The 71,554-nt window shown below is 43.0% G+C and overlaps 3 protein-coding genes and 1 long non-coding RNA gene across 11 annotated transcripts; 1 reads left to right on the top strand and 3 right to left on the bottom strand.

Annotated features, from left to right (window-relative positions):
- Nucleotides 1-6,232: 6,232 nt before the first annotated feature.
- LOC121478862 lies at nt 6,233-19,591 on the bottom strand. 3 transcript variants are annotated; one of them, XR_005984599.1, is made up of 4 exons: nt 18,092-19,591; nt 15,777-15,848; nt 14,706-14,821; nt 6,233-7,266 (listed from the first exon to the last, which is right to left on the bottom strand). It is a non-coding gene; the product is annotated as an uncharacterized LOC121478862 (long non-coding RNA). The 3 variants fall into 3 exon arrangements; XR_005984597.1 differs by having other exon boundaries at nt 14,706-14,818; XR_005984598.1 differs by having other exon boundaries at nt 14,706-14,818; nt 18,246-19,591.
- Nucleotides 19,592-36,725: 17,134 nt separating this feature from the next.
- ZNF662 (zinc finger protein 662) lies at nt 36,726-52,846 on the bottom strand. 5 transcript variants are annotated; one of them, XM_041734258.1, is made up of 5 exons: nt 52,624-52,846; nt 42,615-42,741; nt 41,849-41,965; nt 39,724-39,825; nt 36,726-38,716 (listed from the first exon to the last, which is right to left on the bottom strand). In XM_041734258.1, exons 2-5 carry the CDS (start codon nt 42,646-42,648, stop codon nt 37,686-37,688), a joined length of 1,284 nt encoding a protein of 427 aa, XP_041590192.1. In that variant the 5' UTR covers nt 42,649-42,741; nt 52,624-52,846; the 3' UTR covers nt 36,726-37,685. The 5 variants fall into 5 exon arrangements, with proteins under 5 accessions (XP_041590192.1, XP_041590194.1, XP_041590189.1 ...); XM_041734260.1 differs by lacking the exon at nt 52,624-52,846 and adding an exon at nt 44,760-44,849; XM_041734255.1 differs by lacking the exon at nt 52,624-52,846 and adding an exon at nt 44,271-44,729.
- Nucleotides 52,847-54,654: 1,808 nt separating this feature from the next.
- On the top strand, nt 54,655-57,932 carry LOC121478995 (5-beta-cholestane-3-alpha,7-alpha-diol 12-alpha-hydroxylase). The gene has a single exon (XM_041734516.1). It carries the CDS (start codon nt 54,778-54,780, stop codon nt 56,281-56,283), a length of 1,506 nt encoding a protein of 501 aa, XP_041590450.1. The 5' UTR covers nt 54,655-54,777; the 3' UTR covers nt 56,284-57,932.
- A 143-nt stretch (nt 57,933-58,075) lies between these two features.
- Nucleotides 58,076-66,916, bottom strand: ACKR2 (atypical chemokine receptor 2). Of its 2 annotated transcripts, none has more exons than XM_041734518.1 (2): nt 66,826-66,916; nt 58,076-62,664 (listed from the first exon to the last, which is right to left on the bottom strand). In XM_041734518.1, the coding sequence occupies exon 2, from the start codon at nt 62,633-62,635 to the stop codon at nt 61,481-61,483; it is 1,155 nt and encodes a 384-aa protein (XP_041590452.1). In that variant the 5' UTR covers nt 62,636-62,664; nt 66,826-66,916; the 3' UTR covers nt 58,076-61,480. The 2 variants fall into 2 exon arrangements, with proteins under 2 accessions (XP_041590452.1, XP_041590451.1); XM_041734517.1 differs by having other exon boundaries at nt 66,830-66,915.
- Nucleotides 66,917-71,554: the final 4,638 nt, after the last annotated feature.

Below are 71,554 nucleotides of genomic sequence, written 5' to 3'. Positions count from 1 at the left end.
CCTTATAGTCTTCATTTTATAGATGGAGAAACTGAGGCTCAAAATCCAGACCCCACCACTTAATGACTTAGAAAAAGTAGAAATGGATTTTTGTCGTTGCCTTGGCTAGAGAGAAGCCATATCTGAGTAAACTAAGGGTCAGACACGCTGGCAAAGAGGAGGGAATTAGGTAGCTAGTAGAAAGAACAAATTATAGTGGGGTAAGTTAGGACCTGTCAGTCCTACGATCTATCCTTCCCTATCATCAGGTGACTGCTTTTTATTCCTGGAATATTAGGACCTTATTTTATTAAGAGTTGTATACCTTATGCAGTAGTCCTTGAACTTTTTCCCTAATGGCAAACCAGAGAGGATTTAGGCCCAAGCCACATGACTAAGGATGAGGCCTTAAGCTGCCTCACAGGTAGAATGTGTTTGTTTTAATGTCAAAGTAACTAAATCATTATTAAAATGTTTGAAATACCTTTCCGACATTGTGTTTCAAAATCTTTGTCTAAAAAGACTGCTCCAGAAAGCAATAACTGGGCAAGCCATTTCACATTTATAAGCCTGCATTTCATATAAAAGCAAATATGAAAGGATGCTTTCCCTCTCTACTCCACAGTCTGTGAAAACTGAGAGGAAATAATTTACATAAGACATAGTCTTTAAGTTTATAACTGTTGAGGGATCCCTGCGTGGCTCAGTGGTTTAGCGCCTACCTTGGGGCCAGGGAGTGATCCTGGAGACCCAGGATCGAGTCCCACGTCAGGCTCCCTGCATGGAGCCAGCTTCTCCCTCTGCCTGTGTCTCTGGCCTCTCTCTTTCTGTGTCTCTCATGAATAAATAAATAAAATCTTTAAAAAAAAAGTTTATAACTGTTGAGATAGCCAAGAATCCATACTTAGTTTACTGCTATGGATAAATTGTCAATAATTATATTTATTTTTTATTTTTAAAATTCCAGCATAATTAACATAAGTGTCATATCAGTTTCAGGTGTACAGTATAGTGATTCAACAAATTTTATTTATTTATTTATTTATTTATTTATTTATTTATTTATTTGAGAGAGAGAGAGAGACACACACACACACACAGAGCATGAGTTGGGGGGTGGGTAGAGGAAGAGGGAGAAGCAGACTCCCCACTGAGCAGGGAGTCTGATGCAGAGCTTGATCCCAGGACCCTGAGGTCATGACTGAGCTGAAGGCAGACACTTAACCGAGCCCCCCAGGCATCCTCAACAAGTTTAGACATACACAGTGCTCATCATAAGTATACTCTTTAGTCCCCATCACCTGTTTCACCCACCACCACCCCCGATATCCCCTCTGGTAACCACCAGTTTGTGCTCTACATTTAACTGTGTTTTTTTATCTCTATTTTTCTTCAGAAGAAATTCACAAGGGAGATATATGATAAGGGGTTAATATCCAAAATATATGGAGAACTTATACAACTCAACACAAACACAAAAATAATCCAATTTAAAAATGGGCAGAAGATATGAATAGACATTTCTCCAAAGAAGCTGCCAACAGACACATAAAAAAGAAGCTCAATATCACTGATCAGCAGGGAAATGAAAATCAAAACCACAATGAGATATCACTTCACATTTATCAGAATGGCTAAAATAAAAAACATAAGAAACAAGTTTTGGTGAGTATATGGAGAAAAAGGAACCCTATTGCACTTGTTGGGAATACAAACTGATGCAGCCACTATGGAAAACTGGAGGCTCCTCAAAAAGTTAAAGAAAATAGAGTTATGACATGACTCAGTAATTCCACTACTGAGTATTTACCCAAAGAATATGAAAATACCGATTTGAAAAGATATATGCACCTCCATGTTTATTGTAGCATTATTTACAATTGTCATTACATTATTTACTATTGTCAAGATATGCAAGCAACCCAGGTGTTCATCCACAAATGAATGGATAAAGAAGATGTGGTACACATACATACAATGGAATATTACTTAGCCATAAAAAGAATGTAACATTGCCATTTGCAACAACATGGATGGATGTTGATAGTATAATGCTAAGTGAAATGAGTTAGAGAAAGACAAATATCACATGATTTCATTCATATGTGGAATTTAAGAAACAAAACAGAGAAAAAAATTGTTTTTTCTGGAATTCTAAATCTAGTTCTCACTCATAAAACAGTCACAGTACAACCAAGCAAAATATAATCACACTTAAAGGGTAATTCCCTGGCCTAACCCAAAGAGTTAAAATCATCTTAAGTATCATGTTTTCATACTTATTTATCTAGTATTCCAAGTGCATGCAACAAGGTAAATATTATTTCAGTAAATATGTAGGTTTATTATCTTCTCACCATTACAGATTTTAGAGATATTTCTAAGATAAAATAAAAGTAATAAGAAGCATCACTCCATTATCGATGTTTCATTGCTGACAGCTTTCAGGCCCCCATCCCTTCCTCTTCTCCTATTGCCCTGCATCTGGTCAGGCCTCTTCTCAGTGCCAATGAGAAGTTCAAACTCTGCAAGTCCCTGAGGCAGACTAGGAACTCTCACCCCAACTATATCCACATAACCAAAAGGATATGAAAACGGTACTCAACCTCATCAGTCATTGGGAAATATGAATTAAAGTCACTAAGCTACCTCTATACTGCCACCAGATGGCTAGGAGGAGGAGAATGCAGAGCAACAAAGACTCTCATACGTTGATGGAAACAGTATAAATCATTATGACTATTTTGTAAACTTTGGCAGCACCTATTAAAGCTAAACATATGTCCAATCTATGAGGCAACAATTCCACCTCTACAGTAATTAATTAATTAATACACATTTATAAAGTATCGATTGATCGATAGATATTCAAGAGACATGAGCAAATAGGGAAGCCAAAGACATGTAAAACAATGTTCATAGAGCTTTAGTCACAATAGCATGAAATCTGAAACCACAAAAATATCCATCAATCAGTGGTATAGTCCATTAACTGAATAGTACTCAGCAACTTTAAGAGCCTTTTGCTACACACAACATGGATAAATCTCACAGACAAAATGTGATGAAAGCATCTAAACATTAAAAAGTTTATACTAAATGATTTTATTTGTATGTAGAACAGATAACACTAACTTATAGTAATAGAAATCATTAGAATAGTTAACCCTTGGGAGGAAGTTGACCAGTAAGAACCACAAGGAAGTCTCTGCACCATCTTGATCTGGGTGATGGACAATCCATCTTACTCTTTGCTTCCAGTGAAGACTACCTTGCTATTCTCAAGCCTGCTTTTCCTCACTTAGCAATGTATTATGAACATTTCCATGTCAATGAAAGTATCTGTTTTATCTATTTAAAAGGCCTCTGTTTTATCTATTTTAAGTTGCTGTCACTTTTTATTTAATGTACTTTTAGGAATCTTATCTCCCTAAGTAAATTATAAATGCTACAGGTGTGGGAATTTCATTTTGCAAACCACATGAAGAGAATGTGGAGCTGTGGAGATAGTCAAATCTAGGTTTAAAACTGAATTTTGTGGGGTGCCTAGGTGGCTCAGTTCATTAACCATCTGTCTTTGGCTCAGATCATGATCCTGGAGTCCTGGGATTGAGCCCCACATCAGGATCTTCTCTTACACACTTCCCCAGGCCTTGCTTATAGAGCCCTCAGTAAAACAATGATGATTCTCCTACCTTGTTCTTGTACCCAAGCAGCAATGTAGAAAATAAATGAAGGGCAGCTTCAGCTCAACATGCTTCCTAATGCCGATCACTTCTTTTCAAGTTTAAGAAATACTTTTGAGCTGACCACACATTTAAGATCTGAAGATAAATTCTGAGAATTCATAGTAATCGGTATCCTGAATTGTTCTCACCAATCACGGATAGCAATTCCCCCACAACCAATGAAAAGGGGGCAATGCACTGAGCTTCAAGGCTGGCAGGGAGGACTTGACACAGCCAGGCTAGTCTCTGAATCAAGAATAAGAGAGAAATGTTTTAAATAATAAGGAGTTGAAGAAGTAAAATAGTTCTACTCTATGATCAATTTTCCATGGGAAGCTGTTATATGCCTTCAGTCATGGGTTTTTCCTAGCTCCTATATAATATCCTGGTCTCACAAGGGTGGAGACAGAATTAGGGCAATGAGTACAATTGACCCCACAGTCTGTACCTCACTGAGAAGATCTGTGGCTGTGTGCTCATGGTGTCTTTAGGGCCTTCTACCTTTTAATAGGCTCTAACTTAACCAACCCTTTGCCATAGGCATCTCACAAACCTTATCCTGAGCAAGCCCCACCCCACTGTTTTTTACTACTAGCTGATCTTTCAGTGTGGGATTCACAAAAATGTATTACTTACCATAGTGCTTGCTGTCCCCCAGAGATGGCTGCCTATCTTCTGTGGTTTTCCTGAGCAATATGAGGACAAGATGCCTAACTTATTCACAGATGTAATCTTGGTACAGAGAATGAGTGAGCTTAATAAATGTTTCCTGGGTGAACTAATCTTAAAGTGATTGAATTGTCTAATATTTACCTCATCTACTGATTGCAGAAATCACTTTACTCACTCATTTCTTGATTCTATATGTATTAAGTATCTCCTATATGCCAAGAACTGTGTAAGTGGCCAACGTGACAAAGATGACTAGAACACAGTCCTCTGCCCAGAAGGATCTCCAGATGAGAGAGAGTGTGTGGAAGTGAGTAATATGACTAGAGCTATCAGAAAGAAATGAGCAGGCTGCTCTTGACACCTGGAAGAGGAAATATTAAACCTGCCTGAATAGATGAGCTAATGCTTCCAGGACTTGTGGCCAGCTGAGTGTTTAGGATGAATAGCACTTTTCCAAGTGAGCAACAGGGGAAAGAGGGGCATTCTAGTCAAAGGGAACTGAAATGATGTTTATGGGGTTGGATCTGAACTTTGCAGAGAAGAAAACTGGCTTTATGTTGGATTTGAAGGACACAAAAGGCCCATGTGCATATGGGTAGCATTTGAAAGCATAGCAGGAAGTGATAGGGAAAGGCCTTCAAAACTTTTCCCCAAAAAGTAATACTTTCTTTCTTGGCAACTGGGAATATTCAAAAACATTGTCAAAATAACAGCCTCTTTTCTTCCTCCCTGGCAACCTTTTGGCAGCTATGCTTTCCTGACCCCTCTTCTGTTTCTCTGTCTCTATTCTCTAACCAACTTGTAACTTAACTTTCCTCAGTCTCAGAATCCCTGCAAGAGTCAATGGGAAAGTACTGCTGCCCCAGGTTAAGAGGCAAAAAAGGAGCTGGAGCGCACTATTTTAGGACCACAGTGGAGTGGGGTCTGCCCACCCATCCACACATTAATGCCTATCCTGACCCATAAGGCCCTATACACACCTGGATATAGTGCCTCAATGAGGAAAAATGGACAAATCCAGAAGCACAGTATGAAATTTTAAAATATGCCTCTCAGTAACTGGCAAAATATGCAGGTCAAGGTATAAAATATTTAAAGAATACAAAAACAAAGTTGCCCTAATGGATCTATGTATAATATTGTACCCTGCAATTACAAAATAGACGTTATTTTTATTTTTATTTTAAATTTTTATTTATTTATGATAGTCACAGAGAGAGAGAGAGAGGCAGAGACACAGGCAGAGGGAGAAGCAGGCTCCATGCACCGGGAGCCCGACGTGGGATTCGATCACGGGTTCCAGGATCGCGCCCTGAGCCAAAGGCAGGCGCTAAACCGCTGCGCCACCCAGGGATCCCTAGACGTTCTTTTTAAAGTCTGGAACATTTCCTAAAATTGAGTATTCACTGTGCAGTATCAAGATATTCTAAAGGACTGAAATGCAGAGTATGTTCTTTGACAACTATTCAACCAAGCTAGCATTCAGCGACAAAAGACCACTAAAAAATTCTCATGTGTTTGGAATTAAAGAATATACTTTTAAATAATTAGCGAGTCAAAGAATATATCACAATATAAGTTAGAAAAATATTTTGAACTTACTAAAGTAGAAATGAGTAAATATCACTTCTCTGGAGGTTGAATAACAATGAATTTTTATATACTGCATTCAAGATCTTAAATTCTTAAGCAAAACATTAAGAAGTCAGTGGATTGAAAGGCACATGATATAAAAACAAATTTTTCACAACAGGAATTAAAATTACCAAACTAATATAGAAATATATTCAGCCTTACTAATTATAGTAACAAATATAAAAAATGTAAATAAAAAAGAAGTCACAGTTTATGCCAATTAAAGTATTTTTAAAATTGTAATACCTACTGCCGATAAGACTGAAATCAAGTATTTATACATTTCTATTATTAGAGTAAATTAGTACAATCTTTTAAGGCAATACGAAGGCATGTTTTTAAAACATAAAAAGATTATATCCTTGGATCTGGTGAATCTGAGAATTTATTCAGAGGAAATCATTCAAAAGAAGGGGGAAACAACTGTATTTGTGGTACTGTTGACAATAACATCATTTACAAAGTTCACAAATAGAAATTTCCTAATTTCATTAATGAACTTCCATAAAAATGAACTACCACCTACTGGATGGATGGTAGAAGGGAAAATATGATTAAGACATAGTCTCTACCCTAGAAACATTCACAACTCAGAGGGGATAAGAAGAGTACACTCGCTCAATGACAAACAGTAATAATGAAGAGTATACAAAGCTGGGGAAGAGAGAATATGCTTAAGACAATAATAATGGAAGAAAAGCAAAGCATAGCCTTTTATCTGTTATGATCAATCATATGTGCATATGGACAAGGGCTAATGAAGAACATGATAAATTAAAATGGGATTGGGAGGTACATTTTTCTTAAAATAGTTATAATTTATTTGGACAACAGTGTAATAACTTTTTAACATGTCTTATGGCAATATTCATAATGCATGAGCAACCTTTGAATTATGTAAGCTCAGCCTACATAATAACAGTCTTATCATCAAAATGAAAGTGAGACCCAAGTGTATTGCTTTAAAATTAATTTAATTTTTCATAAGTCTAGGTGGCTATCATCTCCTTGGCACATTTGTCCCTTCAACAGTTGGCTATGCTACATACACAGTCAGGTCCTCATAAATATTTTCATTTATGTACCATTGGTTTCCAACCAACACAATTCTCTATAACCTTCTTCCCCATGCCCAGGCTGTGATCAAGGCTGCAGCTGCTCTCTCCAACCCTTATTTCTCTTACTCCCATTTTCTTCAAGTTTCTTCTGCAGCAGGAAGGCACTTGAGCAAGATCTTCAGCTGCTCTTAGTCCTGAAGAAGATAGACAGAGGCTGTGGTTAGCCCTTCCATAGGTTTCATATGTGAGAGCTGGATCAAGGGAGGTCTTTCAGTGGCATGGGTCAGGAGTAGGGAAAAGAGAGAAGTTTAGGATCCCTGACCTCAAAGATCTTAGCTTGAAGCACAAAGCACCAATAGGTGGTACAACCACCTCCTTGCAAGGGTTCTGTAGTCATGCTCTCTGGGTTTCAATTCCAACTTACCAGTAAACCCCAATGTATTCATCTATGAAATGGTGGCAATAACAACTCTTCACCTCACAAAACAATGACAAGATTGAGATAAAGCATATGAAGTCTATAACATAGTACCTAGTCCATGGTAAATGGTCAATAAATGGTACTTATGACTATTGTTATTTCAATTGTTGCTAAGAAGAGGACTTCCTACATAGTCCTACTTTCCAGAAAAGGCTCTCTACTCACATAAGGGAGGCATCAAAATATCATGTGGGTCTTGGTAGGAAAGAGTAGGCCATGCTAGTAATTTGTTCTGAGCATTCTCCAAACATGTCCTCCCACTTCCCCTTCATCTCCTATGCACCATACCCCACAAGGATACTTAAGGCCACCAACTGCAGGCAGAGTTGCTGATTCCATCACAAATGGACATCTGACATTGCAGCCACATAACCAAAGAGGCCACTCCAGGCCATTCCAAGGGCTGTAAGGTAGGAAGTGAGAGTGTGTATGGTGTAGAGTGGGCAGAAAGAACTGTCTGGAACAGAGGGAGCCCTTTGGGGAGAGGCAAGAAGTAGGGCTGGATCGGTATGACCAGGCCAAAGAGGGGAGGGCCTAATAACCTGCAGTTGGGGGGAGAAGGGAATAGAAAAAAGATCAGTAGAGTTTATATCTTATTGGAATTAAGCTAGTGTAAACCTGAAGTATAGTCTGTTAAGATGTACATTGTAAGCCTTAGAGTAATCCACTAGAAAAATAACTCAAAACATAGTTTTAAAAAATCACAAGAGGGGGCATCCCCAGTGGCCCAGCGGTTCGGTGCCATCTTTGGCCTGGGGTATGATCCTGGAGACCCGGGATCGACTCCCGTGTCGGGCTCCCTGCATGGAACATGCTTCTCTCCCTCTCCCTCTGCCTGTGTTTCTGCCTCTCTCTCTCTCTGTCTGTCATGAATAAATAAATAAATTAAAAATCTTTAAAAAAACATAAGAGGAATTAAAATGTCCTACTAGAAAATATTTGCTTAATGCAAAAGAAATAAATTAAGTACAGAGGAACATAAAAGACACAAGACATATTGAGAACAAAAAACAAAATGGAAGACATAAATCCAACCATATCAGCAATAGTATGTGACTGGGTTAAATAACTTAATAATAAAGAAAGACTATGGGACTAGCTATAAAAATAAGATCCAACTACATGCTAACATCAGGTTCAAAGGTACAAGCAAGGTGAAAATAAAAGGAAGAAAAAGATATACCATGAAAGCAGCAACTATAAGTGAGCTGGAATGGCTATACCAATATCAGAGAAAATAAACTTTAAAATATGTTATTAGAGGTAAAAGGGATACACTTAAATGATAGAAAGGTAAATCTATTAGGAAAAGATTACAACCATAAACATACATATACCAAAAAAAATAAAATAAAATAAACATACATATACCTTAAAAAAGAGCCCCCAAATACATGAAACAAATACCATTAGAATTGAAGGAAGAAGACAATTACTGATAAAGACTTCAATATCCCACTTTCAATGATAGACATAACTTGGCAGAAGATTCAGAAGGAAACAGAAAACTCGAACATTATAAACCTAACAGATATCTATAGCCAACAATAGAATACACATTCATCAAACACATATGAAACATTCTCCAGTACAAACCCTAATAGTAGGCTATGAAGCAAATGTCAGTAAACAACCAATGGATCAAAGAAGAATTCAAAAGTGACATTAGAAATACAAGATGAATGAAAATGAAAACATGACACACTAAAATTCATGGGATATATCTAAACAGTGTTTAGTAGAAAGTTTGTAAATGATAATGCCTATATTAAAAAAGAAGAGAAATCTCAAATCAATAACCTAAACTTCCACCTTAAGAAAGTAGAAAAATACTTGTTTTGCACAGGAGCAAACTACAAGAGCAAACCACAACCAAAGCAAGAGAAGAGAAGGAAATAATAAAGACTAAAGAGGAAAGAAATAAAATCTTAAAAATAGAAAAGCAGTGGAGATTAAAATAAATAAACAAACAAACAAAAATAAAAGTTGGTTCTTTGAAATGATTGACAATACTGAGAAAGATATACTAGCCTGACCAAAAAAAGGAGAAAAGACTCAAATGATCAAAATCAGAAATGAAAGAAGTAACATCACTACAGAAAATAAAAAGATTGTAAGAAAATAGTATGAATAACTGTCGACAAATTTGGTAACTGACATAAAACGGACTGATTCTTAGAAAGACACAAACAACCACAACTGACTAGAAATCAGAACAGACCTATAATAGGAGATTGAATTAATACTTTAAAAACTTCCCACAAACAAATCCCAAACCCAGATGGCAGTGAATTTTACCTAACATTTAAACATTATCACTGTGAAGTCTATCCAACATTTAAAGATTTACTACTAACCATTCACAATTTTTTCAAAAATACAAGAAGGAACTTCCAAATTCATTCTATGAAGCCAACTATTACCTTAATATCAAAACCAGACAGATGTTTCTAGCAGCAATGTCCACAATAGCCAAACTGGAAGGAGCCTCGGTGTCCATCAAAAGATGAATGGATAAAGAAGATGTGGTCTATGTATACAATGGAATATTACTCAGCCATCAGAAATGACAAATATCCACCATTTGCTTCGATGTCGATGGAACTGGAGGGTATTATGCTGAGTGAAGTAAGTCAATCGGAGAAGGACAAACAGTGTATGTTCTCATGCATTTGGGGAATATAAATAATAGTGAAAGGAATTTAAGGGAAGGGAGAAGAAATGTGTGGGAAATATCAGGAAGGGAGACAGAACATAAAGACTCCTAACTCTGGGAAACGAACTAGGGGTGGTGGAAGGGGAGGAGGGTGGGGGGTGGGGGTGAATGGGTGATGGGCACTGAGGGAGGCACTTGACGGGATGAGCACTGGGTGTTATTCTGTATGTTGACAAATTGAACACCAATAAAAAATAAATTTATTAAAAAAACAGACAAAAATATTGTAAGAAAACTACAGGCCAATATTCCTTATTTTTTTTAAATTTTTTTATTATTATTTATTTATGATAGTTACAGAGAGAGAGAGAGAGAGGCAGAGACACAGGCAGAGGGAGAAGCAGGCTCCATGCACCGGGAGCCCGATGTGGGATTCGATCCCGGGTCTCCAGGATCGCGCCCTGGGCCAAAGGCAGGCGCCGAACCGCTGCACCACCCAGGGATCCCCCAATATTCCTTATTAATATAAATGCAAAAACTCTCCAAAAAACCACTAGCACACTGAAACTGGCAACATATAAGGATTGTATAATATTAGCAATTGCAAAATCCAAGGAATGCAAGGTTAATTTATCATACAAAAATCAATCAATATAATATATCACATTAATAGAATAACGGGACAAAAAAAACACATGATCACCGTCATAGGCACAGAAAAATCAGTTCACAAACTCTAAAAAACACTAAAAACTTAGGAATAGAGGAAATTTCCACAACCAGATAAAGAACATTTAAGAGAAAAACCACAGCTAACATGATACTTAATCTTGAAAGACTGAAAGTTTTCCCCCAAGATCAAAAATAAGATAAGGGTGTCCCCACTTGCAACTTACATTATGCCATTGTGCTAGAAGTCCTAGCTGGAGTAATTAGGCAAGAAAAAGAAGTAAAAGACATTCAAATTGTAATGGAAGAAGTAAAACTCTACTTACAGATGGCATAATTTTATATATAGACAATACCAAGGAACCTCATCAAAATTAAAAATTTTTGCACTTCAAAAAAATTGCTAGGAAAGGGGACACCTGGGTGGCTCAATGGTTCAGTATCTGCCTTTGGCTCAGGTCATGATCCCAGAGTTCTGGGATCGAATCCCACATTGGGCTCCCTGTGGGGAGCCTGCTTCTCCCTCTGCCTCTGCCTCTCTCTCTGTGTCTCTCATGAATAAATAAATAAAATCTTTTTAAAAAATTGCTAGGAAAGTGAAAAGACAATCCACAGAATGGGAAGAAATTTTTACAAATCATGTGTCTGATAAGGATTTAGTATCTAAAATATGAGTACTTACAACTCAAAAATTTTAAAAATGAACAACCCAATTTAAAAATGTGCAAAATATTTGAATAGACATTTCTATCAAGAAGATACACAAATGGCCAAAAAGCACATGAAAATATGCTCAACATAATTAGTAATTAAGGAAATACAAATCAAAACCACAATGAGATATCACTTGACACTCACTAGGATGGCTATAATAAAAAAGATAGACAATTATAAGAATTGGTGAGATATGCAGCATTTGGAACCCTCATACACTGCTGTGTGGGAAATTTAAATGGCTTAACCACTTTGGAAAAAAATTGTCACTCCTCAAAATATTATACAGAGAATTAACATATGATCCAGCAAGTATATAACTAGAGTAAGTACCCATAAGAAACAAAAACATATGTCTGCATTAACACTTGTACACTAATGTTCATAGCAGCATTATTTATAATGGCCAAACAACAGAAACAACCCAAATGCTCATCAACTGATGAATGATAAATAAAAATGTGGTATTACTCATTCAATGGATATTATTCACACATAAGAAGGAATGAAGTTCTGATACATGTTACAAAATGGACTAACCTTGAAACATGTTAGGTAAAAGAAAAAGACCATATATTTTATGAGCCTATTAATATAAATAAACACAACAGACTAGCTGGCTCAGTCAGTGGAGCAAGCAACTCTTGATCTCAGGATCATGTTGGGTATAGAGATTACTTAAAAATAAAATTTGTAAGTAAATAAGTAAATAAATAAATGTACTTGGATGGCTCAGTCGGTTAAGCATCCGATTCAGCTTCAGCTCACGTCATGATCTCAGGGTCATGAGATCAAGCCCCACACTGTTTCCATTGACTCCAGATCAGCGTAAAGTCTGCTTGAGATTCTTTCCCCTCCTCCTTCTCCCTGGTCCTCTCCTCCTCCTCACATTTGCACTCTCTCTCAAATAATAATATAAAAATAAATAAGTAAAGTCTTTTTAAAATAAATACATGCCTATCCACAACAGGCAAATCTATAGAAACAGTAGATAAGTGGTTTTCTGAAACTGTGGGTGAGAGAGGGATAAAGACTGACTGCAAATGGATATAGGGTTTCCTTTTGGGTGACAAAAATGTTCTAAAAGTAAGTTGTGGTAATCTGTGAATATATTAAATACCACTGAACTGTACACTTTGTTATTTTAGTTTAAATCGAATTGAATTTTTATTGCAGTATAATTAATATAGTGTTATATTAGTTTCAGGTGTACAACACAATGGTTCAACAATTCTATATACATTACTAATGCTCATCATAATAAGAGTACTCTTAATCCCCTTTATTTTAGCTCTTTCTCCCTCCCACCTCCCCTTTGGCAACCACCAATTTGTTCTCTGTACTTAAGAGTCTATTTGTCTCTTTTTCATTTAATTTTTTCTGAAACTCCACCTCTGAATGAAATCATATTGTATTTGTCTTTGTCTTATTTCACTTAACGTTATGCCCTCTAGATACATCTATGTTGCTGCAAATGGCAAGATCTCCTTTTTTATGGCTGAGTAATATTCCGTTGTATATGTATATCACATCTTCTTAATCCATTCATCTGTAGATAGTCACTTGGGTTGCTTGCATATCTTGGCTATTGTAAATAATGCTGCAATAAACATAGGGGTACATATATCTTTTTAAATTAGTATGTTTTGAGGAGGGGAGTAAATATCCAGTAGTGGAGTAACTGAATTACATGGTAATTTAATTTTTAACATTTTGAAGAACTTCCATACTGTTTTCTACATTGATTGCACTAGTTTGCATTCCCACCAATAGTGCAAGAGAGTTTCACTTTTTTCTCCACATACTCAGCAATACTTGTTTCTTGTGTTTTTGATTTTAGCCATTCTGACAGGTGTGAGATGATATCTCAATGTGGTTTTGATTTGCATTTTCCTAGTTAATGATGTTGAGCATCTTTTCATGCATCTTTTGAGCATCTGTAGATCTTCTTTGAAGAAATGTCTGTTCAGGTATTCTGCTCATTTTCTAATTGGATTATTTGTGTGTATTAAGCTGCATAAGTTCTTTTTATATTTTGGAATATTAACCCCTCATTAAATATATCATCTGCAAATATCTTCTCCCATTCTGAATTGTATGCTTTATTTTTTATTTTTCAAAAATTGTATTTATTTATTTGAGAGTGAGAGAGTACACACATGTGAGAGAGAACGAGTAGGGGGAAGGGCAGAGGGAGAAGGAGAAGCAGACTCCCAGCTGAGCAAGGAGCCTGATACAGGGCTCGGTCCCAGGACCTCAGGATCACAATCTGAGCCGAAGGCAGATACTTAACCACTGAGCCACCCAGGCACCCCTGTACTGTATACTTTAAATGGGTGAAATGTGAGTTGTACCTGTACATAATTTGTGAGTTGTACCTCAATAAAGCTACTTTAAAAAAAAAAAAAGACATGAGAGCCAGTTTTGTATATCAAAATGAGTAATTTTAATGAATCAAAAAACATTAAATCTACAGAAATTCATGAGTCTACAGAAAACGAAAGTGTGCATTTAACAGCATTTAAGATGGATTTTCAATACCTATTTTGAAAACTGGTGTTTAAAAGTAAAGAAGCCTTTGTCCTGTTTCCCCAGAACTGATTCTGAGGAATTTTTAATTTTATTGCTTACAATATTATTTTACCCAAGTAGGTAAATATTCTTATTTTTGAGATGTATCCTAAAGGGAAGGAAAATCGTATCTGTAAGCTACCCTGAAGTATCTCAATATAAAAAATTATTTTAAATTAGTAATATATTAATTATCTTGAAAAGCCAAAATAAACTCTGTATGTTCTGTTGGTTAATGCATAAGATAATACTGCACTGAGCTTATCAATTTTGTAAAATTGAGGAAAACTGGAAAAAGGTGATCACATATAACCAGTATTTAGAAAAATTGTTCCATATATCCAGTGTGTGCAACACTGAAGCAGGTTTTCATGTACTAATCATTTAAAGGGATTGGAAGCAATGAATAACAGATCAGTCAGAGTGTGATCAAGGGTACCAGTATACTCCCTGATACCAGACACAGAGAACACGTATTTTTCATTTCATCAAAATGAAGAGGAAGAGAAAAAGTTATAAAGGGCATCCTTTGTTTGACTTACCTTTTGAGCCAGCTCTCCTGCTCCTCCTGCTTAGTGCTCCCTGTGGCTGGTGAAACACAGCTCTCTTCCTTGCTCCAGCTGATAGATGAGGGCCGGTTTGGAAGTTGGTGATACTACTTGAAGGAAAGAAGATGGTGAGAGGTAAATATTCTTATTTTTGAAATATAACCTATGATAACCAGAGTCGTAGCAGTCAATCACAGCCTCTGGCTGCAAAATGAGCCAAGGTGAGGAGAGTAATTCCAGGGTGGACTGAGCAAGAGGTACCCTAAAGAGATACAGGGAAGTGTCCTGGAAAGAAGTCTCTGCCTGCATAGTGCTCCCAAGGAAGCCTGAAACACCCTGAGAGACAAATTTCTACTTAAAGAGAAACAAAATTTCTTACTTTCTTTGTTAGAGGATAGAAAATTCCCACTGTAGGGAAACAGACACATGGTAGAGCATCTCCCACAGGTAAACAAATAGGCTGAGTTCTCTCAAGATCACCTGGAGATTCAATACTAGGGAGAAAATACCAAGATTTGGCTCCAACCTTACTGTACCCAGAATATCACCTCTAAAAGGTAGGGAGAGAGGGTAACTTTTATGAGGTAAAAAGAAGGCAAATTTTATTGGAGGTTAAATAGTTATGGAGGGCTCTCCTTGCCTGGCGAGCCTTGACATTGCCATTTGGGGTCAGCTAATAGTGATAAGAGAATTCTTTAACCTCTGAGGGCCCAGGCAGACAAAGTAGCAGAGACGCCTTACCAAAGAAAGCCACAGTCCCATAGCTTTCCAGTATCAAACCCTTTGTACAAGGCCCTACAAACAGGCAAGGTTGGCCCATTCCTTCTCAGTGAAGTACACAGCCACATCTTCAAAAGTTACTGGTTCCTGAAAGGACAAGTTCCTGCTCTCTTGGGCCTCAGGACTTTGGTGATGGTTAAAACCATCACTGAGGCACAGAAAGGGCACCTACAGTGGTAAGTATTTAGCATTGGGTCCCTCGTGTACCAGAGGGGTTTTTGTGTGAAATGTCCATATGTATATACACACACGCATATGTGCAGAGGCAGAGGAAACCCAGCTTACCTGGGGCTTGGCTATTGAGGACACTGCTGTCATCATCTGATCTCTTTTATTCCCATCTTGGGGAAAAGTAGTCTCAGGGGCAAAAGGTAAAGAAAGAAACATTAGTAACAATAACTCTACTGACCATAACTCCTGCACACAACATCTGACCCCTCTGAGGCTATGTGAATTACTACTACTTCTCAGTTACTGCCTTGTATCAGTGGCAATTCTCATCTCACAATGATGAAATAGCAGGCATAGACGTGAACATAGAAAGGTAACAGAAATCATCCCAAGAGTGTAGGATGAGAAGGTGGACTGAGAAAACTATAATTTTCAGTAACCCAGAGAAGACATCATAGAAAGAGGACAGAAAAGGAAACTAGGGTAGTCAGTGGTGAGAATGTCATGTGCTGAAAAGAAAGCTGATGCTCCAGTTAAGATCCCTAGAATCCACACAGTACAATTAGGAATGAGTTACGTACAAAGAATCCATTAAACACAAGATCTCAGGATCTGCTTTTCCTTTTATGTTTTAAAATATTAGAATAGGGCAGTTTTTTTTAAAAAAAATTTATTTATTTATTTATTTATGATAGTCACAGAGAGAGGGAGAGAGGCAGAGACACAGGCAGAGGGAGAAGCAGGCTCCATGCACCGGGAGCCCGATGTGGGACTCGATCCCGGGTCTCCAGGATCGCGCCCTGGGCCAAAGGCAGGCGCCAAACCGCTGCGCTACCCAGGGATCCCCTAGGGCAGTTTTATTACATAAGCAGTAAGCAAACACAGAATTTGAAAAAAACTTTTTTTAGGAATATCTTTATGTCTCCCACTACTAGTTTCTCCTCTAAATACATAGACTAATTATAAGATCTTCATTCAATTTTATAAATGTTGGGAATAGGTCGTGAGAAGAAACATATTAAATGATCCACTAACTTCATGACATATCTCAAATACTCCCAAGTTCTAAATATTATAAGAGAAGCAAAACCAAATTCATAAAGTAGTTCCAACTACCTTTCTGGGTCAGTTAATAGTGCATCATTATGAAGTAAGCCTTCTGCCATTCAGTACAGTGAATCAGCAAGGTTTACACGTTAAAGGTAACCCCCTAAATGCAAATAGCTGCTATCAGGTCAGAAGTATTTAATAAGTATAAAAGTGCATGGACTTGTAAATGTTAAAAACAACTTCCACTTCAATTCCCTAGCTGCAGTTTGCTCTAAGTCTCAGGATCCTACAATAGCATCAGACAAAAGACTTTAGATACCCAGAACACTGCCCATTCCTCCACTGACCCGTCTTAGTGAATCCAAAAAGTCATGCATGAAGGTAGAAGAAGCTGAGGCTATCAGAGAAAAAGAGCTGTCAGGACAGGATAAAAACCCACATTCTGGCAATTACAGGGAATTCCAAAACGGAGAAAGAGTAGTTATTAAATGCAGGATGTGCAGAAAAAAAAAAAAACACAATGCAAACCCACACAAGTAATACTGCTAAATTCATGGATGGTTTTTGTGCCAGTTAACAAAAATCAGTGATTCATACTGAGTAAATAGCTACCCTTGTGGTTGTACTCTAGTTCCCTTAAATCATGCTGTCATCATATCTTTGTAATAAACGTCCCTTACAGTGGATACTTAATACTGACATATGAAGCAAAAGGGCTTAAGCAGAAAGGTCCGGTCTGCACAGTTGACAATCTGTAAAAAGTAAATCCTCTGGAAGTAGAACAGTAGCAGAGGCCACCCTACAAAACACTCCTTCCTACTTGCCTACGAAGAAAACCAAGACTATGGAGTTGAAGCATAGGTAACAAGCTCAGGCTGAGAACTAATCACAACCCAACACACTTCACTAACAGCCGGGTCCAACTTTTTAATCTGATTGATAGAAACCCTAATAATGAGGTTATGACAATAAGGGAAAGTTAAGAGAACGTAATGAGAAGAGTGACAAACGACGTAAAGAGGGTAAGAAATCTCTCCATTTTCTTTAATAGTGTACACGTGAAATTGTACGCTAAACAGTGGACACCTACCAGGTGCTTGGTGGATGTGACTCGTCATGAGATTTCTAGATTAAACATTCACGTGGGACCATCCAAACTCAGGGCTCCCCCGTTCCCCAATGTGTGCATTAAGTAAATAGTCTCCATTCGAGGGTAAAAAGGCCCTACCATTTCAATATTCTCAAAAACTCTGCTCTACGGACAGTAATAAGCTTCCAGATTAGGTTTACACCAGGCCGGGCAAATAAAGTAAGTGACGTGATCACAGACCTATTTCCTGGAACCACCTGAAAAGGGGGGAAAGAGCATGAAGACCTACAGGCCGAGGGGTAGGGCTGAGGTCTCCACGGCTCGGGCAAGAGGGGCCTGCAGCGACCGCGAAGTTGTGTTCTCTATTGATAACGTGTCCCGGAGCAAAGACATTTGAAACGTTTCGAGGACCTCGGTGTCAACACTCGAATTTGTGTCAGTACCAGAATCTAAACAGGCCACACAGTCGTCGTGGGGACGAGAGACCAGCGGGCAAGCCCCGAGGCCAGAACCCCGGAATCCAGCGGAGCCCACGGGGTTGGTGAGGATCCCAGTAACCGCGCCCGTTTCCCGCGAAGTCCTTCCCGTCCTCCTCAGGCCAAGCCAGACCCACTCACCGTGGGCTCCGGGCGGCCTCTACCGCTTTCTAGCTAACAGGTTTGGGAAACCACTACGGGTCCTCACAAACCAAACGCTCACGCACTAAAGAAAATATGGCTGCGCCGGAAGTACGTCATCACACTGTCCCACCAACTTATACCCTCTCTGAAATTCTCTCTAGTAAACTTGGAGGACCCCACATCTCGGTGGTCCCGTCTTCTAGTTCCCGCGAGACACGCCTGAGGGGAAGGGAGGACTAGCGAGGAGGTAGCCTCAGGTTCCGAGCCCAAGCACCGTACGGAGCTGGTCTAACCGACCTCCAGCAGGAGGCGGAGCCTAAGGCTAAAGCACGAAGCGGGCAACTCATTCCATTGGCTATCAGGCGAGGGGGCGGGGCCCAGCCAGGCCAATGAGCAGTGGATCCCGCTGGGGTCGCCCAGGCGCTCGGCGGCCGCAGCCTGTTCCCTATCCTGACTGGTGGAGCCCCCGGCCTGGCAGGTTTCCCGCCTGGAGGTGAGTCTCTTCAGAGCCGAAGAGCAGTCGGCCTGGTGGGAGATCAGACCAAAGCTACGAGCTGGCCTGGACGGGGGAGGCATTCTGCGCAGAGGAGCCTCCGAAACGTTTGCTGGTTTGAATGGAAGTCGAGAGAGTAGTGAGAAGGCGGTGCTTGTCGGTCCTGCATAGTAGAGAGCCGCCTTGAAGGAGGGAGGGAGGGAGGGTCAGAAGCCGGACGAAGTGAGTCTAGAAGCTACACAGTCCTGCATACCTTTCTTAGACTATCTTGATTGGCTCAGTGAGCCTCATTTGTCCACCACTGCTCCGTGTCCTCCTATGTCTAGTTCCCACCCAGGCTACCCAAAGGCCCTACCTCCTAATACCATCACATCGGGATTAGGATTTCAGCATTTGAATTTTGAGGGGAACATAAACATTCAGACCACAGCAACTGCTATAATCACTGCCTTCCTAGAATAGGATGTCCTTCAGTGTTGATCATACCTCTCCCACACACCACCGCCAGCGGAGGGATAAGCAGTGGGCTTATAAGCAGAGTAAAAAGAGCAGTTCAAGTTTACCTAAGACATGCCCATCTCCATCCAGCACAGTTTAAGACAGACCCAGGGGGATCCCTGGGTGGCGCAGCGGTTTAGCGCCTGCCTTTGGCCCAAGGCGCGATCCTGGAGACCGGGGATCGAATCCCACGTCCGGCTCCCGGTGCATGGAGCCTGCTTCTCTCTCTGCCTCTCTGCCTCTCTCTCTCTCTCTCTCTGTCTCTGTGTGTGACTATCATAAAAAAAAAAAAAAAGACCTAGAACAACATGGCATCAGTACATTAAAGATGAGAGGACATCTTTCAGAAAGCCTGTCGAAAGCTCCAGAGGAGGGCAGCCCGGGTGGCCCTGCGCGGTTTAGCGCCGCCTTCAGCCCAAGGCCTGATCCTCAAGTCCTGGGATCGAGTCCCACGTCGGTCTCCCTGCATGGAGCCTGCTTTTTCCTCTCCCTGTGTCTCTCATGAATAAGTAAATAAAATCTTTAAAGAAAGAAAGAAAAGAAAGAGAGAAAGAAAGAAAGAAAGAAAGAAAGAAAGAAAGAAAGAAAAGAAAAGAAAAGAAAAGCCCCAGAGGAGACAGGAGTGGGCTACCCCCAGAGCCTGTGGAGGAGGAAAAGTGACCACCCTGGATGCTAACAATGGAGGGACACAAGCTGAAGGACATTTGCTACTGCCTCCATTGCCCTTGGGTGTTGTAGACATATGCAGCATTGCTGTAGGAACACCGTTGAATAAGAACTAATACAAACGCCCCCATGCAGCTCACACCCAAGGGCTAGCAGTGGACCTACAGTAGCCCTGAATTCAACCTGGGGGTGACATGAACAAGCACCCAAAATCACTGTCACCATCATTCTGATGGCTCAGTCTTATGTAATCTTGTGAAGGAAAAACCATGCCAACCACCCTCCTAAAACTGAAGCTAAGCCACAGGACCCTGGGACAACCCCAAAGGTGTGTACCTGGCCAACGCCACACGATGAGTAAAAGGCCAGAGAGTGCCCCAAAGGGGAGAAACAGAGCCCAGGACCTACTCATGTCAATCTATTCTTGGAGCATCCTATTTAATAGCACTATTAGACCTAACCACCCCCAGGCAGAGCAGTAGATGACAAAAAATGTAGAGGAAGGAACTAGAAAATGTAAGAACCCCTATATGCCTTGGGGTAGGACTCTGTTTTCCTTTGTCTAATGCTGGTACTGGGCATGGATTTAAGTTCATAGAGAGTCGCACATACCATTTTATCACAATGGCTCGAAGTTGGTCACATGGCCAAACATACCTATAGGAGAAACTTGGAAATGTAACAATTTCTATAAAAGCAAAGGAGAATGGAGACTAGGAGACAAGTAACAGTCTATACCATGATCACTGTAAGATAGGATGAAAGATTAGAAAACTGAATTTTTAGCTTTTCTGTATTGTATAGTGAAAGACAGCAAGAGAGAAAGGTGCTGGGCATAGCCAGAATAGCCCATCTGGCACCTGAGGGTCCATTAGGAAAGAGTCCCCTAAACAGATACAATCTTGTGGATGTGTGACACGCCAAGTGGAACAAGGGCAAGATTTCAACTCCCCAGTTTCCCCTTAGGCCAGTTACTCTTGTTATGACACAATTATCACAACCATACAGGACAGACCCTAAATGGTTCTGAGGTCAACCAACCAGTAATGTCACACATTCCAATCCCTTGTCAACTGCTTGGTGCTCTTCCTACACATTTCCCCATATTAATACAATATGTACAAAACATATAGAGGGTCTGATCTCTACCTCCTCTACACACTGAGAAAAGCTCTAACTCTCTGTGCCACTAGGCAAATATTCTCAGGGGAAAAGTCTGGGTGAATGTGAAATTCATGTTAACTGCCTCCTCTTTCTCAAAAATCTTCACATTGCACTAGTTGCTAGGGATTATCTGCAAACAGTTGGTAGTTTGTTTTAAGTGTGGTTCACTTTGAAAAATAAAAAAATCAAGAAATCCACCTCTTCTCAAGAGGTTGAAAACTAAAGAAGATGGTCCTTCCCTTATAACAAAAAATAGCCAGGTAATCTGAAAAATTCCCCTGAATACATCAAAGTTGAAACTTTAGGGCAATTTACCTGAAATCTAAGGAAAAACAGTCACATTGATACCAACATTTTTCTCCAATTTCTTATGTGGATGACAACTGTCTTTTGAAAGAGCTCAGGTTCTTTTTAAAAAATATTTAAAATCCAACATATAAAAAGGTACATGATATGGACTGTTGACACTATAAGAAATAGAATTGATAATCCAACATGAAAAAAACATTCAATCTTAGAATTTATATCAAAAATTGTGAAAAAAAAAACCTCTCTCAAACCCTGAGATTCCATTTTATACTTATTAAACTAATAATCTCTAAAAAGAACTGTAATATCCACTGCTGGTTGCAAGCAAATGCAAACTTGCTACATTGCTGGGAAACAAAATAAATTGGTATGAATTTTTATAATGATTATTTGATGATGTTTCAAAACCAAAAATCTTCATACTTTTGGATTTGTATTCTCATTCCTGACAATTTATCCCGAGGAAATAATAAAAAAGAAGAAAATCACCAAGTTGATTATAGCAACATTATTATTAACAGCTAACAACAAGAATTATCCTAAATGTCCATCAAACTATTTTGAAAAACAAGAAGTTACTGCCTATAGGGTACAGGACACTATGATGGCTGTCAAATTAACAAAACAAAAACTAAGACAAAGCCACTGCTCAAAATTTTAATTTAACATTTGATGAGGGGAATAGATAATAAAGATACAGCTACTCACTGACAATTAGTAATCATGAAAATCATACACAAATGGGAAGAGGGAAGTTGCTTAAGATAATAGTTATTAAAAATTAATTTGTTATGATTAAGATTATAAAAATTATGTATATACATGGGACAAGGACTAAACGTAGACTTTAAAAAAATGAAAGTATGATATCTTGAGATAGTGAGATGGCAGAAACATTTTGCTTTCATAACTTGTGCAAGCCTGTGATAATTTTTCTCATGGTATTCAAGAAAATTCATACTAGATGAACAATCTCAGAGGGCTAAACCACATGTCATAGATAAATAAATCTGAAAGTCAAACACTCATTTACTGACACATATCAATGGCAAATATTAGTGTAATCTTTATGAGTCCAGGTGGCCACTTTCTTCTTTGCATATATGCCTGGTGATCATAACTACTTCAATGTGTATTCAATCCTAATCCTAATCATCAATATACATGTCAATCTTCAGTAAACATCTCCACCCCAGATTTGTCCCTAGTGATTCTCCCAATGTGAACACAATGTACTCTGGCCCACAATGGTGCCATCTGTGTACCTGTGCGATGACTATAGATTACTCATGCCCTAGAGGGTTCTTTCTTGCTTGCCCACCAACTATAAACCAGTGCTAGCCTGAGCAAACCAGATAATACTCTGCCACCTAGTGGAGTACAGCTATACCTTCTCCAACAAGGTTTGCACCTCAGCCTTGGGGAGAAAACTCCCTTCTAAGTTTGTCCTTCCTTTGGTAACTCCATCAGCCCTAAGGTACCACATAGCATTCTCTTACATCTTAATAGGCTGCTCTTTCATCATAACTTAATAATTCTTTTTATTAGGGCACCTGGGTGGCTCAGTCAGTTAAACAGATGACACTTGGTTTGGGCTTAGGTCGTGATCTTATGTCATGAGATTGAGCCCCACATCCAGCTCCATGCTGAGCGTGGAGCCTGCTTAAGATTCTCTCTTTCTTCTCCCTCTGCTCCTCCCCACTCATTGTCTGTCTCTCTTTCTCTAAAAATAATAATAATAATTCTTTTTATTAAACCTTGCTTGTTTAAAATCACTGAGTTTCTGTCTCCTTATTGGACACAGATTGATACAATCTTCAACTGTAGCAACTGTACAACTCCATTCATTTATCTCCTTTGGGGACATCACAACTTCCTGACCTATCCTGCTCTGAAGAAGCTTACCACTGCAGAGTTGGAAATGATATTGAGTCAACTGGAGGGAAAATAAAAACAAAAATACAAAACAACAATAAAAAAATCTAGCATGTAAATTTTAAATAGAATAAATGTTTCTTTAAGAAAACAGAGATGAAAGAGGCTGTGGTAAGAGAGGCAGCAACAGAGTGATAAGTTCCAAAAGGTCTCAAGGCTAGGTAGGATCAAAGAAAGGGGCTGAAGTGAATAGAGGGTACCTGGCAGAGCAGAAAAGGCAAAGACTCAGAGATGGAAAATGAAACAGTATGTGTTGCAGACAGTGAACAGAAAGGAATGGCTGGAGCAGAAAGAGCATTCTGGGGAGGGGCAGAAAGTACAGCTGGACTGGGATTGTCAAGCCAAGAAGGGGAGGGCCTGCTAACTTGCACTTGGGGGAATACATAAAAAAAACGATTACATTTAGAAATTTCTCTCCAGGATGAATTCTCCAATGATGAATAAAATTTGAGTTCCAAACAAAGACTTCCCACATTTCTTACATTCATAGTGTTTTTCTCCAATGTGGAGCCTCTGGTCTTGCTTCATCGTGAACTCTTACTGAAGCTCTTCTCATACTCATGGGGTTTTGCCTAAGGGTGGATCCACTGATGTGGATTCAAGCTGACTTTCTGCTTGAAGGCTTTGCTGCAGTCCTTACACTGATAAGCTTTCGCTGGTGCTGTTGAAGATGTGAGTTCTGAGGGAAGCCTTTCCCACACTTCTTGCAAAGGTAGGATCTTTCCCCAGCATGCAGTACTTGGTGGTGAATGAGCTGTGAATTCAAACTAAAATCTTTACTACCATGCATTACCTGCAAAGGATTTTTCTCCAGTAGATGTCCTCTGAATTAGAAGACAGGTAATTTTCTGACTGACAGCCTTGCTACAGTCCCTGCATCTGAGAGGTTTCTCTCCAGTGTGGACTTGCTGTTCCTGAGCTGAAGCTGAAGCCTTTGCCACATCTACACTCAGAAGGCTTCTCCTGTTGTGGATTCTCTGGTGTGCAGTGCAATGGGAGCTGCAGCTAAAGGCCCTGCCACATTCTTTGCACACATAGGACCGCTCTCCTGTGGTGGGTCCTCTCAGGGGTCACCTTGCTGGTGAAAACAGGTGAATGCATCTCTGCCTTCAGACAGTTTCAGTGAAGTGTCTGAATAGAAGTAGAGTTGAAGGCAAAGTCTTTGCCGTGATCCTTACTCATAGGACTTTTCTCCAGTGAGTTCTCTCTAGGACATAGCAAAATGCCACAGACTGGGTGACTTAAAAATTTATTTTCCTCCAGTTCTGGAGGCCAAAAATCCAAGATCAAGGTACCGGCAGGTTGGATTCCTCTGAGACCTCTTCTTGGCTTGTAGATGGCCATCCTCCCATGCCTCTTCACATGGATGTCCCTCTGTGCATGTGCACTCCTGGTATCTGTGTCTAATCTCTTCTTATAAGGACCCCCATCAGATTAGATTAGGGCCTACTCTAACAACCTCATTTTAACTTAGTTATATCTTTAAAGACCCCATCTCCAGTCACATTCTGAAGTACTGGGGGTTAGGGCTTCAACAGAGAAATTTGGGGAGATCAGTCCACCTCCTATGCTCTGAAGCCACCCGACTCTTAAGCAATGCTGCCTCACTGCCTTCCTATTTACACACTCCAAACATGTTCTCTCCTGCCTCAGGCCCTTAGTGTTTTGCTATTCCCTCTGCCTACAATGCTATGCTCCTAAATATCAGGACATCTTGATCCCTATTTTAGTCTGATCTCTTGTTCAAATGTCCCTTCACTGGAATCTGTCCCCAGTCACTCTATCTACCCTTTGCTATACCTTTTCCCTGTTTTATTCTCCTTCATGGCATTTGCCATGACTTGGCATAAAAATTATATATTGCGGGGCTCATCCTGTGTTTAAAATGTACTCAGGATTTTTAAAAATCAGGTATAGGAAGGTAAAAGGAAAGGATATAACTGCATTTGAAAGAATAATTTATTATTTATAACTCCTGAAAAGATAGGTGGCATGCCATACCACACAGAGCCACATGGGGAAGTACCAGGGTCAGTCAGTGAGCAGCAAACATAGGCAAAAGCCTTTATTACTATGGTGGTGGGAAGCTGTCAGGTGGGTATGGTCTACTGGGCAGGAAGCAAAACACAGATGTTTGAGTCTGTACTTGGAGCATTTGTAACATGATTCCTGCACACCCATGAAAGCCAGACAACAGGGGAGATGTAAACAACTCTGGCTATTAGTTTGGCGTTGTGATCAATGGATGCCAAACATCAATTACACAATCTATACATGTTGCTTAAAACACTCCCACATTTTTGGTGTTATGCCAGTATAGTCAAATGTCAGTTAGTAGAATAACAAAATAGAATAAGGGAATGAGTCTCTATAACTAGTTTGTGCCTGCCCTTCAAGTCCAGTCGACCCTTGAACAACAGGGGTTTGAACTGCATGGGACCACTTATAAATGGATTTTTAAAATAAATATAGTACAGTACTATAAATGTATTTTCTCTTCCATATGATTTCCTTAATAACATTTTCCTTTCTCTAGCTTACTTTATTGTAAGAATACTGCATATAATATGTATAACATACAAAATATGTGTTAATATACTATGTTATTGACAAGGCTTCTGGTAAACAGTAGGCTATTATTAGTTAAGTTTTAGGGGAGTCATGAATTTTTGACTGCAGGGACCAGTGCCCCTAACTCCTGCATTGTTCAAGGGCTAAACCGTATTTCCATGTCCTGAGGGTAATTCTTGCTGCCACTGCCCCACTCCCAGGATTCATCCTGTCCTCTCAGGCCAGATGTACACCTTCTCCTATCTTTCTTATTTTATCTGAAATCTCTCAGAGGTTACTCTGCTGGTGAATATAGATAGATGCATCTTCACCTTCAGACACAGTTTCACTGAAGTGCCTGCATTGGTTTATCCCAAAACTCAAGTGGACAGAAGATCAAAGAAACCAAAGCTCACCTGAGGCTAAGCTATAAGGGGTGTATTCCCTAGCTTATTTAATTCCTCTTATGGAGAAAAGCTCTCAGGAACTTAAGGCACAGAAAGATACTTTAGCAAGATGGGACTGACCACAATTTCTTGTGTAGAACTGCTACCCCAGGTCCTGCTTTTAATATTAACATTATTTATATTGGGCAGCATGATCTCTGCTTGCAAGAGGAAGATTACAGGCACAGATCAAAATGCTGAGACAAAGCAGATATCATTCTAGGAAGGAGCCTGAGAAAACTGTAGACTCCATGAATCCAGATCCATAATCACAGGAGAATAGCCAGGAAAGGAGACAGGGGCTGGGGGGAGGGATGGATAGAGGATTTATATACCAAAAAGAAAAATGGAGCCCCAAGCTATGAATAAAGTTCCCTAGAAACCGCATACTGGAGATTGGAAAATGTTTACTATATATGCACACAAACACTGGAAGACCTTGAAAAAGTCCCGCTCAACCTCTGCTTTTCTGCTGTATAGAAATAAGACAGTTGGATTAGGCAACTTCAAAATTCCTTTTCAGCAATAAAAGCCAATAATTCGAATGAAGTAAACCAAAACAAGGCTTGGAGATAATTTACCAATAAGATTTTAAGACTCCCTAATACTGTTTTATCTAAGATATATAGATTATTTTTAAGACGCTTCATTAATTGTATAGTATAGCTCTGGCAAGGGTGGGAAGAAGGTAAGTTGAAAAAAAAATTGAATAGCAGCCATGTTACAATTACATACCAAGTTATAAGGCATATCCCAAGTATTACAGTATTATATTCATAATTGATTCCCAAACCCCACTCTGTCAGCTACTTAGTTCATCATTGGAAAACAGTGGGTTGGTTCTGCAAGGTATGCCCATTAAAGACAATACCTGCCATACAGCAGGTACCACTGGTTAGATCAGAGATTCCATACATACCAAAACTACATGTACTGGTAAATCTTTATACTTTAACTGGTTTGGTTTGAGGCAAGATGGTTGCTATCACCATACCCAGTTCTCCTGCTCACACATCACACATGAACAGACAAGACAAATCCCACAACCTAATCTCAGTTCTGTTTTCCCAAGTCCATGGCATTCTGATGCTAAAGCCCTTCGGGAAGGTCAAGGAAGCCAGGCATGTAGGTCATGGGAAAGGCTGTCAGATGATGCTAAACACTACACCTCTGTGAGTATAAAGACTATAATAAGAACAGAGTAGTTAAAATTATGAATTGAAGGACATAAGACAAAAGGCAATGTTATATCCTCACATGCAGAGCTAATATGAAAGGTATTCTATCCAATATTAACACAAGTAGTAATTCCCTGCAAATTGAGTAATTAGGGTATTCCTTGGACATGGGTGTTCTGTTTCTCTTAAATCAAGGTGTTATTGGATTTTTGTACCTTCTTGTCCAATATAGGAGGTATTTCATGGAGATTGGGACTTCCAACAAGAAACCTTCAAAAAGGTCAGATCAAGTAAATGGTTGTTGAAAAACATAGGCTTCAAAAATATTAAAGCCCTATGTGAGTTATCTGAAATATCGCAGACTTAAAGTTTCCCTAAATAACCCAGAACATTTTCTAGAATCTGATGTCAGCCATAAAATAATTTCAAGCATTGGGATACCTGGGTGGCTCAGTGGTTGAGTGGCTGCCTTTGGCTCAGGGCATGATCCTGGGTCCAGGGATCAAGTCCCACATCAGGCTCCCTGTGAAGAGCCTGCTTCTCCCTCTGCCTACATCTCTGCCTCTCTCCATCTCTCTCATGAATAAATAAATAAATAAAATCTTTTTAAAAATCTCAAGCATTGATATTATCAGATAAATCTGTTGCAACCCAAGTTACTTCCTGAACAGAGGCTGATTGTAAACCCCAGTTAGGTCTGAATCCTCAGAACTTTAATGTTATGACACAAGGTAAAAGAGGATGCAATGAACAGGGTTAACAGACAGATGTTAAAAATAAGAATTCCTTACTGTCATCCCAATATTTTAGAATCAAGTTCCATCTTAGAATAAAACTCCCAAACTGCAATGTACTAGACCCTTTGGCTGCTCCATGGACAGTTACAAGCTTTTGGTGTGGGCTAAAAGCCATACCAATGGAGTTAAGTGTTTACAATTTTCTAGGTCCACCTGAAAATGAACGGGGTCCTGGCGTTGGGCATTCTAAGAGAGATGGGTGTTTCTAGAGCCCAGATGCAAGCACGGAGGGAGAGGACAAGCATATCCACTGCGGCTGGATTAGCCTAGAAGGGGGATGGTGATGTCCTTATGGGGCTGTCCGAACCGCCCCCTGTCCTAACACTTTACAGGAAAATAGACAAATATGGTGGAAAAGCTGGAAGTGGGGGGTGCAGTCTGGCCAGCACTCCAGGTCTCGTAATACCTCCTCTAGTCGCGACCAAAGCGACTATCAAAGTCGGGCTCTGTACAGAGTCCTTCCCATCCTTCCAGGGCCAACCGGACTGCTCACCTTGGGCTCCGCTCCAGGCCTGCAGATTTTCTCTCGACATAAGTTGTCAGCAAGAGTCAATATTCAAACGGTACCCTCACACATAAAAAACAAAACAAGGGCACCTGGGTGGCTCAGTGGTTGAACGTCTGCCTTTGGCTCCGGTCCTGGGATGGAGTCCAGGCAGGGAGCCTGCTTCTCCTTCTGTGTATGTCTCTGTCTCACTGTGTGTCTCTCATGAATAAATGAATGCAATCTTAAAAAAACAAAACAAACAAAACCCCTTCCCCTAAAAGAAAAACATGCTGTGCCAGAAATGCATTGTCACCATGACCAGCCCGACCCTAACCTCCCTCCGGTTCTCTCTTAGGAACCTTGGAGACCCACACCTAGGTGGTTCCTCCTTCAGACCCTGGGAGACTAACCGGAGGAAAAGAGCAGGCACTGTCTGCTCCTCTCATCTTCCTGTCTCCCAGTTCTGATTCTAGGTTCCCAGACACCCAGACAGGGGTGCTTCTCTAACTGGCTTCCCTAGAGAGGCGGCAGATGTCTAAAACAAGAGTTAGAGGTAGAGCTATTCATTCCGTTGGATACTGGGTGGAGGAGGGGGCCCACCTAGACCAATGAGCAGTGGGGCCCATATGCTGAGCGCATCCCCAGCCGGAATCAGGTCCAGTTCCTTCCCAACCAATTTCCTTCTGCGCCTAGAAAATTCATGGTCATGACGGGAATTTTAATGGGGCTGATGGGTTTGCCTCGGCAGTTAGTCCAATATTTCAGGGTTCTGATCAATATTTAAAACTCTATTTTAGGGATCCCTGGGTGGCGCAGCGGTTTGGCGCCTGCCTTTGGCCCAGGGCGCGATCCTGGAGACCCGGGATCGAATCCCATGTCAGGCTCCCGGTGCATGGAGCCTGCTTCTCCCTCTGCCTGTATCTCTGCCTCTCTCTCTCTCTCTGTGACTATCATAAATAAATAAAAAATTAAAAAAAAAACTCTATTTTATTTCTATATTCTGCAAAGAGGAGATTGAAAGTTAAATATTACTTACAATGGCTTCTAAATATATATTTAGAGATAAATTTGGCAAAAGATGTACCACACCTGTACAGAAAAACTACAAAATTAAAATACATAGATATACCGTGTTCATGGATCAAAATCCAAAATACTGCCTATTTGATTTACAGATTCAACCCAAATCCCTGCGGATGTTTTTGTTGAAATTGTCAAATTTCTTCTAACAGGTATATGGAAATGCAAAGGAACGATAAAAAACCAAAATAACCTTAGGGGGAAAATTGGAAGACTTACACGCCGGATTTCAACAGTTATAAAGATAATAGTAATGAAGATGATATTGTATTGGTATCAAGATAGATAAATCAGTGAGTCTGGTGATAGATTCATATATAGGATTGTGACCGTGCAGTTCAATGGGAAAAATAATCTGTCCAACAAATGGTTCTAGAAAAATTGAATAGTTATATCCAAAAAATAATCTTAGCCCATTCCCATACAAAAAAATTGCCTTGAAATGTATTATAGACTTAAATGTAAGAGTTAAAACCATAAAACATGTGGAAGAAAACAGGAGAAAATGTTAATGACCTTGGGTATGGCAAAGATTTCTTAAATGATACACACAAAAACACAAACTATAAATGAAAAAAATACTTCAACTGTCCACAGGAATACTTTCTTTACAGTTTGCACAGACACTATATAGGGTAGTCGTAGCCATGGCTATATGCTTCTCAATTTAAATCCAAGAGAGGGCATCTCCCCCTGAAGCTATTTTCAAAAGTCCTGAGCTCCACTCTGTTTGGATCAACCTAAGTCACAACCATTAAATGTAGCAAAGGAAATGGCATTATTCCAAATGATTTAAACCAGTCAGGTTCCATCCTGTTAGCCAGTAGTATAGTTAAACTATCCTATATGGCTGTGAAATGTGAGTGCCTTTATTAAAAAGAAGAAAGGGGAGGATGGATGCCAGAGCAGCAACCAATCAAGTCCACTACATTATCAGTTGCAGGGAAGGAAAGGGCATCTATCAGTTATTCAGTTCTACCAGAGATATTATTAAGATCCTGAATTGGGCCTCCTAACCTTGTAGTTTTAGTCTTTAAGCCACAGAACTAGGATTTTGTTCCATCCTCCTAGATCTCCACTAAAGCAATTATATTTTAAACATTGGCTCCAGAGAAACATGAAGAACTTGAGGAGAGGCAGAGTCTATACCTTTCCATCCTATTTCAGTTGCCTGTGCTTAGAACAAGAGCAGTCTTACCTCTGTCAAGCAGAGGGGGTTCCTGGCACCTTTTGAATATACTCATTTCTAGCTCCTGCACTCTTTGACCTAGGGGAGAAAATTGGCTTTGCAGGCTGGCAGAGCACAGCTAATTTTGCAACTGACTTGATCACCCACTGTAGGCAAATAGTCTTCCTCTTAATAAATCTGTTTCTATTCTGGTATTCTCTTTATGTTGAACAGGTTTTTAAAGGATCAAAGAAATGATTAACAAGCCTCCAAATGAGGTTGGCCTGTACAAGATTTTCCTAAAGGCAGCACTATTGGCATTTGGTGTCAGATAATCTTTGTTGTGGCAGAATGCCTTGTGCATTGCAGTATATTTAGTAGCATGCCTGCTTCTACCGGCAGATGCCAGGAGCAGCCCAATCCTCAACTGTGACAACAAAAAATTTCTCCAATTGCCAAATTGTCTAGGCGAAGGGGAGCACAATCACCTCCAGCTGAGAATCTCTGACCTACACAGATATACTCCTCATTCCTTGAAAAGCAAAACATGGTTAAAAATTATGGCTGTAGTTGAGATCTAAGTTGGAGATTGATGGGGGATACAGTAAAACCATCAATTAAAACAAACCAGTAATACAATTTTGATTATTCACCAAAGGAACTTGGGCTTTGCTTTTTAAGCAACAGCAAAATAATTAAAGGACTTATAGAAAGAGAGTGATATAATAGGTTTTCATTTTAAGAACATTTTCTTGATCTTAGAGGATTGAAAAGACAATAGCTATCACAAAACTCTGAGATGGTAATTATATGAAATAAAGCCAAGGAAGCTGAAAGGAATGAATAGATTGTCCCTATGTCTTATGTACGCTTTCAGCTGATTTTCAGTTTCTGTATTAATGCCATCATGAGTGGCTTCCCTCAGGTGTATCTGTTACCTTTTCAGAATATTTATACATCCTGGGGTTTTTAAATCTTTTATGTTTTTGCTACCAGTTTCCAGCATATTCTACTCTCCCTCCCTTCTCTAGTTTCCTCTTCATAAAGGTTTGCATTTTTCAAAGGAACATCAGGGAATCTGATTTGCCACCTCCAGGACAGATACATCAGAGGAACTTAGCCCCTTTGGCATGAGTATCCTTTGAGTCTCCCAGGAAAATAAAATAACCTTGGGGCCTGGTGGTTAGATTCCATGCATTCAGAATTACTATGTTCTCAAAGAGAATGGGGCAGAGTCAAAAGCATATGTCAGTCTCTCCATAGGGTGCTTTTGGTGGGCAGGAAACACATCTGAAGGGAAGAATAATCTATAGTATAGGACACCACCTGGGACAACAGCTGATTGTCAGACAAATTTACATTTTGGCTTCTTTTCTCACACCAATTCTTTCTCATTTCTCTTTATATTATCAACAAATAAGATTTTGTTATATACTTGAAAATAAGTGAATAACTTTTTATCAGCTTTAGTGGGTCCAATATACTAGAGATCAGAATGGGTCTCATGCTTCTTTCATACTAAGCATACTAGTCCAGCCTGTAATCGGGGGTGGAGACTGAAAAATGCAGTGGCTTATCTCCAACACCTGTATCACTTACACCAGAAATATAGTTCTATTCTTGGGGGGCGGGGTTCAAAGCCAGTTCTTTTTGTTTTCTCTTTTTGCTAGGGAAAGGAAATATCTTTTTGCTCATTTCTCAATTACTCAGCAGAGAAATGACTTTCACCTTCAGAGAACATGCTCTAGGGGACTCTGTACCTCTTAATAGTACTGGAACACTGTTCACTAAAACAAAGCCTTAGTGGATATGAAAAATACCTTGTTATTTCACAAGAATCCACCTTAAAATATAGGTGACATGGCAAACCTCAAATTCACATAGGTTGGGTGGGTGGGGGCGGGTCTAGAAAATACATCAGAGATAGGAAGTTATCTACTAGAGAATCTGGAACCAAGAGTATTATATCCACATTTGGAAGGTATGCTAAGACATGACAAATAAGTCTGGTGGTATTCATGAAATTAAGTTTAAGGCATGAGAGGTGGCTATTTAGCCACTCAAGCTCCAAGCAACTGAGATGAGATACAAATAAGCGGCTCATGTGACTACTAAACAGGAGAAAATGTAACATTAAGGTGCTGTATAAGAGGCCAGGCTTTCAAATACAAGCCTGTATCAATATGACTAAGTTACAGATGACAGAAAACCCAAATCTAACTAGTTTAATAAAGGATATATATTGGCTCACATAACTGAAAAGTCCAGAGGTAAGTCTATTTCAGGTAAGGCTTGGGCTAATGGCTCAATGTCACCAGGTACCCAATTTTTGTCTGCATTATCACTATCTTCTTCGGTATTGGCTTCATCCTCAGGCTCCACAGGCTAACACCAGGAAGCTCTAGACTCCCCCTCACCTTCCCTTTTAACAGAAAAAAAGTGTTACCCTAGTTCCAGGTCTCATATCTTCCTAGATATCATAGGGAGGACAGAGAATGCCTCCTTTGGTTGTTGTCAAAGAAAAGCCTCTCTCTTTCAGAAGACCCAGTAAATATCTCCTCATAGCTCATTGGCTCTGTGACCAAATAGGACAAGGTGATGGACATGGGCTTATGGAGTTGGGACTGAAGCCAAGTCAGGTGGCTGAGAAACGATACTTTCCCTAAGAATATATGGGTTTTGTCTGCAGAGAGAAGAATGGATGCTGGGAACCAAATAAGAGATGAGTAATACAGAACCCTGACTTGGCCATGACAAAGACATGCTTAGAATTGCAGACACTGTTTTGCAACTGAATTGCTTCTAAGACAACTCTGTAGGTACCTCTGAGGGATTTAATTATTCATTCCCCCAAGAGATTCTGGGCAGGCCAGCTGATTTTCACAATATGAATAACTCTATACACTATTTTTATATTTCCTCACTTTCCAATCCTACTTCTGAAAATTTTGAAGACAAAATTTTACCATAATCAACTTTGATTTTAATATATTGCTAATTGCAATTTATTTATATTGCTAATTGTAAATTAGAAATTGTTTCTAATTTTTCTATTTCTCCAAAATTTAGGAAGTATTAATTTAATTCCTCTTCTGACTTTGAGATGTGTGGAAAGTGTCATTACAAATTGGAAGGTCTTCCATTTTACAATTCCTTCATCACAGACTATGGTCTTTGATATGGGCTTTCAAGTACCTGTCTCTAGGCCTCTGGTAAGGAAGACAGTTAGGAATTCTCTTGGTAGGGGCCATCCATTTCTACATGCTATTTCTTAATCTCTCTGAAATATGTATATTTTGCTATGTTTTGATAATTCTTTCATTGTGATACTCCTAAAATTTGTCTTGTCATTCTTCACCTACAAACATTTTCATCTTTGAGGGAGAGAGTTCCTAGGGTTGGTCAACTTCCATGATGCTCCTCTGTAAGTCCAAACTGTTTCATAGTTCCATTCCTATATTCTTCTTCCTGTTCATTATCTCTCTCCCATTTTAAGATAGTGACATCACCTAACATACATATCATCTGCATCCTGGGGACTTATTAATATTTAGGATTTTAATGATCACCTCCTGTAGCTTAGTTCATTCAACCCTATTTCAACTGTGCCTGTGTCATGTGTCCACTCGTAATATTGACTGCACTTCGTATCTCTTCCTGGCGTTTCCTCCTGTCCAACTCTCTAAATACTAAATTGGTGTTTCATAGGACTCTATCTTGGGTCCTCATGTTTTGCTATACTCTGGAGCCAGTACTGTCTGAAAGAACTTCCTGAAATGATGAAAATGTTCTATGTCTACACTATCCAATACGGTAGCCAACTGCCACATATAGTTATTGTGCACTTAAAATCTGGTCAGTAGAAGAACCTAAATTTTAAATTTAATTTAATACCTACAAATGACCAGTGGCTACTGTATTGGATAGTGCAGCTCCAGGTGATTTCATTCATTTCTTCCATGGCTTTAAATACCTTCTGTTCACTTGATGACTCCCAGGTGCAAAGCTCTAGCTATGACTAACCCAGAGCTCTAGCCCATATATACAACCACCACTTGAAATGTCTACTTGTATATCTCACACATACCTCAAATGTTAATTCAAAACAGAGTTCTAGATTTCTCCTTCCCCAAACCTATTTCCATTCCAGTGTTATCCATTCCAGTAACTGGTCTGCTCTCTAATTCAGCTGCTCAGACCACAAACCAAAAGCTGTCCCTAATTCCTGTTACTCCTATATCCACTGTTAGCAGGTCAGTGATTTGATTTCTAAACTATATCTTAAATACATTTCCTCTCCATCTCTACTACTACCACCCACTCCAAGCCATTATCATCTCCAACCTGGACTGCTAGCAGTCTCGAATGTGATCGCTCCTTTCACTTTCCTCCCTTTACAAACCATTGTCTACTTAGCAGGCAGCAATCATTGTGAAATGTGAATCAATCATGTCATTCCTCCACTGAATACCCTTTAATAGCTTTCATTTAGGATGGAATTAAATGATCTGGTCCACCTATGTCTACAAACCTAACTTGTGCCTTTCAATACCCTTGATCATTGTTATACCCAAAACCTTTTGGTTTCTTGAACATGCCAAACCCTTCACCCATCAGTCTGCAGAGCTGTTCCCTCTGCCTGCTGTTCTTCCCCTATTATTGATACATGTGCCTTCTTCTCATTCTGAGATTTAGCTTTAATGTTACCTCTTAGGATAGACCTTCCCTATTTATATAAAGATGCTCCCTCTCCATCATTCCCTCTCTGTACCATTCGTTCCTTCATAATCTCTCTCACTAGATTAATATTCTAGAAAGGCAGGAAGCAGTTCTGACTATTGTTTATTCAGCACCTCGCATAGTGCTTTGCATACAAGCAGGTGCTCAGTGATATTTGCTTAATAAACTTCCCCCAAATACCCTTCACATCACTCATTTCCATTTCTTGGTTCTATTTAGTACAAAATAGAGAGGTTTTACGAGAGGTTACCCTAACTGGAGTATGGTAAGCCAAGTTCTCCTTACTACATGGCTTTAGGCTTTAGCAATCAGGGGCCCCAGAGATATGTATGTGGTTTAATCCAAGCCAGCCTCTGGCTTCTCTTCCTTGCTCCTTAGTCAGCAATTATACTATCTGGCTGGGAGCTTCTAAAGTAGAATGCCTAATTAGCAGAGAGGCAAACTGGAAGCTGAAAAATAGCTCTCAAGGTGAAGTCTGGAATGTATGTTTCATCTGTTTTGGCCAGCATTCTTCTCTGAATAGGGCCTCTGTTTCTCTAACCCTTGAATATGGTCAGTACCATTCTCTAATAATACAGCTTACTCTGGAATGTGGGCTATCATGATGAGAAGAGACTGGAAAGGGATTTGGGATAGTGGAATGAGAGGTATTGTAGCTATACAAAATTTTACGGGAAAACAAACCCAAGAAAACAAAAAAATCTCCCACTTGGTTTACATTTTCCCAGTCCAGAGTCCTATCTTAAAACACAAGGGGAAATCAGGTCTCCCAAGACTGCACCTCCAGACTACCCTCTGCTACTTTCTTAAGTTACCTTGGTGACCTCAAGGTGGACCATGACTTCTGAGGAAGAGAAATTCTGGGGTTGGCAATGTAACCGCATTGTCATCTACATCAAATACGGCTTTCAATAAGGTAGACTTATGAAAGCAGTATTAATAACACATAGAAAGAATATATCCAGGAAGACACAACAGTAATAGTGGCTGTCTCTGAGGAGGTAGATTGGGAGACAAGAGTGACAAGGAGATACACTTTTCACTGAACACCTTTTTAAACTATTTCAACTTTTTTTTTTTTTTTTACCATAAGCACATTATACCTACTCAGAAATAAATAAGTTTCCAAACTTAAAATACAGTACTGATCCTCAAAGAGCCATTTAGCTGGACTAACACACATAGACATTAGAAAAATATAAGACAGCACATAGTTAAATACCAATTAGGACAGTACTGATTACAAGTAGAAGAGGAAGGTCTGTTCATTTGAAGGAGCTGGGTCTTAGATGAGGAAGGAAATTTTTAGCCTACGGAAAGTTGAGCAAATAAATTTGAGAAGAAGTAGTAATGTGCACAAATAGAGAACAGGAGACTCAGATAGACCTACTTGAATCTCAATTCTATAACATGTTAGCTGAGTGACCTTGAATTAGTTTTATAACTTCTTTCAACCTCAGATCTCTCATTTGTAAAATGAGTATGAGTACCTACCTTAATAGGATTAAGAAAAACTAAAGACTGTAAAGTGGTTAGCATAGTACCTGACAGAGTAGATACTCAACTAAAAGTTGCCTAGCATGAACATGGTTGAACAGGGAGACCAGTCTTACTAGAGTACAGGGTACCTGTTCAGAGGGGACAAGATAATACTGGCTATTAAAGTTATAATAAAGTGGACGATCACCTTGTTTTGTCTCTGGGGTTCCTGTAGCATAAGAATTATAAACAAATATCACCATTATGCATTCTCTAATGTTCAAGAAGGTGAGATATCTGACAATTACAAGGTTTCTCTCTAGCATGGCGCCGCTGGTGCTTAATCAAAACAGAATTCTGACTGAAGGCCTTCCCACAGTCATTACATTTATATGGCCTTTCCCCAGTATGGATTCTCTGATGTCGGATAAGGTGTGCCTTACAGATGAAGCTTTTCCCACAGTCAGTACATTCATGAGGCTTCTCCCCTGTGTGAACCCTCTGGTGCTGAGCAAGATCGGAGTTCCACATAAAGCCTTTCCCACAGTCCTTGCATTCATAAGGCTTCTCCCCAGTGTGGATTCTTTGATGTCGAAGTAGGGCTGGGTTCCGAGTAAAGCTTTTCCCACATTCCTTACATGTATATGGTTTTTCTCCAGTGTGGATTCGCTGGTGCTGTGTAAGGCTTGTGTTCTGACTAAAGCCCTTCCCACATTCCTTACATTCAAAGGGTTTCTCTCCAGTATGTATTCTCTGGTGCCGAATCAGGTTTGACTTCCAAACGAAGGCTTTAGCACATTCTTGACACACGTATGGTTTCACCCCCGTGTGAATTCTCTGATGTGCAATGCAATGTGATCTAAAACTGAAAGTCTTCCCACATTCCTTACATCCATAGACCTTCTCTCCATTATGAATTCTCTGATGTTGGTCAAAGTCTTCATTTTTATCAAAACACTTGCCGCATTCTTCACATATATAGAATACCTGCTCACTGAAAATTTTCTGATGTATACCAAGGGGGATATTAACACCAGTATTCTCTGAACTATCTTCGCCAGAGACCATCTCATCTTTGACAATCACTTCTATAATATCATTTGCGGTGTTCTCCAAACTTCTCCCATTGGAGTAGTCAGACCACCTCCCTAACCTGCTTTTTTCCTCCTCACAGGTTTTTCCAAACCAGAATTCCTGGGAGCCACGGCACCGGGGTCCACTTGATAGTACCATGTGGTCCTTTGCCTCCTCAAAACTTCCCTCCTTCAGAATAAAATCTTCTTTCTCACTCTTCAACACACCCTCTGAAAGAACAAATCAAAGCTGCAAATGTCATCATCACCCATGATAGAGCGAGTAAGGTCACCAAGTGGTACTAGTGTGTCCATTTCACTCCAAGTGTCACCCCTTGTGTCTCAGTGGCCCTGTCTTAGTGGGAAACGGCACAAGGGCTAGCACACAGTAAGCAACCAAAAGGTATACCACAGAAAGGCAAAAACTAGACAGAGTCCCTGAGGGCTATGATTCCCAAGCACCAGGCCAAGCACAAGGGGAGCTCTCCCAAAACAGTTGAATTGAACCTCAGGGACACAAGTCAGAACTTCTTCTAGGTAGTCCTGGTTATAACATGAGAAGAACAGGCCAGGATTCAGGGCAAAGGACCTGTTCAGAAATAACAAATCCTTTGAGGCAAACCTGGGGAACCTAAACTTGTCACACGCAGTGGAAAGCAACAAGGAGAATCTTCTTCATACTTGTCAATGCTAAAAGGAAATGTCTTCTCATTCAATCCAGTCACCAGGTCCACCATGAAAAGTGCTTCCCCAAACTACTTCAGATACAGTTGGGCAGAGACTACCTGCTCTTTGCTCCCACAGTACTTTATTCACATCTCTGTCACAGCATCACACTTTGCTGTAATTATACATTTATGTATAATGTCCCATTAGACTGTGAGCCCTTGCAAGATAGGGGCCATATAGTCCTTGCTTTCTGATTCCTAAAAACTAACAGAATGAATAAAATGCAGCGCTTACTTTTAAAATATTGGTTGGCCATAGCAGCCAGTAGGTCATCTGTTCAGTTACAGCCTAAGACCCAAGACCCATTTGAATTTAATTAATCAATAGTGTTCAAATGAAAGCTGGAAGCTTGGGGTTTAACTTTCCTCTTCATTAAATGGTTGATTTGGGGATTTTTAGAGAGTCGTTTATTTAGAACATAAATGCTAAAATGGAATCTTAATAGTTTACAACAGAAAGACAGAGGAAAACATGTGCCTGGGAAGAAAGTGTTCATTTCCCTCACTTACCAGTACAGGTTAGGCTTGGACCCTCTCCTTGAAGTTTCAGGTTCAATGGCTCTTCCACCTGCTCAAAATGGGAGATCCCAGCAGGCTTTAGAAATGGATATCCTGCCAGGGTCAAGATATAAATAAAGGTGGCTCAGTCGGAGGAGTGGGGCCCGTTAGGAAAGGAGCAGAGATGGAAGCGGTAAGGGAGAATGAAGGTGGGTGGATAGATTGGTACATAGGCGACCTGACATTTGAGGAGGATAACAATATAGAGGACAGAAAACAGATGTACAGGGAAGTTGCAATTTCATCAGTTCCCCAAAATGTGAAAATGTTTCATTCATTTTAAATATCAAGAAGAAACAGGGGAGACTAAGGTCTCTTCTTCACTTCATCTAGGAGGCAAAATCCAGTTCATATGGAAAAGAGTCAGGACGGGATGGAACTGCACAGAGTTGTTCCTGAGGCTATGTTGGGGAACCACAGTCTCTCAGCTTCCTTCCTGTCTATCCACCTTAGCTATTGCCTTCTCTTTCTACAGAGGGTCAATGGTGGGCCTATGGCATCCATTAGAAATGGACTCACAGCCTCACTCAGCCACTTCCAGAAGTCACTTCTTATTCTAATAACAGACCTCTAATTGCAAAATCCACTCTGATAAACTCTTCTTCAGGCTTAGTTAAGTCTGGCCTCCTTGTAACTCCCATCCAATAAGTCTGGCCTCCTGAGAAATGTACCAATTCCCCACCCTCCAAAAGACAACCTCTTATACTGCTGAAGCCAAGGACTGTGTCCTCTGATATTCTCTTAAGACAAAATGGACTTTGAAAAGAAAGTTTGCTGCAGGTCAGGCCATTAGGATTTTACTCAAGGAATAATTTAGCTGTTGGCTTTCTGCCTAGAGCAAAGATGGGAAGTTCCCTTGGTTGGTGGGAGAATAAGCACTGAGATCCTGAGAGAATGCAGAGGACGCTGTAGTTGTCTCCCTATATCCATCTACCATGACCACCAACCCCACCCCACCACCCGACCATTATGGAGTAGCCATGCCCTTTGGAGGGGAGTGATTTCAACTCCAGTTCCTTTTTTTTTTTTTTGATCAACTCCAGTTCCTAATGCAGCCCTCACTAGTCTAAGCCAAGCAGGTTAAACTATCCTACTTACTCCATGAGAGACAGTGTCAGAAGTTGGCAGTCCAAGCCAAGACAATCAGTGCACACAATTTCCCTGGCCATAGTCATTGGTTTAGAGTTGGCATCAGACTTAAGACGGTACATTACAAAGGCCTGAGGAAGGCATCCCATATTTTTCTCCCGAGGTATGAAGAAGCAGAGCCTTGGTTACAACTACTAATCATCTTACCACCACAGGAGGAGCCAGACTGTAGACAAAGCCAACATACAAGGAAATAGAAAAAATCAAAGACTGAAACTCTGATTAAACTGTACCTGCAACTCTACCTCTGAACTTTCAACTTCCAGGAAACAGTAAATTCTTTTTTTGTTTCAGCTAGTTTGAACTGGGTTGTTACTTATAATCGAGAATATCCTAATATGGAAAGACTGCCAGACACAGCAAGGAACTGTGAGAATGGGGAAGTTGGAGGCACAGCTCAAGTTCCACTGTGCCTACAGGAGAGTTCCTGTAGGAAGAAGACAGAATGGGGTGAGGGGGGCCACAGGGGACATAGTTGCCCCTAGGAAATTAGGAACAGGAAAGCCTTGTGTTGGGCAAAGGAATGCCAGAAATCCCTGAGCTGGAACTATATGATTCAGGGTTATTGAGACTTCTTGATTACTAATGATAAAGATGGCTGTGATACCCCAAAGGGCAGTCAGAATCTGGAGGACTATAAGCAGGCTGGGAATGCAGAAAGGCCACCTCAGTGTGTAAACAGAAAAGTCAGGGAGTACAGATAAGAACAGTAGAAATGGGGAAGAGACAAAATAGGTGAATGAAGAAGAGCCAGAGTGAATTAAACAGACTCAAGAAGATGGAAAATCATGGGAACACAGGAAAAAAAAAAAAAAAAAAGGAATCCCACTGATGTCTACAGCACTAGGTTAAGAGAACATATACCTATTACATTTTAAAGATCAAGACAAGGGAACTGGCCAGATGACAGGCATGTGTCCTCACTCACCTGAGGAGATGCCCCTCGGGCCCTCTCCATCCAGAGCTCCCTGAGGAGCCTTGCACCAGGGTGCTTCCCCTCGCTCCAGCTGGGAAATCAGAGCCGGTTTGGGAAATGGAAATGCTGCTTAAGGGGAAGGAAATGGGACAGGCAAGTGAGTGGGGTGACATAGAGCGATCCCAGAGCTCTTCCCAGGCTTTGTCTTTAGGGGTGGGTTGGAAAGAAGGGAATTAACTAGGGAGAGCAAGAAAAGGAAGTCCAGGTGAAGGAACAGGAGACCCAGGGGAGTGGGGCCAGAGGACTTACAAAGGTCAGGAATTAGAGTAAGAGGTGCTCAATGACAATTTCAGTGAGCGAATAGATGATTCCACTCATTGAGATTGAACTTTCTTATTCTCTTCCTCCCTTGGAGCTCTCAAGTTTAGACAGCTGCATGAGGTGGCTCGGTATTGGGCTGGGTCTCCCATAGGGAGAAGTGGGAAACTGAGAGCTTGGTGAGGCACCAAGAATCTGCTCTCTTCCTTCTCTACCCACGGCACAGGGGTCAGGAGTTAGGCAGCTCTCACCCTGAGGCAATAAAGTCTGTTTCAAGGCCTGAATTTATTTATACCTGGACTTCCCACTTCCCAGCAACCACTGAGGCTGGATCATTTGAATCCAAGGGCCTGAGGTTCCCACTCAGATGAGGGTTATCAAAGACTCCTGAGCTTCTGAGGAAGAAGGAACCAGGAAACTCTGAAGGGCAGAAGCAGAGTCCAAAAGGAAAGACCCTTACCCAGGGCAGCCACAGCCCCATAATTCTCCAGCATCACGTCCCTGTACAGGACCCTCTGAGCAGGGGCCAGGCCGGTCCATTCGTTCTCAGAGAAGTAGATGGCCACATCCTCGAAGGTCACTGACTCCTGAAACAACATGTGTTTAAATGCCCTAGGACAATCCCAGACCCAGGCCTGGAGTAAGGGGCAGACCAGGCACTAAGAGGTACTGGAGGGTGTGCCAGTTGAGTTTCTGGATTCTGAATGCCTAAGAGAACCCTTAGCAGATTTGTACCCCACACTTCCAAAGATATAGAGGATCAGCCATCAATTTCTCATGGCTCTTCATCTTAACTTCCCAATATCCTCTCATCTTTTTCATGAGTCTCTACAAATTTTCCCTCTTTATCCTTATGCCCCAAACAACTATCTGTGCTCAAGGAGCCATCCTTTCCCCGCAGTGGGCCCTCTGTCTGAGGTCACCAACCCTTGATAACAAGCTCAACTATCATCTATCGAGTCCAGGACAAGCACTTGACATATATTACTTGGTGTGTGCCTCACAGCCTCTGAGGAGGGCATTAGATTCATTCTATAGAAGAAGAAATTGAGGTTCAGAGATTTACTGCTCCCAAAGTTACAGAACAGAGACAGAATCCAGGGCTGTCTGCCTCCTCTGGCTCTTCTTTACTGTGCCACGCTGCCTTCGGTCCTCACTCTTGCCACCCCTGCTGTCCCTGTGTGAGATTCTTTCCCTTCTCTCCCTCCTCCTCACTGTCACCCGCCACAGGGGAAGCTAAGGGCACCTCAGTACACTCAGGCTGCCCGGGAGGCCGGACTCCAAAGGGCAGATCCAAACTCTGACTTTACTCCCTGCACTCTGCCACTCCGCAGCCTACTCTTTCTTCCCAGCTTCCCAGTCTTAATGTCCGCTTTTCCTGTACCTCTGGGAGCCCAAGCTTCTGCCCTTTCTCTTTCCTTTTTCCTTAAGAAACACAAACAGTGCTAATGTAGAGCCATCAAGACTTCTACTTCCCTGCCACTAATCAGTCCTTGCCCTACAATGTCCCCACAGCGACTTACCCAGCACCCCAGGGGCTCAAAGACTTTGGCTTGACTTGCACCTCAAAACGTCCAAATCCTCTGCACCGCAGACGATTCCATTCCCTATTCAGAGACCCAGCTTACCTGCCAAGAATCATCTCTTGTACCACCACCCTCATGCCCTATCCTGTCACCATCCTGTTAGAAACCCAAACCCTTGCCTTGCCCCATCGGTGTCCTTGCACCTGCAGCTCCCCCTGCCTGGAGATCCAGTTCCTCCCTCCTGCGCCGGCAAACTCAGATTCATCTCAAGACCCACCTCAGACATAACCAGCTCTGTAAAAACCAGTGACCTGGAAATGCTGGACATTCGCCGCGGCGCACAGGGCTCTGCCAACACCTCTGCGCCCGCGCTTGGCTCCCGCCTGCGCAGCTGCACGTGTGCGTCCCCCGCCGGCGCAGGTCTGGGGGGTGGCGAGCTCACTCTGCTCCCTGCCCGCTCCTCCGGCCCCTGCACTCGGGGCTGCACCCCGGCTCCCCGGCCGCCGCCGCACGGCCCCCGCCGCCCCTCCTGCGGGCCTAGAGCCCGGGGCAGAGCCGAGCCAGCTTGGCGGCGCCGGCCCCGCACTCACCGGGCGCGCCCGGGCCGGCGCGGGCTGTCCCGGCTGCAGCTCGGGCGCAGGCCCGAAGGGGGCCCCGCTCGCCAGGGCCGCGGCCGCCATGGCCCGGGCCGCCCTCCGGGGAGGCGAGCGCGCGCCAGGCCCGCCCGGGGGCCGCCCGGGTCGGGCAGGGGCGCTCCGGGCCGGGGCGGGTCTGACGCCGGCGCCCCTCGGCTCCGCGCCGAGAGGTGGAGGCGGCTGCACTCCCGCCACTCCGGCTTCTCTAGGACGGCGGAGGGCGCCACGTCTCTGTGGTTCTCCTCTCCAGCCGGGAGCCGAGGGCGCGTCCCGCTCCCGCAGACACACCCGCTGCCTCGGAGCGCCGCGGCGGGGACGCAGGCGAGCGGGCCGCTGGGGGAAGACCTCCCTGGGAATACTGTCCCAGCCCTCCTCTTCCCACTGGCCACCCTCCTCTGCCGCACTGCCCTCGTAGGACGGACGCCGGTGCGGAATAGCACAGACCTCTGGCCTGCCTGTTCCTAGACCTCCATCCCCTCACTGGGTTCTCCCTTCCCAGGGAGCAGCTAACGGCCTTCATCACTGTGGTGCTTCTGATATCCACCCAACATCTAGCACCTCTTATGGCCGTTTCTTTAAGTGCCAAGGAATACTTGTTGAATAAAGGAATGGATAAAGGTTGAACCTTTTTTTCCCCCCTTTTATTTATTTGACAGAGAGAAAACAAGCTCACGCACAAGCAGGGAGAGCAAGAGGCAAAGAGGGAAGGAGAAGTAGGCTCCTCGCTGAGTGGAGAGCCCGAGGTGGGGCTCGATCCCAGGGCCCCAGGATCATGACCTGAACCCAAGGCAGACGCTTAACCGACTGAGCCAACCAGGCTCCCTGTGAACCAGTTTTTCAGTGGAAGAAAGTAAGGCCCAGAGAGAGGAAATGGCTTACCTAACATCACATAGCATGTTGAGAAGTTAAACCTTTAAGCAAAATTGTAGAAATAGAAGACCACCAAAATAAGAACAAGCAAAGGCTATTCATTCAGAGCTTACTATAAGCAAAGGCGTTCAACCACCATCACTTGCATTTGGTAAAGACTCTAAATCAGGTACAGAAGTATAAAGCTTTATAGTTAAAAGAGGAGGGGCAGGGAAAGAGACTTCAGGTATGCTCTGATTGGAGATTGTTGGCATGGGGGAGCTAACTAGAAGCAAAGCATCTTATGTGAGTGGTTGGGGGAGTATATTAATCAAATTCTGGCTATTTGGGGCTGATTGCTACAGGGTTTATTTTGGCTTCCTGGACTGGTTGCTACGGATAGTAGTTTGACTTCCTAGACTGGTTACTGCAGATAATGGGTTGGCTTTCTGGACCCTAGATTGGTTGCTGCAGACTGTGGATCAGAGTTCTATTTTTCTATATGGTCTGGCCATTTTCCATTTGTATATATAGTCTTTTGGGGTGAACAAAGTAGGAAGATGTCTGCTTCAATGAAATTCCAGCCCAGAGGCCCAGATTCCTTTTAGAAACCCAGGGACTGAGAGCTTACAGATATCATACCCGTGAAAAATCACAGAACAAAGGAGACCTCAGATGAGCTCCCTGATTTGTTTGCTTGTTTGTTTTTAAGAGGATACTGGAGAAGTTCATAAATGGACACTAGTGAATAGTCTGTGAGCACTGAGTAGGCAGCAGTGAGTCCTTACCCTGGGAAAGATCATTAAGAAGGATGAGCACACAACAAATGCTCCCATGATTTTCTTAGTGACAAGATAGAGAAAACTGGACTCAGTGCAAAATAATTATGGGAGTTTGTGCTCATAACAAGGACCTCTCAGAAGCCTGATTATTAAGTCATGCTCCACCAGAAGGAAGGTCTCTTATGGTTCGGATCAGTGTTTTGGTTCAAAGCTAAAGAGGAGAGAGATAGTCTATTTTCATCCATATATTTTTACTCTTTCCATTGTTCTTCCTGTTAAACACATAGCAGCAGACAAGGTCAAGGCCATATCCTAACCGACTCGACCAGTAAAGTACAATAAGCCACTTTTAGATTTATACAATGTATTACTTAAGTAAACAGCAAAAGGAAGAGTATCCAAATATGTCAGTCCCCAGATCCTTGTTCCAGGCACCAAAAACAAGGACCTCAAAACAAAAGGGGGTTCAGTCGCTGTAACATCCTTGGTGAGGAGCTGATTTTAGACTATAGTTAAACAGTGTTACACTCTGCAGTTATACCCAGAAACCCTCCTACCTCTTCACAATCTGAGAGGCAATGAGAAATGGTCTAATGACTGCCTCCCACAAGAGAGAGGGAAGGGAGTTGGGAGATAAGCTTGAAGGTCTCTAAAGCTCCTCTCATCCTCTCATGTTATAGAAGGATCACAGGTTGATCTGCCATGAGTCAGAGTAGCTGTAGTTCAAGATTTTGACTGCATGGCTTATATATGTGTAAACCTATGAGGGCACCATGGTGGAGCCATTTCCCTATAACTAGACCTCCCAACTTTTTACACATAAAGATTCTCAGGAATATGAGCCACCACATAGGTCATCAGATACTCTAATTGGTTGTATTGACAGTCAAATACTGCCAATACAATGGGTCAAATGCATTCCTTGTATCTTAGGCAACATCAGACAAAAGTGCCCATGATAGTGACATACAATAGTATAAACAGATCCACTGGAGATTGAACCATAGTCAGGCTCCTCATCCAGAGCCAATCTAGCTAATTTTGTCAGTAGTCCAAGTGAGGCAAGAGGTACTGGCAGTGGCACATAACCCACATAAACTGGACAGCAAAAAATCCAGGGCAGTACAATTGTCCATTATCAATCATGCTAGAGAATTTAGAACAATCAGTGGGCTATGAAAAATGTACAAGAAGTCCAACAATAACAAGATGAGGCTAAAGGGAATAATTTCAATGTCCGGGAAGTTAATCTTATTCTGTTGTTTCTTGCTGAGACTGTTTCTTTCTGGAGTCAGTGACTGTTGGGAGTATTCCAAGAGTTTTTAAATTGAGATTATTTATTGGCCAGTTGTAAAACTGAGGGTGGTAATGGAAGCCTGGAGTTTTGCTCAGATATCCTATAGACAAAAGCTAAGAGGTTAATGGTCCCTCCCTCTGCCCCTGACTTCCCAGGGTCTAATCCTTACCAAGGACTATCCGGATTGTTCCTCTCCTTCCACAGCTAGTGTCTCACCTTATATCCAGTCCTCTCCATGTCTAACCCACACCATATGCTTAGACTCATCCCTGGTTAGTTCAGAAGCTCCTCTCTTCTATAATTTAGAACATCTTAGAATATCTCCTACCCTCTGACATGTGAGCCATGCCAACACTGCCTTAGTTTTCAACCTCATAATTCATGATCATTATACTCATTATTCATAATTTCCCAAATCCAGCAAGCATGGCTGGGATGAGTTTCAGTCTCCTAGCCCTCAGCTCTTTTTTCCTACTTGCAAATTCTAGTAGTCCAGTTTTCCAGAGATAGGTATAGAAGGGAAAAAATAGAGTGATAAGGGTTAATTATATGGTTTGGGTTTCCTGCAGCCAGTTAGGGCCTTCTCCCACTCCTGAACCTCATAATTAGACATTATAACTTAAATGAGAGGTACACTTTAAGGTAATTATCACATTTGGAGCCCAAGTGAATTATCTTAATTTGTACACCACTAAGAGCTTAGGCTTGGTTGTCCAATTATCTTTTCCAGTTTTTAAGAGTTCACTCTCTCTCTTAATAGCACTTCTTTCTTGGGGAATGGTACAGGTCACAAAAGGTCCAGCTAATGTCCCAGCTAACTGTCCACTGTTGGTACTTTCAGCTATAAAAATAGCACTATTATCTTATTGTGTGTGTTAGGGAAAGCTAAATATGTAACATAGGTCATCTAAGAATTCTTAAGTAGTATTGTTGACATATGCTGTGTGGAAGATGGTAGTGCCATATCCTGAAAAGGTGTCTATTGTAGTCCATGCCTAGCAGCATTCTCCATATAAAGGTAGGGAATCAATGCAGTCTATTTGCTAGGATTCACCAGGCCTAGTTCCCCTACTTATGCACTCCAGTTTCCTTTGCTACTTAACTGTGTCACATTTGTCATATACACTTCTTTCTGTATTGATGTTCCAAGAATCCTGCTTTTACTATTTCTTTTTTGTTTGTAGAACTTCCTTCAGCCATCATTTTAGGGTAGGTGTGCTAATGACAATTGCCCTTAATTTTCCTTCATTTAATAACATATTGATTTTACTTTCATTTCTAAAGGATATTTTTATTGGCATAGGATTCTTGAATTGGTAGTTCCTTTTTTTCCCATCACTTGATAAACTTTGTGCCACTTGCAAATGACTTTCATGGTTTCTTTTTTTTTTTTTTTTGTATATTTTTTTTATTGGAGTTCGATTTGCCAACATATAGTATAACACCCAATACTCAAACCATCAGGTGCCCCCCTCAGTGCCCGTCACCCAGTCACCCCGTCGCCCCGCCCACATCCCCTTCCACTACCCCTTGTTCGTTTCCCAGAGTTAGGAGTCTCTCATGTTTTGTCACCCTCACTGATATTTTCACTCCTTTCCCCTTTATTCCCTTTCACTATTTTTTATATTCCCCAAATGAATGAGACCATATGTTTGTCCTTCTCCGATTGACTTATTTCACTCAGCATAATACCTTGGTTTCTGATAAGAAATCCATGATCATTTCAGTTGTTTCTCTATAGGTGATACGCTGTTTCTCTCTAGTTGCTTTCAAAACATTTTCCTTGTCTTTAGATATTTAGTGTTTGTTTACACTGTGTCTGGACTTGAATTTCTTTGGGTTTATCCTGTTAGGGGTTTGTACAGCTAATTTTAAGAAAATCCAATTTACCTATTTTTCTTTTGTTGTGATTTTGATGTCATATACACAAAATTGTTGCCAAATCCAGTGTCATAAAGATTTTCTTGAATGTTTTCTTCAAAGAGTTTCATAGTTTTAGATCTTAAGTCTTTGATACACTCTAATTTTTATATGTGGTATAAAATAATACTTTTGAATGTGATATTCAGTTTTCCCACCGCCACTTTTTGCAATGGCTTCCTTTCCCTCTTGGTCTTGACATCCTTATTGATAACCAATTGACCATATAAGTGAGCGTTATTTCTGGACTCTATTCTATTCCTTTGGTCTATGTCTGTCCTTATGCTACTACCATGATTTATTTACTGTAGGTTTGAGTGGCCCCCCTCCCCAATTTATTCTTTTTCAAGATTGTTTTGCCTCTTTGGGGCTCCATGCAATTCCATATGAATTTGAGGATCAGCTTTTCCAATACTGTGAAAAAAGCTGTTAGCCTTTTAATAAGGATTTTGTTGAATTTATAGATCACTTTGGGTAGCTGAGGATAACTTTGGTTATCCTCTTAACAATCCTTCCTACCCATGAATATGGAATCTCTTTCCATTTGTATAAGCCTAATTTCTTTCAGCATGTATTGTATTTTCAACCTACAAGTCTTTCACCAACTTGGCTAGATGTTTTTCCCCTCAGTATTTAATCCTTTTAGATGCTATTGTAAATGGGATTGTGTTCTTAATTTACTTTTTTGAATTGTTCACTGCTAGTGTATAGAAACACAGCTAATTTTTATGTTGATCTTGTACCCTGCAATTCCGCTGAATTTATTAACGCTAGTAGTTCTCTTGTGGAACCTTTTGGATTTTATCTATATAGGATCATGTCATTTGCAAATAGAGATAGTTATCTCTCCCTTTCCAATTTGAATCTTTTCATTTTTTCCTTATCTAATAGCTCTGGCTAGAACTTCCAGTACACTGTTGAATAGCAGCAAAGTGGGCATCCTTGTCCCAGACCTTCTGATTTTAAAGGGAAACTCTCCAGTCTTTCACCATTGAGTATATTAGCTATAGGCTTTTCATAAATACCCTTTGTCATATTAAGGAACTCTCCATTTCAGTTCTCTAAAGGACTTTATTATGAAAGGATGTTCAATTTTGTCAAATGCATTTTCTACATCGATTGAGATGATCATGTAGGTTTTTTCTTTCATTCTATTATTATATTCTGTGTCCAGTTACCCTTATATTTCTGATATACACCCCACTTGGATATGGTGTATTATCCTTTTAATATGTTATTGGATTTGACTTGCTAATATTTTGTTGAGGATTTTTGCATCTATATTCATAAGGGATACTGGCCTGAAATTTTCTTTCAGGTGATGTTCTTATCTAACTTTGGTATTATGGTACTACTGATAGTAGATTGACTCTTGATCTTGGGGTTGTGGGTTTGAGCCCCACATTGGGTATAGAGATTACTAAAAAAAATAAACCAAATAATAAGTATTTGGTAGAATTCACCAGTGAAGCCATCTGGTTTAGGACTTCTCTTTACTGGGAGGTTCTTAATTAGTGATTTAATCTCTTTACTTATTATACGTCTGTTGAGATTTTCTATTTCTTCTTGAATCAGTTTAGGTAATTTATATTTCATGGCATTTGTCCATTTCTAGGTTATCTAATTTGTTGATGTACAATTATTGACAGTGTTGACATACAATTATTCAAAGTGTTCTTTTATAATCCTTTGTATCTCTATAAGGTCAATAGTTATGTTTCCACTTCCACTTCTGACTTTATTTGCATCTTCTTTCCTTTTTTCCTAGTCAATCTAGCTAAAGTTTTGTCAATTTTGTTGAATTTTTCAAAAAACCAATTTTGCTTTTACTGATTTTTTCTATTCTCTATTTCATTTATCTCTGCTCTAATCTTTACATGTACTTTCCTTCCTTCTGCTAGTGTTGGGTTTGGCTTGTTCTTGCTTTTTAATTCCTTAAGGTGTAAAGCTAGGCTTTTGAGATTCTTTTTTAATGTAAGCATTTACAGCTATAGTTTTCGTCTGAACACTGCTTTCACTATATACCGTAAGTTTTGATATGTTGACTTTAATTTTCATCCATTTCAGAGTGTTTTCTAATTTCTCTTGTGATTTCTTCTTTGAAGAGGAAGTGTTAGGAAACTTGCATGTGGAGTCTTTCATACTCCATGTGTGTCTTTTTCCCTTATGATCTGGCTATATATCCTTAGTACACCATTGTAATAAATCTTAGCCATGAGTACAACCATAAACTGCATCTCATTAGTTCTTCTAGGGAATCTTTGAATGTGAGAGTGGTCTTGGGGATCGCCCACAGATTGATATGAGGATTAGATTGCTTAATACATACAAAGCATTTAGCATAATACTTGGCTTATGGTAAATTCTCATAATAATAGTGATGATTATAGTGACAATGAGGATGACCAGCACAGAGCCATGAACAGGATAGGCGCTCAAGGTCAATCAATCCAATTCCATCCTATCCCTCCATCCTCTCCCACTGTATGTCCTCAAATGCACAGCCCAGTACCTTTATAATGGCATCTCATTGCTGGCAAGTACAAGTTTAGCTTCCTGAACAGCAGGAATAATACAGCAGATTATTAAGGCCCAGAGAGGTAAACTGAAATGTCCTGGGTCATGTCACCAATTGGTGACAAAGTTGAAACAAGAATTCAGGTTTGCCCTTTAACTTCAATACTGACTTCAGTGTCACCTGGTATATGTGATGTAGACTAGGAGTAAAAGAATTAACCTGGGGCTAGGCTGTCAAGAACCCGGTTGCCATGGAGATAGAACCTTGAAAAACTAGGAAGGAAAAGAAGCCATAGATAAGTCCAGCCCTAAATTAGATGAGAAAATTATTTGCTCTAAAGGCAGAAAGAAACAATTTCTCCGCTGCATCTCCATTTTGACAATCCTCTTGTTGACTTGTGGGGGGTGAGGCAGTGGACATGAGGTGGCAGGCACCTAAGAGAGCCGTCAATGGCATCCAGCATTAGGACAATGCGCAAACAAGATGCAGGGGGGATGGCCAGTACACCTAGACTGCAGAACCCCAAAGGAGAGCCTCGATATAGAAACCACAGCAGCTAAATGGAACCCTCCAAACGATGGGCAGTTGCTCAAAATTCTGAGCCATATATATAATGAGAAGACACCAGACGGGACCAGACACCTGCCTGGGCCGTCTAGAGGACTCAAAGCAAGGCCCACCACCGTTGCCCACTACGGACTGTGCAAATGAAGCCTGCAAGGAAGGAGCACAAAAGCTGTTTAAGGACAGCCGAAACAATGCTCCTGCTAGGCCTAGGAGATGCGAACTTTCAGGAATACGGGGCGTGGTGGCTACTAGGCTCAGCGCGCTCACTGGAAGCAGCGGCGGTGGCAGTGAAGGAGGCAGCCCTCCCCAGCCCCAGCCCCAGCCCCAGCCCCAGCCCCAGCCCCACGCCCTCACAGACCCACTGACACACTGCACCTCGGCGCGAAGCCCAGCCGACCCACGGACAGAGGGCGCCTCGGCACGGACGACTGCCCGCAGCACCGGCCCCGAGACGCCGCCGCGGAGGCCGCGGGGGCGGAAGTGCGTCACCGCCCTTCCAACCCTGGAGCCCGCGCACGCTCTAGCACGCCCGGAGGCCGTCCGAGCGTCTCGTTGGTCCTGTCAAACCTCAGCCCCGCTGCGTGGCTCTGCGCCCCCCTACTGCGGAGCTGCGGCGTGCTCCGGGTCTCCCGGGGCTCGCTCTGGGTCGCTGGCCCCCGGCCCCTCGGGAGGGTTGGCTGGGCAGCCGCAGAGGCCGACTTCCCTGGAGCAAGCTAGCCCCGCCCCAAGAGCCAGTAAGGACCGCCCCTGCATCGGGCCGCCCCTCTGTGGCTCCGGGTGGACTGGCCCAGCTGGCGTGGCCGGAGTTCTCTGCAGCGGATGGGGCAAAGCTCGAGTTCGCGCTGAGCCTGCAAGAGGCTGAGCTGTGCTGAAAACTTCCTCCTCCTCTGAGCCCTCCAGGCACACAGGCCTCAGAGTGCATGTGCACCCCATTCTTTGGAACCGCCGCCACATGCCTTGAGTAGCACATCCCACAGGCTCCCCGACCTCCACGTCAAGCGCCCCCAATATACACAGCGCGCGTTGACCTGGCTCTGTCTTCTTCCAGGCCTCCACCTACTGACCACCTAATCATTGTGGCCTTCCTGACTCCCCACCCCACTTCCCGCTCCCGCTTAACACTGTTGTGATTATATACTTCTTTGGGCAGGGATTTAATAGATTTCCCTCTTCCTTAGACCATACAATCCAAGAGGACAGGGACCACCGTGTCTATCTCATTTCAAGGTTGGTGATAGCAGAAATTCTGGCAGTAAATGCCCAGTAAATATCTGTCGAATGGATAGTTGGGGGCTGTTCCAAGGAAGGAGGGAATGAATAAATATAAGTGAGAATGAATGTAAGATGGTGCTGCAATCCATTAACAGTTGGGGAACAAAATTCAGCTCATGGAAATTGCCCACAATTTCTGACTGCAAATTCTAAGGCTGGGGAGAGTTGATGCTGAGTACTTGCTGTGGTTGCTCTAAGCAACCAGAGAGGACTTCCTGGAGGCAGAGTGTGCACACTTCCAGCTACCTGCAGAAGGGAGCTGCACTCAAGGTAGAGGGAATTCACTCAAGAGAGCATGTGGAAATCTGAGGAAACAAAGTCCCTGTTTGTGGGCCTCTTAGGAAGTTAAAGAGTAACCTTGGGGTTATCAGAACTGGTTGAATTGAGTCTGAACCTCACCATATTGCAACAATGGTCTTAGAGTAAATAGCACAGCCTTCTGTTTCTTGGGCCTGCTGGAAGGAGCTGGCCTGACACCTCACAGAAGGTCCCCAGTAAATGGTCAGCTCACCTCATTGAAGCCAGGACAGCTGTAAGAGAAAGTCTCCCACTGCATTCTGAACCTACATCCTTATTACAAAATAGAGCAGTTGGTTTGAAGTCCTAATCACCCCTACATTTCATATTTGCAAGATTCCGAATCGATCCTTCTTGCAGGAGAACTTGTGCAAGCCCACTAGGCCATTGGGAGGGCCCCAAGCCCCAGGCTAAGGGACTGAAGTCGGAAAATCTGCTCAAATAGTCATCAGTCTGGGAGGGTCTATGAGTCGTTTAAATATGAGGAAGGGAGAGAGATGAAACTTAATACGTGACTGGTGCATTTCTGCTGAATAAGCTAGTAAATTAATAAATAAATGAATGCATGAGAAAATAAGGGTGTGAATGGTCAATAAATCATGGGGGTAGAGTGGGATCAAAGAAAGCTTTGTAGACTTCATGCTGGAGCTGAGTCTGAAAAGATCAGAGCAAAGCATAAAGCTGGTGAGGGGACTGTGCCCATAGCTAGAGGCTTCTTTCTGGGCTTCCTTCTGGTACCACCCCCTCCTCCCACATGACCAGGTTGCAGCAAGTGCTATATCTAAGAGAACATTTTGCTCCCAGGTACTGTCTCAACAGGGTTACTTAATACAACTTCCAGCCACAGGGCAAGGTTCAGGTGGACAGACCTTTTCATCCCCAACTTGTCCAAAGCCTCTCAGAAACTCTCTGACACACAGAGAGCAGTGTGTCCAGAGCTCAACCTGGAAGAGCACAGCCATGGTGTTCTGGGGTCTGGTGCTGGGAGTCCTGCTGGTGGTCACTACGGGGTGCCTGTATTTGCTTGGGGTGCTCCGGCAACGCAGGCCCCAGGAGCCCCCTCTGGATAAGGGCTCCATCCCCTGGCTAGGCCATGCCATGGCTTTCCGGAAGAATATGTTTGAATTCCTGAAGCACATGTGGGCCAAGCATGGAGATGTGTTCACAGTGCAGCTCGGAGGCCAGTACTTCACCTTTGTCATGGACCCCCTGTCCTTTGGCCCCATCCTCAAGGATGCACAGAGAAAACTAGACTTTGTGGAGTATGCAGAAAAACTGGTGCTAAAGGTATTTGGATACGACTCCGGGCAGGGAGACTACCGGATGATACACTCTGCCAGCACCAAATACCTCATGGGGGATGGCTTGGAGGATCTCAACAAAACCATGCTAGACAGCCTGTCCTTGGTTATGCTAGGACCCACAGGCCAGAGTCTGGATTCTAGCTGCTGGCATGAAGATGGCCTCTTCCACTTCTGCTACAATGTCTTGTTCAAGGCTGGCTACCTGAGCTTATTCGGCTATACCAAGGACCAGGACCAGGACCTGCGACAGGCAGAGGAATTATTTGTTCAGTTCCGTAAGTTTGACCGCTTGTTCCCCAGATTTGTGTATTCCTTGCTGGGTCCCCGGGAGTGGCGAGAAGTGGGCCGGCTCCAGCGTCTCTTCCACAAGGCACTCTCTGTGAAGCACAACTTGGAAAAGAATGGCATAAGCCGCTGGATATCCTACATGCTTCAGTATCTGAGGGAGCGGGGAGTAGCCCCGGCCATGCAAGACAAGTTCAACTTCATGATGCTCTGGGCCTCCCAGGGGAACACGGGCCCGACCTCCTTCTGGGCCCTCTTGTTCCTCCTAAAACACCCGGAAGCCTTGCGGGCTGTGAGAGAGGAGGCCACCCAAGTCCTAGGGGAGGCCAGGCTGAAGGCCAGGCAGTCCTTTGACTTCGAGGTCAGCACCCTGCACCACACGCCAGTGCTGGACAGTGTGATGGAGGAGACTCTGCGGCTGGGGGCTGCACCCACCCTCCTCAGGGTGGTGCACAATGACCATATCCTGAAGATGGCCAGTGGACAGGAGTACCTGCTTCGAAGTGGAGATATTGTGGCCCTCTTCCCCTATCTTTCAGTACACATGGATCCTGACATCCACCCGGAACCCACCACCTTCAAGTATGATCGTTTCCTCAACCCCAATGGTAGCCGAAAAGTGGACTTCTACAAGGCAGGCAAGAAGATCCACCACTATACCATGCCGTGGGGCTCAGGTGTCTCCATCTGCCCTGGGAGGTTCTTGGCCACCAATGAGATGAAGCTCTTTGTCCTGCTCATGGTGACATACTTTGACCTGGAGCTGGTGGACCCCAACACACCTGTGCCACCTGTGGATCCCCAGCGATGGGGCTTTGGCACCACACAGCCCAGCCACGAGGTGCGCTTCCGCTACCGCCTGAGACCAACCAGCTGAGCTCTGCCACGGTGGCTGCAAGCCTGGCCTCAAGGCTTCCCCTGGGGGTCTCTACCTCCTCTCGCCCCTCTGAAGCCCCACCCTTCCCTCGGGTTCTCTGGTATCTCCTACCTCTGTCCTGGTTGCCTTCCTTGCTCTCTGGCTTTCCTCTTGCTACCTGGTAGGCTTATCTGTCTCTCCTGAAAACACCATCTCTCAGAGTGGGTTCTGCAGAACCCTCCTCTCATGCAAAGTGCAGACAGAGGAAGGGAAAGTATCTGTGGGAAACTTAGTTTGGGAAATAATGCGTACCTTGACAAGTCCTGCAGTACAGAAACTGGTTATTGTAACACAGTGTCTTGCAAATGTTACCTTCCACTCTCCTACCTCACTTTACTGTTTTCCTCTATGCTTATTCCACATCCTGTGGAATTCAAGTTCATCCAAAGGAATACAAGGCAAGCCACGTGTGTAATTTTTAATTTCCTAGCTGACCCATTTTTTTAAAAAATAAAAGGAAACAGGCGAAGTTCATGTTTATAATATATTTAACTTAGACCAATATATCTAAAAGATTAGCATTTCAGTATGTCATCAATATAAGAATAGTTGTGAAATATTTTTACAGTTCTCTTTTCTGTGTTGCCTGGAAATTCTGGTGTGTACTTTTTCCCCTAGCAGCCTTTCTCACTTCAGACCAGGTGCATTCTAAGTGCTCAACAGCCATATGGGGCTAGTGGCTCCTGAACTGGATAGAGCAGGTCTGGAGACATGTTGCCTTTCACATAGGAGTTATTCAAGGCCCCTCCTCAATGCCCTTGTCTCCCCTCCAAGTGTCCACCCCACATCAACCACTCCTCTGGTTTCTGCAACCACTGCTGAGCTTGGAACCCGTTCCTACAATGCAGACCCTCAGCCTCCCTACCGGGGTCCCACAGCCCCTCTGACTCAGTTTGGCTCATGCAGAACTCAGCATCTGTTCCTCACCTCTGCCCTAAACCACCCCCTTCTCTGGATTTCTCTGCCTGTCTCTGCTCAGGACACCACCAGCTGCACTATCCCCCAAGACAGATATGGAGAAGACACCCTCACTTCCTCCCCTGCTCTCACCCATTTGTAGTCAGGCCCCAGTCTGTTCCTTCAAGCCCCAGTGGGGCCTTTGAAACTGTCATGTTTTTCCCACCCCCACTGCCTTTCTTATAGCTCAGCACCCCGCATCTCCCCACACCAGGCCTGCCAGGTCCTCTCTTTACCCTGACCTTTCTCCAAACCTTTCAACTCTGATTGTCACTCTTTCACTTTTCGGGCCCCCCATCCTTCCACACCTAACATTTAAATTTTGCCACCATCAGTCCCTAAATTTTCAATCCAGTGCAATTTACGATCTATAAAGTACAGTTGCTTGCTTCTACAGCCAACCCCGGGGCTGGCTTCTCCTGGAAGTTTTCCTGGATCTCACCCCTTCATCCTCTGGCCAGAAATGGACTCCATCCCCTGAGGCTACCCTAGCATAGTTTGTGTCATAGCACATCTGTTATGTGTCATTGCTTTCTATGTCCTGCTCTTTCTCTTTCCCCCTCCTCCAGACTGGAGCTCATAGGACTTGGTATCTTATTACTTCATCTCTGACCCCCAATTCCCTAAACAGAGATTAAATGACAGAAAATTGACTCAGTCTCAGCCACTTTACTTCTTGTCCTCAAATCATTTCCTTCCCCTCCCTGGCCTCACTCAGCTTTCTGGCATATGAAATGGAGACAATCTCATTGCCAGGCATACTTTCCAGGGCTGGGGGTGAGTGAGAGGGTGTTGTTGCCAGAGCCCAGTTGGCTTGATGGCATGGCCCAGACAGGAGGGGCAATGGCTGTGGGAGTGGGCATAGGGAGGCCAAACGGCATAGAACCCCTGCGAGGATGCCTAGTGGGGCTTCTCTCTTACTCACCTATCCCTCACCTATTACTATCCTCTTCTATTATTTTGAGGCTGGTTGTTCTGCTCAGAGTTTTGCCAGGATAACAGGTTGTTAAAGCAGCTCAAACACAGGACTAGAGATAGGTGTCTGTCTCCACATGCTATGTGACTCTAGGCCAGAGCCTGTCTTTCTGTGAATCTATTTACTCCAAAATGATGCTGACTGGAGCCAGGATATCCCACCCTATTCTACAAGGGGCCAGGAGCAAAAGAAAACTCACATGGGGAGTACAGAATAGGAAGAAGCAGACTGAGAGGCTAGGAGCCACCATGGGGAGCTTACCAATGACCTCTCCACATAGCCAGGCCCTGTGCCAGAGCAGGTATTGGGTTCAGGGCAAAGATACAGGGCCTTGACATACTCCTGGGTCCTGCGCAGACCTAGGTGCTGCATCCTCTCATTCTCCCCACGCTCAAAGAAATCTGGGCCAGGGGCCTAACCTGAGGGCCCAAATCCATTGAGTCAAGACCAAGAAGTTTCAACTGAGAGTGACTTCATGTAGATCTCCCAAGAACCTCATGTTTGAGGGTATGCCTGGGACTAAGGGAACCTTCAGTGGGTCAGGTTGAGGTGAATACAAGTATACCATCCCACAGTCATGGATATCCACCATAACAACGGGCCTCCCAGGAAGACATGACCACTCATGGTTAGAGTGTGCACACAGAAGCCAATGCCCACCTGTGGGCAAGGGTGGGGCCCATGTCACCTGTAGTCCTATGCCCTCTGCATGGGGACAGGACACACTCTCTACAAGGGCTACCCTTTCTTACCTTCCAGGGGCCTTGAGGCAGTAGGAAGTCTGAAACCCCCAAGGATACAACTAGTCACTACATGTTCTGACACAGCAGTTCTGATCCCCAAATCCTCATTTCTGTACCAATTTTTTTCTCTCTCAAAGAAAAGCCCACTATGTGTATTCTCTGAGGATAGCTAATAACAAAGCAAGATCAGGAATGACATGCCAATGGTGGAATTGCAGGCACCTGGGAAAGAAAAGAGGTTTTTGTTTTGGTTTGGTTTGGCTTTTCTTTTTTCATAGGTAGTAACAGCTGTAAACCCTCAAACCATACTTCACAGGGTAGAGAGTGGGCAGCCCTGCTCCCAGGCAGAGCCATGCCTGTCCTTCTCCCAGGGTCACCAGGAGAAAAGTCCATCTTGCCTCAGGATATGAGGAACAAGAGAATCCTGGGAGCTTTCTTGGAAAGGTCTGAGCAGTGAAGCCAGGGAGCCAGGCATTTGGGCAGATGGAGAGCAGCAGAAGAAACCAACGTTCAGGCTGGGGAAGTAAGGTCAGGATGAAGGCAGCCCTGGCCTGGCCTGGGCTGTGAGAGCCCACCTCCAAATTCACTTCCTGATCAGTCCCTTCTGTGATAGAAGTGAGAGCCCTCAATATGGCATCTGCAGTATGGCAACTAGGACAGTGAGAGGGATCAATGGGTCACCTGTGGCAGCCCTTCTCTCCCTTGGGCATATGCTTTGGGGCCCTTCTTATATACCTGCTGTTTGCAGACAGCACATCCCACACATACACAGCTACAGAAAGACACATAGGAACACACAGAAAACCCACGGGCACATGCCCAGACCCATGTGGACACAGTGACATGTTCATGTCAGACCTACATACGTAACCATATGTCCTATGCACAGCCCACAGAGCAAAACAGACACATGTACACAGACTACACACACACATGCACCAGTACTGGGGATGACCTTACCAGGTGTGTCCCTTGGCTGGCATACCTCATGCCATTCCATCTGTGCATCATGGATACAAAGTCAGAGACCCTGGGTACCTAAGACCCTGTTGGTTCAGTCAGGCTGCTCTATGGGCAGAACTTAAGTCCCTTATGAGGCACATTTCAGAAGCCCTAAAATAGAACTCTATCCACCACATCCTCAAACAAATCACCACCTTCAGTGAGCAGGGCAGATGTTAACCACAGGGGACATGAAGAGGAAAGCACCGAGGCAGGGCATATCAGCCAGGAATCCTTAGATTACAAGTTACAAAACATTACCACCTAAACTTTAAAGGAATATATTGGTTCATGTAACCGTCAAGTCCAGGACTGGGATGATCTTCAGCCATGCCTAGATTCTGGGGCTTGAACAGACCCTTAGGGTCTGCTCACTCACTGTGCTATTACCTCACCCTCTGAAGTTCAAGTTGATGAAGGAGGACCCCAGACCACACATCTTCTTGGCTTTAGTCTCATGCCTCTGCTCTAGCATGTTTTAATTGCCACATTTCACAAGCTCTTCCTGGGTCCTGTGCCCATCCTAAATGAATCACTGTGCCAGGGAAAGGTAAGGCTGTAATTGGCTCAAGTCCTGTGCTCTACTCAACTTCTATCCAATGCAGAGGGCAGAGTGACCAAGGAGTGGCTTCCCAGAGCAAGTAGAATTCTGTTATAAAAAAAAAGGATGAAGGGACAGCTGGCTGAAAAATGATCCCTGTTACACAAGAGAGTGGCAAGTGCAAAACATAAAGGTGGGAAGGTGCAAGAAACAAGGGTTCCTGGTGTCCAGGAAATGAAAAGTAATGAAGAAGTATAAGAGTAAGCTGGTGTATGGTACTTGTGAAAGACCTTGGAGTCTGGACAAAGACCTTGGGCTTTGCATAGACCCCAGGGACCCCTGAAGGCTCCAGAGAGAGCATGGGAAGCAGAGAGAAGATGATCCTCTCGAACTGCTAGGAACATGTGTTCACTCTGCCTCCCACCTGCTATCTCTCATGTTCCTGGAAAGTTCCCCATGTGGGGCACTTCCAGCCCCTCCCACTGGCCAGACCCTTGGAGCCACCATCAATGCTGTGACATTAAACAATATTGCAACAATATTTCCCCAGCTGAGCTCCAGGGAAGGGAGCAGACTGGTGGGTGGCAAGCCTTGGGCTACTCTGAGGATGATGGAAGTGACAGCTGAGGGGGATGTGATCATTCTGGCTGGTGGATGTAGATTAGATGACAGGAGTGCATGACAGCAAGCATAGAGGTCAGTTGGGAAACTACTCTAGCAATTCACTCAAGAGAGTATGGTTTCCTAGAAGGCAATAAAGAAAGAGGAAGAAGGAGGCAGGAGTAAGCAAATGTCGCTTATGGTGGAGAACTGAGAGCTGACCATGGGGTGTGGCAACATGGTCTCTGAGGCCTTTGGAGAGAGGAGTTTGGGTGGATGCCCAACTGAGTGAACTAGGTCCCAGCCATTCTCACCAGACCATGGTATGGACACTCAGACTTAATTTTTTCCCATATCATTCTTGTTGGGGGAGTGTTCAGCCTGCCTCTCCCCAAGGTTATTCATGTTGGTCACTTCTTCTTGAGCAGTAAGACTGCTACTCTCAGAACAGCTGGACAGCGGGGCCTGTGCAGGGCAAGGTGTCTGGTGCCGCCTGAGCACAGTGACAAGGAAAGCCTTCAGGTACTGGCGGAAGTGGCGGCTGGAGAAAGCATAAAGAATGGGGGTGAAGCAGCAGTGAAGGAAGGCAATGCTCTCTGTCACCTGCATTGCATAGTCCAGGTGTCGGGCAACCTTGCATTCCCCAAAGACTTGGAGGTCCAGCAGTGAGTGCAGAAACAAGGTGAGGTTGTATGGGAACCACAGCACAAAGAACGCCACCACGAGGGCTATGACTATCCTTAGAGCCCGGCCCTGACCTGGGGGCCTCAGCCTGACCAGCACAGAGCCAATGCGGGAGTAGAAGAAGATCATGACAAGGAGTGGAAGAATAAAACCCAGGAAGTTCTGCTGGAAACGGAGGAAGAGCTTCCAGATGGTCGCATGACCCCCAAAATCTGCATAGCAGTTCCACACACCCATGGGGTTTTCATGTGTCCGCACAAAAACCATGTCGGGGATGGAGACAGCCAGGGCCATAGCCCATACCATGGCAGCCAGAAGCAGGCTTTTGGCCCGGGTTCTCAGCCTGTGGTGAGGCTGAGCATGGACGATCTCCAGGTACTTGTCCAGGCTCATGCAGCTAATGAAGAAGATGCCACTGTAGAAGTTGATGGTATAGAGGGTGCTCACCATCTTGCACAAGAAATTCCCAAAGACCCAATGCCAGGCCACGGAGATGCCCCAGAAAGGCAGTGTCACCACAAACAGGAGGTTGGAGATGGCCAGGTTCAGCAGATAGACTTCAGTCATCCGCCTGCGAGGTATATACCGAAGCAAGACCACTAGAAGAAGGAGGTTCCCGCCCAAACCCAGCACAAAGATCAGGCTGTAGAAGATTGGCAGGAAGATCCTGCCAAAGGCCAGCACTTCGTCCTTCCTGCAGAGCATGAAGGCTACCTGGTCCAGGTAATACTCATAGTCGTAGAAGGAGCTGCTGTTCTCAGAACTGGTGACCTCAGTGGTCAGCGGCAGAGGGGAAGCAGTGGGGGCCATGCTGGGAGGACACGCTCAGTTCCGGAGCTCTGTGGACCACAGTACAGTGGAAAAGAAAAAAGATGAAACCAGACATTCTGTACCATTCTCCAAATCCACTTTTGCTACTGCTCTGGAAGGCCCAACAGACTCTTCACATCGACATCAGTACCTGTAGGCTAGCAAGGAAGAGCACAGGTGTGGGGACCCTAAGCCTACCACTTATAGCTGTCACCTGGATGGGGGGCTAACCTCAGGTGTTTTAATAGTATCACTTCTTTCATTATGGCTTCTCTTTATTTTCTCCTTCATCGTTTGAAAGAACTTATTATGTCTTTCAGAATTTTTCTTTATAATTTGGGGAATTCCAATTCAGCTGTGTATTGTGTCTCCACACTCTTCCTCATGTGTGCCTCCTAATTATTCTTCTTTGTGTGGCTTATGTTTTATTTTTAACAAGCACTTCTCTTCAGTGGGACTTGTTTTATCCATAAATATCAAGTGTGTCCACTCTGACTTTCAATTTTCTTGACTTCTATCATCTAAGTGTTTCCCTTGTTTTTGTTATTTTAAAAATGTTTTACTTATAAATATTTAGCCTTACACCAATATTTTTGTTTATAAACATTTAATATTTTAAAAATATTTTTATCCAGGATATCTAGGTTTGGAGCAGAAAAGTGATCCATCATGCTGACTCAGCCTACTAAAACTTTCCATTCCTCAGTTACTCCATCTTTAAAATGATACTACTGCTAATAGTACCTACTTCATGGGGTTCTTTTGAAGCTTAAATGTGATCATTTATTTAGAGGACTTCACACTCTATGAAGAGTGCCCAGAACATAGTAGGCACTCATAGAATGCTAGCTTAAATTATTGCTTTGTTGAAAACTGAGTCCATCATCTTCCCACCAGCAACTTCTCTCTTGCATCTACCTAACTGAATGGTACCACCAACTACCTAGTCACCTAGGACTGAAACGTGAGAGACATCCTCAGGTTCCTTTCTTACTCCCCCACCCCCACCTGGGAATCTCTACCTCCTTACTGCCATTTGAATATGTCCAACATTTCTAAGTCCTATAAAAATATATACACGATACTTGCTTAATAGAATTAAGACAAATGAAACAAAAATGGTTTGAAGGAGTTCAAAGAGATGAAAGGGAAAGCAGGGGAATGACAGGCATTTAAGATGCATTTAAGATGGTGGCTGCCTTGACAGAAGCCAGAGGCATGGGATGAGGGCAGGTCACTGTCTGCGGTCAAGTTAGTTCCCTCTGGGGCAGTGGTTTTCCAGGTTTTAATTGTGTTATTAAAAATGTTTTTTAAGAGAGAGCCTCACATGAAGCAGTGATAAGAATCTGTCATGAACCAAGGATTATGCTAATCCTGTTCTATGTTCCAGGAGAGAGACTTCATGTTCAACACATTAGACTGTTCACCAGTGAAGAAGAGGGTTTTGGAGAAGAGAGTAGGAGATAAAAAAGAATATGTCACTCAAGGAGGCAATCATGCAAGTACTCCAGAGTGGGGCCTATAGGCTGGTGACAATGGTTCATAAACCAAGAAATATAAATCAAGCCCATTTTCCACCTCTGGGTTTTATTTTTTATTCTTTGATTCAAGTGAGATTGAACTTTTAATATGTTCAATGCTTGTTTGTATTCTTCGGTGAATAATATGTTGTTTTAATGGATGGGATTCTCATTTTAAAAGAGATTATACATGGTAAAGATTTCACTTCTTTTTTTTTTTTTAAGATTTTATTTATTTATTCATGAGAGACACACAGAGAGAGAGAGGCAGAGACACAGGCAGAGGGAGAAGCAGGCTCCATGCAGGGAGAGCAATGTGGGATTCAATCCCCGGACTCCAGGATCATGCCCTGAGCCAAAGGCAGACGCTCAAGCGCTGAGCCACCCAGGCATCCCTAGGATTTCGCTTTTTTTACTTACATATATTGCAAAATTTTCCCCAGTCCTTCCTGGTAGAAGTTTTGTAATTTTTTTCCCTCAGGTAGAATTCTGAAAGAAATGTTGACTCAGCCCCTCAGGTGACCCTTCTAGTATCCATGACCCTGGGACCTCACAATGCCTCTGAGGCAGAATGTCACCCAGGGAAACTCCAGCGTCTTCCTAGTCATTGAGACTCTGCACCACCCTTGGGCTCCTATTAAATGGCATCTGCCAAATATTGGGGAAAATCACACACATGCCCTAACCCCACCTAGGAGCTCAGCATGGGCAGCTTTATTTAGGGCTGGGCTCCTGACTGGCCTCAGGAACTTTGACCTGTGCTTTCCCTTCCTGGTCCTCCATTCCCTTCTTATGCATCTGGGGTCTCCTGTCCCTGAGCACCTCCTTTTCCTGGGTAGCAGTAAGGATGCTCCCAGCACATGGCTAATGTTGGGAGTCCATGAGCTACTGGGGTTGGGAGGAGGGAGTGCACTTCTGCACTTGGGCCTGATTAGGGATTATTAATCAGAACCTGTCACTAATTAAACACCGGCTCTTCTGGTCCAGCATTACTGACGTTGATCCTGACCTGGTTTCTCAAAGTCCCTGCTTTAACAAACAACCAAGTTTGATAATTGCTTTGATCAAAGTCAGAGGTCAGGGTCAGCAGGCTCCAGGCTGGCCCAGGTCACCTTTACAAGGCTCCTTCCACCCAGAACACTGTTCCCTTCCCTCTCAGGGCCTCTGGCCTCCTGACCTTTCACTCTGGGAATCTTTCCAGGTCATCCTGACCTCTGAAAGCACCAGCCCCTCCCATCACTCTCATCAGTAAGGCCAACAACAATGACAGCAGCAAGCAGCACCTCTATGTGCATGTGACAACTGACCAGGCACCTTCACAGCCAGTGTGGCCGTCCTGTAAGGCAAACCAGGAAGAGACTATCAGCCCCATTTATTCTATGAAGAGAGCACTTTCCTACAATCACATGGCTGAGCTGTATCTGACTCCCAGGTTTTAGACTATAGGAACAGTGCCTTGCTCCTGGTCCCATCTCATCCCTGTCCTCTGTTTTGCCATATCCAGCAATCACTAAAAGGAGCCCACTGACAAAGGTGTGATTTGGATTCAGGAGGTCTTGAATGCCCAGGATATTGCCTGCAGTGGCTGGTCTAGCCTCCGTAGATTCCACCACTAATGCCACCTCCCTCCCCCCTCCAAAGGCTTTATTGAGCCTACCTATGATCAGAATAATGGCCTCCCAACGATATCTACTGAAACCTATAAATATGTTACCTTCTGGGCCGCCTGGGTGGCTTAGCGGTTGAGCGTCTGCCTTTGGCTCAGGGTGTGATCCTGGAGTCCTGGGATCAAGTCCCACATCGAGCTCCCTGCAGGAAGCCTACTTCTCCCTCTGCCTGTGTCTTTCATGAATAAATAAATACAATCTGCCTCTGTCTCTGCCTCTCTCTCTCTCTCATAAATACATTTTAAAAATCTTTAAATATGTTACCGGGCAGCCCTGGTGGCTCAGCAGGTTTAGCGCCACCTCCAGCCCAGGGCGTGATCCCGGAGACCCGGGATCGAGTCCCACATCAGGCTCCCTGAATGGAGCCTGCTTCTCCCTCTGCCTGTGTCTCTGCCTCTCTCTCTGTGTGTGTCTCTATGAATAAATAAATAAAATGTTTAAAAAAATAAAAAGATTAAAAAATATGTTACCTTCTATATCAAAAGAGATTTACAGATGTGACTAAGGGAGGGCCAGTGTAATCAGAAGGGTCTTTATATGAGAGAGGCAAGACTGTCCAAATCAGAGGAGAATCAGGGTAGAAACAGAGGTCAGAGCAATTCAGTTACAAGACAAAGGATTTAAGCAGCCTCTAGAAGCTATAAGAGGCAAGGAACAGAGTCTGTACTGAGCCTCTAGAAGGAACCAAGCCCTGCTGACCCATCTCAGACTTCTGGCCCCTAGAACTTGAAGGTCATAAATTTGTGTTGTTTTAAGCCACTGAATTTGTTACAGTGGCAATAGGTTACCGTACACTTCCTGTGACCCTCTGTGCCTCCAGAATTTCAGACTGAAGGAGTGAGAGAACATCGCATCCACCTCCTTCAGCTGAAAGGCAGGGGAAACTAAGACTCAAGAAGGGGAACAACTTGTGCCAAGCACACAGTGAGTGGTCAGTGGCCACACTGAGCCATGAACCCCATGTTCCTGACTGCCTGCTCTTCAGGTCTTAGTAAACACTTACCTACCTGTCCCTCTGGACTCACTCAGGTTTTTCTTTTTTATGTTCACTTTTCCTTATGCCCAAGTTCATTTGGCTTATCCAGCCATACCTTGAAAGGAATAAATGAGAGTATCAGTTATTTACATGCTAGTATGAATTAGCAGTACAAAGTTATGCAGTGGAAACTTTGGGGGAATCTAGGGAACTGTATAGAGAGGGAGGATTTAAAGAAGAGGGAAAACAAGGGTGAGGTGAGCAAGCTTCCCCTACAATGAAGCCAAGGGCACAAAGGCAAACTACAGCTTCTTTCTGGAGCAGTAACATCATCCTCTTTGTGACTTCCTGAGGCTGCTGGCCTGCCTTGGCTCCAGCTTTGACTCAGCAAGAATCTCTAGCTGGAGAGTAATGACCCCTCCTAAGGATCTAGAGTTCACCTTCCTAGGCCTCTCAGAGAAGCCACAGTTGAGGCAACAAGAGAGAGGATATTTCTGTATCCCTCTAGACAGAAAGGCAACCACGTTAGTTGAGCTCCTGCCTTGAGCTGAACACCCAGGTGTGATTTTTCTCATTTAATCCTCACCATAGTTCTGGGAAGCAGTACTATCATGATTCCCATTTTCTAGATCAGGAAACTGAGGCTTGGAATGGGTGGAATCCAAATGTCCCCACTTCAGATCAGCAAATGATGGACTCAGGATTGGAAATGGTCCCAACGATACAAGGTAGAATTGGTGACCCTCCCCTTTTCAGTATGGCCAAACCTGAGTTTGAAGGATGAGCCTCTGGTAGCAGGACGTCTGACTTTAATAACCAGTGTTATTTAACCAGTGTTAAGGTTTGATGTGCTGGAGCAGCTCCCACAGGCTTATGAGAGCCAGTTATGCAATATCTGGGAGGCATCCAACAAACAACCATCGAATTAACTAATTCCACATTGGGGGATGTTAAGCTGGTAGCTTGAAATTGGTCATGGTGGGGATATTTATACCATGGCAAATGCCACAAATTGGAGCTTCCTCTCCTTCTTGCATGTGCCCCCACCATCATCACTGAGAGCTGGTTATTAAGGCTTTACTGGCATACCCCTGATCAAGACTCCACGAAACCTGACCTAACCCTGCCCATTTCGCTAGGTCCCTGTCTATGTCTCTCATCACCTTTCCTCCTCTGCCTGTCTTATCAGTGCTGTAGCTGCCTCCTCCCCAGCCAAGAGCTCTTGAGGATAGGGTCACGCGAGGTCCCCTCTCAGATGCCCATGGCATAGCCATACGGAGTGTGCTGCCCATGCTGTAGCTCTGACTAGTGAACAAATAAACAAGATCAAATATTACCTCAAAAAGCCATACTAGCTTTCAAAATGTAAAACCAAGAATAACATCTGAGATCACTTCTAATGAACGAAAATTAGGCTGGCTTCCTTACAATTTGGAAATCATATCTTGTAAAATGAAATCTAAATTCTCCCTTCCCAGAAGCCTGTCTGGACACTAGCTTGGCATAACCCCTGCCCCAAACCCCAGCACTAACAGAGGGTCACTCCTCGGCCTTGGTACCTGCCTCCTTGAACAGAGTCACCTTTTGAGAATTGCTTGCCTCCTCGGCTAGAGAGGGGCTAGAATGCACTAGCACAGGGCTGGCATCTGAGGGGCATTCGACAAGTGACCATGGACTTAATCAGTACTGTAACCACTCTTCATGTCTTTTCTTGCCTCACTTTTCCCTTGCTTGGTTTTCTGCCTCCTCCCATTGGTGCTCTGGACACAGCAGAGCCAAGACCCTCCTTCCGTGGGTCATTTCCCAAGCCTGGGCCAGCCCTGCAATGGTGGCCTTGGGAGCCTGTAGCCATGGAGCATGTCCAGCCCACTGCTTCCACTGAGCCATGTTCAAGTGCTGTCTCCAGTTGGCACAGCCTCCCTGGACCAATGTTACAGGATGTGCCCTCTGACCACCCCCAGATTCCTCCCTCAGGAGTCTCCCCTAACTGCTCTGGGAGGACTAGGGTGGAGATGGAGTCTCAAGGCCTGGACTCCACCCTGGTTCAGCTTGGGATGGGCTCTCTCTGACTATAAATCTAGTTTTACCATTCTGGATTCCTGGCCTAGCTGTGGCTGGAAAAGTTGAAGCAAGGAGTTATGAAGTGACGCACTCTCTGACCACAGTGTCTGGCTGTGGAAAGTGCTCTGGCCTTGGGACACAGGTAGGAGAATACTTGCCTTTGGGTGACCCAGTGACAGTGTTGAGATCACTCTATTTTCTTCTCCCTGGATTTGAGGAAACACCAGATGTTAAACTCTACTGTGTATATGACAGTTACAACAACAACAGCAACAAACGCCCACTACTTACATAGCACTTTATGCTGAGTGAGGCTCTGTTCTGAGAACTTGGCAAGCATCCATTCATTTCATCCTTGCAATACCACCCTGATATGGGTGCTACTATATTTGATTTTACAGATGAGGAAAGTTAGTCACAGAGAGGCTAAGGAACTTGCCCAAGGCCACACAGCTAGCAAGTCGCAGAGCTGGGTTTGAATGCAGGCTGAGTCTGGGCTAGCTCATTAAAAGACAAGGGTGAAGAATGGGGGCTAGAAATTAAGAAGTGAAAGGAGACCAGGCTGCCGTTGCTCAGGGTGCCTGAATGGAGACTAGCTGTGGGGCTGATGGTACATGAATGAAAGACAGGGAAAGGAACTGGGAGCCACACAAGGAGGACTGGAGGGAAGAAGTCTAGTGCCTTATAATGGTATACTTGGAGAGAACTCATCAACAGCCTACCTGGGGCAGAGCAGTGTCTGCCTCACTGGTTGGTTTGAGATGCCCTGGAGCTTGAACATTGGGCCCTGCCAGACCTAACACAAAGTCAAGGCTTCCATCCTAGAACCCTTCACTTGTACAAGCCTGTCTTCTTACCCGTAAAGGAAATAGTACTTCCAGCAAATAATTTTGTGAGGGTAAATCTTGTACAATCATTTTAATAGCTACTGCCATAGAGCCCTGACAGTCCTGCTGGATGATAGGGCAAGGACCTTTACCTGTATTGATTTATTTAATCCTCACACTTACCTTATAGAAGTTATAGAAGTTAAATGCTATTATCAGCCCCACTTTATAGCTGAAAACACTAAAGCACAGAGAGATTAGGGAACTGGCCCAAGGTCACACAACAAATGAGTAGCAGTAGATCCAGGAATTGAAACCCAGAGTCCATGCTCTTTTTATTTTATTTTATTTTTATTTTATTTTAGAGAGAAAGAGCAAGCGAGCACAGGGAAAGGGTCAGAAGGTAGAAGGAGAGGGAGAGGGAGAGAATCTCAAGCAGACTCCATGTTGAGTGTGGAGCCCAATGCCAGGCTTGGTCCGATCTCAGGACCCTGAGATCATGACCTGAGCTGAAATCAAATGTCAGATGCTTAACTGACTGAGCCACCCAGGCATCCCTCCTAGAGTCCATGCTCTTAAACACTAAATTATACTGTCTCTCAAAGAAAATAAGCCAATTGTATTCTCCCTCTGCCAAACTTTCTGTGTATTAATGTACTCACTGTTCACAACAACCTTGTGAGACAAGCACTATTATTATTCCCATTTTACAAATGAGCAACTGAAGCTCAGAGAGGGGGAGTAACTTGCCCAAGGACACTCAGCAAGTGTGCTGTTGGGCACCAGAGCCAGAGTGCTGAATCGTATGCTGGGAGCTCCACTGCTGGGAGCCCTGACCTCAGACTCCCGGAATGGACAGCTGCCCTCTTCATGGTCCACTACGGCAAGCCTTGCATTTGGATTCATTGTGATGTATAGAGTACAATGAAAACAATAGTAACTTACTTCCCCAGACCCTTATTGCCTGGACCGTGCAAATCCTCTTGGCTCCCTTCTTAGAGGCACTAGGTGCTACCTCTCTGTTTTCACAGGAAGCCCAGAGCCATGCTACAAGTCAGGCAGGGCTGACCTTAGAGCCCTGAATCTCTGAGCCCTGGACCATTGCACCCTCTCTTTCTCTCTTTACTTTTTTAACATGTATTTTTCCTGATTACAAAAGTAATATATGCTCAATTTAAAATGCAGAAATACAAGAAAAAATAGAAAAAGGGCTAATTGCCTCCAGGAATAATCTTTGGGAATGTTTTGGTATATCTTGCCTGGTCTCATGCCCAGAGCTCATTCATTGCACTAAACCTCCCTCTGTGGAATCACAGAGCCTGGCTGGAAGTGACCTTATCAGGTCCCTTGCAGAGCATGACTGCCTTTGAAGTTTCCTCCTGCTCCCTAGGAGATGTGAGGCCCACCGGCTCCCCATGCTCCCTGGGACCCCACATTACTCAATGTTTCCTGGCTCTTATCAGGGAATGGGGATGTTTGTGACATTGATAAACTCACCAGGCAACCCCCTCCCAAAGCTTATTTCAGTTAATAAAAATGAAGTGGTTTTAGAGCCCAGCTCTTGAAGGAGCTGCTGCTACAGAAGGTATGATTTTCACGTCTTTCCTGAATCAATTTTGCTTTTTTTCTCCTTTGTCTCTCTCATTATTGTCTGAAATCTTACTACTAGGGCTCCTTGCATTTATATTTCAGCATTATGCTTGATTCAAAATGAAACACAGTCACCACGTCTACTGCCCATGGGGAGGGTGGCATACTCACTAAGCACGGTGCAGCAGGGAAGAATAGACAGGATGCATTAGTCCACTTCTTAATGGCTGGGTCACCCTGGGCAAATTACTTAACCTCCCTGAGCCTTACCTATACAA

The sequence above is a fragment of the Vulpes lagopus genome, chromosome 19 (genome assembly GCF_018345385.1).
Source record: "Vulpes lagopus strain Blue_001 chromosome 19, ASM1834538v1, whole genome shotgun sequence".
NCBI classification, from domain to species: Eukaryota; Metazoa; Chordata; class Mammalia; order Carnivora; family Canidae; genus Vulpes; species Vulpes lagopus.
The sequence above is the reverse complement of the archived record's forward strand: the minus strand, read 5'-3'. Positions and strand labels throughout refer to the sequence as shown.

Excerpts from the sequence above, each read along its gene's own strand:
- ZNF662 (XM_041734255.1), bottom strand. The coding sequence starts at position 44,360 with ATGGCGGCCGCGGCCCTGGCGAGCGGGGCCCCCTTCGGGCCTGCGCCC. Across the intron at positions 41,966-42,614 it reads TGGGGCTGTGGCTGCCCTGG|CAGCATTTCCATTTCCCAAA; the intron begins GTAAGGGTCTTT and ends CTTCCCCTTAAG. Across the intron at positions 39,826-41,848 it reads CCCGAGGGGCATCTCCTCAG|GATATCCATTTCTAAAGCCT; the intron begins GTGAGTGAGGAC and ends TGACCCTGGCAG.
- LOC121478995 (XM_041734516.1), top strand. The coding sequence starts at position 54,778 with ATGGTGTTCTGGGGTCTGGTGCTGGGAGTCCTGCTGGTGGTCACTACG.
- ACKR2 (XM_041734518.1), bottom strand. The coding sequence starts at position 62,635 with ATGGCCCCCACTGCTTCCCCTCTGCCGCTGACCACTGAGGTCACCAGT.